Source organism: Lagopus leucura, unplaced genomic scaffold, assembly GCF_019238085.1.
Source record: "Lagopus leucura isolate 7727_CA_CO unplaced genomic scaffold, USGS_WTPT01 Super-Scaffold_73, whole genome shotgun sequence".
Lineage (NCBI taxonomy): Eukaryota > Metazoa > Chordata > Aves > Galliformes > Phasianidae > Lagopus > Lagopus leucura.
This window is the reverse complement of record NW_024962252.1, coordinates 81,470,845-81,542,414: the sequence shown is the minus strand read 5'-3', so window position 1 is coordinate 81,542,414 and position 71,570 is coordinate 81,470,845. Positions and strand designations below refer to the sequence as shown.

The following is a 71,570-nucleotide window of genomic DNA, read 5'->3' as shown; positions in this document are numbered from 1 at the left end:
CAGTCTGCTTCAGTTACAAACCTGGCAGGACATAGAGCCTGATACAATTAAATCTTTACTTGCTATCCTGCAAATGTCAAAGAATCCAATTCTTGCAAAGAATGCTACTGGTGAATAACAGTATCATTATTTGAACTCTTTCTGTATTGCTTTGAGTACCTAGGAGTAGAAGGAGGTATAACTGAGTATTTCTGCCCTTAAAATATGTTGGAGATGCATGAAAGCTTTCTAACTTCAGAAACTTTAGTCTTTGAAGTGTTTGTATGTATACAGGCAGCTGTTGCTCTGAAGTGGGATGATGTGAAAGATAAGGGACCAGACAAACATAGACTACTGTAATAGCAAAGATTACAGATGAATTTCAAATGAGAGTTTGAGAAGGATCTCAAGGTAATTGAGTGGCTGCGGGGATAAGATGTTAACAGTGCATTTAAGTTAATACTGCCAAATATCATGAAAAGTAATGAAACTTAGTGATTGAAAACTAATTAAAGTGTACTTGACAATCAAGTCCAGTGTGACAAGAATTAGAACTAGAGATTAAAAACAGAACAGTTGATAAAGTTCCCCGCTTTAGCTCTTAGGGACAAAGATGCTCAATAAATACAAAATAAGCATCAGGCCTACAACAGGATAGATGCAGTGTGGCTTGCAAAGAGAATGAGTTAAGGAGGCACAGTGGAGAGGATCCAGAATGTCCTTTAGCACAGTATTTTTGTTGAAGGAACATGGAGAAGTTTGAATTTTTTATCGCTTCTGAAATGCTGAAACTGGAATCTTGTTTGTAAGTGTCCTTTCATCTGGCTGGTAGAAATACCTGGAGTTTACATGCTCTTGCTTTTTTTTTTTTCCTTCCTCTAATGATCAGTATCATCATATCACAAATTCTGACTTAGATTTTTGTGTTTGCGTGCAGTACTCTTGAGCTCTGTATGCAGACAAATGTATGTAAGGGTAGACTTGGCCCAGAACCAAATGCATGCAAATGTATATGGGAAGCTGTAAGCTAGTCTGAAAAATCTGAGTATTCAGCTCAGGTTTCCCTGCATAATGAAATCACTGGCTAATTGGTATCAGATTATGTAAAAGTTGTCTTTAGCTGATAAATATAATACTGAGGCTCACATGAACAGTTTTTGATCGGCAATTCATATTGTTATCTTGCATGATGAAAGCACACAAATGGCTGCTTGTTTTATACATAGTGATGACCTTTGTTAGAAACCCTGCAGGATTTTTATAACCATTCAAGTGAGATTAAATGTGGAGCAGATCAGTTGCTACAGACTTGGGAAGATCCCAGCAACGTAGCTCACAGGATGAAGAGCATGGTGAACAAGGACACAGAGACCTAGAGAGAAGCTGTTATCAAATAGGAATTGTATTGAAAAGCAGTATTAACACTGGACAAATTTAAGCTTTTAACTGAAACAGCAAGTATACAGGTCTTTCTATGACAAACTATTTTCCTATCAGAACAGATTATTAATCCATTGAATTTTTAAAACAGATGATACATGAAATAGAAATAAAGACACTGACCAGAGATAGGATGTGATCTTAGAAGCTACAGATCTCTGGTCTGCAGGATTGTAAGATTCGGATTGCAAGTCGTTGTTTTTATCTCTACTCTGTGCTTTTCCCCCATATGGGGACACACAGCAGCCTGCTTGCTTGCAGTCCTAGGTACTGCCTCTGCCCTTCCTGTCTGACCCTTCCCTGCTTTGTCCTTAGTCGAGAAGTGATCAGTACCTAAAGTATGTAGCAACTCTGAACCTAGATCCACTTGGAGTGAGGAATCACCACACTAAGTGTGTGTTACAGGGACTGGAATGTGTAGAGTAGTTTGCATACTCCAAATTGCTGGCCTCCATCTGGGTATGAGACAGGAATAGCCTTTGTGGAACCACAAGGTGTCGAACCTCAGCTTCCTCTCTCTGCCTTTGGGAGTGGCAGCTAGCTGGGGTTGCTGATTACTGGCAAGCTGTAACAAACCCAATGCAATTGGTTGGACTGCTGAATTATATTTTTGTGTGTATCTTCAGTAGCTTGACTTTAATAAGGGTGTAACTCCAGTGTTCATTGAGTATTAACAATGAAAAAGAGTTTTTTGAAGGCAGAAATCCCTAAAGACATAAGTACAGTGAAAATAACACTGAATAGTGGGTTAAATACCAAAGTCTATGATCTGTATTATGCTGTTCCTCTAGCATGTTACTGGTTTGATCCTTATGGTTTGCCAATCAAGACACCATTTTATGACAGGACGTCCTTTTACTTATTTTTTTGTATTCTTGCTCTGACTGGAACTTTCTGCTTCTCTATAACTTTTTAACCTAAAAGGTTTTAATTAATGCCTTCTCTTTAGGTAGATGCTGCCATTTAGAAATGCTATCTAAAAGACAAGCAGTAAAATCTTGACCTCAATTAAGTACAAAATTCTTGCAGCTCGGTGTGATAAGCAGTTACAGTTCTACAATACTGGATTAGCTGTGATGCATTGTTTTACTGCTCAGCTCAGGATTAACACAAGGCACGTTTTGTTTGATAATTTTTCAGAGCCTCAACACATCAGACTGTTTCCTGTTCCCCTCCCCCACAAAACCTAGATATTGTGGCTTTCATTGTTGTGTTTAGTCTTGACAATTGTTAACAGAAGCAAAAGGAAAGACTTGAGTTCTACCAATAGCTGTTTTTCTTGTTCATCAGTCTCGCAATTGCATTTAACTGCATGCATATTTCTTTTCCCCTTGAAGCTGGGGATGCTGAAGATACGATGTCCTGCTCAGATGTGCTTTCAGACTGGGTCGTGCTCTTTGGCCTCCCTCTCTCGGTTGTTTCGGGCCCAGCATCCATTTGAATTCATGAGGCTTTAGAGCACGGGAGGTGAAAGCTGGGTTTGAGACAGTGTGAGGCAGTAGGTATGAAACTGTCAGGTTGGATTGGACAGGTGGGATCAAAAAAGGTTGTATGTGTATCGAGAGCAGATCAGCAAGTATTGAGGACAGAGCCTTCATGTATGGGAAGAAGGGATAACTTCAATAAGTGCTTGAAAGGTTTATTCTTTTCCCATTGCCTCTCTTTTGCGTAGGAAAGGATCTTTCATTTGGAGTTCACTTTTTTCTTAATGTGGATTTGTTTTTAAATTTTCTCATAAAGATGTCATAAATTAATAAATCTAAGTAAAAGTAGCATTACAGTTATATTGATCATCTTGAACTCCTTGCTTCCCTTTGCCTTTTTGTTATGAGCTTTTGGCTGATCAAAACAGGCTCTGTAATCCCTCGTGGTCTGGCTGGAATCAGCCATACCGTTAGGACTGCTTTTCTTAGCCACAGTTAACAATGGTATAATGGATTTTATAATGTTTTATTAAGTTGAAATTTGTCAGTAGCACTGATGAGAAACAATTGTGGTATTTTAGGAAGAACAATTTCCAGTATTTAGTAATCATGCCAACCTGCAGACGTCTGGGGCAGCAGTTTACTCTATGAAAATTTGCCCATTTCGGACATGTATGCTCTGTGGCACAGGCTTGAGGAAACCAGGCTTGGGTGTCTGTATGTAAAAGCATTACTTTCTTTAGTCTAGATAAAAATTCCTCTTCATCTGAAGATTACCGTGTCTTAAATCTTTGCTGCTTGTTAGTCTAAATAAGGAAAAAGTGGCCTAGCTTGGATTTACAGTGGGTAGGGTGAGTTTGCTCTTGTTGTCTTATCATATGACTGATTTCAGTTGTAACTCAGCTTCCTCCCTGTGTCTTCCTCTGATTCATGCTTCGTTCTGTCCCTGGCTTAGGTTGATAAACTTAATGTGAATTGACAGGTGTAAGGATTTTCTGGAATTTGACCTCTGCCTTCATTTTGAATCCTGATGGAAAAAAGCTACCTTCAGTGCCTAACAGTGTTATCTAACTTAATTAATGATTACTAATTAACCAATGCCAACAGTGGCTTCAGGTGAACTTTTCCCAAGGAAATGATTAATTGTTGTTAGCAGACAACAGTATTCTACTAAAGGCATCAGAGAGGCAGCGATGCTCATTTTCAGCTGTGGAACAATTAGGCAGTGAGACTGTAGAGGGTGTGGGGGAATGTAGCTTAGATGCAAATCATTGTGCAACTTCTCCTTTTGGATTTCCCAGTATTGGGCTACTTCTTCAGTCAGCTTCAGCATGTGCAAAAGACTGTGTAACTAGCATGCAGCATGGACATCTTTATTACCACTGTAATTCAGTAAATGAATCAAGCACAGTCTTGAGGAAGCTAAGCAGAAGAGTTGCACAGCTCTGTATGTCATCGTAAAGCTGGGGGTTTATATGTTGCGCCAAATGGTACCAAACGGTGGGAGGCAGAATGAATTATTTTCTGCAACTGTTCTCAGTCCTGATCAAATTTCACTGATGGTATTTATTCTTCAATCCCTGCTTCCTAGAAATGCACTGTGGACCTTTGGTCAGACCTGATTAGTGTGTCCTCAGTGCTTCAGTCACCTGAACTGGAATGGATCTTTGCTCTTTGCACAGAGCTGTTTGAAGTTTCTGGAATTCACATGGACAAATAATACTCCCCTGCAAAGGTGGCTGACATTGTTACATTGGACTCTACTTTCTTTCTCAACTCGAAAACCAATGCTTTTCTGAGACGTCAGTATTAAATTTAATACTGATATATTCTAATATACTTGATATATAACCCAACAAACATAAGGAATTATAAGGTTGTTGGAATACCTCTTTCAATTTTATAAGCTCTTTATTAGGAAGTTCAGACTCATCTTTCCTAATAACAGCAACAGGAATTTATTTAGTTTTCTTCTATTTGTGGTTTGATCTATAAACTTTGACTGGACGTTGATAAGAGTTTACCAAAAATCAAGTCAGTCAGTCTGGTAAACATTGACTTGAACTGAACTTGAGTAGGTCTGAAGAAAACAGAAGCTTTGTCTGGTGACTGACCTCACAGCATGTGGTCCTTGCAACCAGGACCATGCACCGCAGTATGCAAATTGCCAGTAGTGATAGAGAAAAATGTTAGATTCATTGCAGTCAACTCCCTGTTTGTCACTACATGTTCTTAAAATGGCTAATGGTAAAGCAGTGCAATAATAGCTGGAAATTGTTTGAGGAGTTCTATCTGCCTAAAGGCAGGTTGGCTTTGTCCTCGCATTTGTACTATGACTGCATAAGCAAACACGATGGGATTAGAAGAGTCTTGCAAAACATAAATTTATATATAATCAGCATCTCGTAGTTGCCTGGAGTAATATGATTCTGAAGATATGATTGAACTATGGATAAAAGATTTCATAACCAAACTAGCACAGAGGTTAAAGATTCAGTAAGTAATGGGAGTGTAACTTAAGAGCTCCTTTCTTTCAGACAAGCAAAAACAAACAAAAACCCTCAGCTGAAAATTACCTTGGTGACAGTAAAGTCAATAGATGAAAAATGCGCGTATAACTGAAATAAGAACCTTGTTTTGTTGTGTTCTACTTAAGCCACCCAGTGATTGACAAACACCGTGGCAGGAACACACTGTCTGCAGTAAACAATTGCAGTGTTGCTCGTTGACCATCTGGTTGCATTGTGGAGTATCCATTATCCATCTTTAATAAGTAACTGTTGAAGTTTTTAGTTTAGTTTTAATGAGAAATTAAACACTTCAAAACATCTGAATAATTCAGCTCACAGTTGCTGGCACTGATATGGGAAAATCTAGCATTGTGTGAGATGGCACTGGAATAGCAGCAGCAACTTTTCTTCCTGCTGGGGTATCTGTATGTTTGTTGCAATGCTGAGAGTCACATCACCTCACAAAGCAGAGACTCCAAACATGATCTTTCTGGGGTTAAAACTGAGTTATTGCTTATCTTGAACCCTTGTGAAACTGTAGCTGGAAGAGAGAACTTTAAGTTAACTTGTGCTTCTTCAAGGAGATTGATGCATCTTTTGAATGGTTTTGCTGTTCAAAACCCAACATTTTTGAGGGCTAACCTTTCCTGTTTCAAAGATGATATTGATTTGGCAGCAGTGAAACACATCACTTAGCAGATCTGAATGTGAGTTACAGAAAGTGTAGCTTAAACAAGAGCCTAATCCTAGACCAAAACCAACCAAAATATTCTGAAGGTCATGTGATGCATATATTTTATGTAAAAAAATTAAGATGGAAGAATCCAAGTGCATTGCTTTAAGCTCTAATCTCTTCTTAAATGGAAATTTATGAAATGTGCATGTAACTGATAGAAGAAATAGAGGGATGGCTACATCTGCTTCGTGTTCTGTTCTTAACTAACTGTCAAATTGTTCAGATGTGATATATTCTGGGTTTTTTTCACCTCTTTCACAAATGATGAAGGACATCAGTAAAGGCAAATGTGCTGTTCTCATCCAAAATTCCTTATGCCAATCTTCTCAACAATGTGTGGATTTAATCTTGCTGTGCTGTAGAAACAGTGCATACATTCAGATGTCATTCTACCCAAGCCCTTATGGGAGACCAGGGTAGCTTTGCTGAAGCGTCATGTGGCTTGGATCTCTCTGTAGCTTTGTTCGTTTTGTTGGATTCTTTGTATTGAAAGTAACATAGGTGTTGACTGTCACATCTTTTCTGTGCTACAAAGGAAATAAATAAGTCCAAAAACAATTATTGAAAAACATAAAGCACCTTACCAAAGCATAAGTGAGTACTTCTAAAATTGAAAATGTAACCTCCATCTCAAAAGTTTACAAGCTGTTACTTTCTGTGTGTCTTTAACTAACAAATCTGTTTTGATATTGCCTTGGCACTGCTGAAACTATGGGAAAAGACATGATAAACAACAACTAGTTCTCAAGAGGGACAAAAGCACATTCTTATGGAGAGCGCCCGACTGCAGTGTGATCAACAGGAAGAAAGTAATTTGCTGTCTCAGTCTATGTTACTCAGTTAAATGGAGCAGTGGTGATCTAAAGGTTTGAGAGCAATGTAGGGTAGGGAGTGTGCCACAGCCATGCTCTTGGAACTCTTACTGTGTGAAGAGGATCCTCTGTGTAGCAGGACTCACCAGACAGAGCAATGGGACTGTTGCCAGAGACAGCGCTAGTTGTGAGCAGTCTTCTCTTTTCCTGCAAGCACACTTGATAATTTGTACTTGTACTCATTTATCATGGCTGCGTCTTCCATGTCAGATGGCCTCCTTGGCTATGGCTCTGCTTGTTCTCCTCAGAAGCTGTGGGTAGAATTTTAATTTTTGCTTTATGTTGGACAGAATTTTAAGCATTACATGTGGATGGAATGGAAAGAAAGATTTCCTCACTGGATCCAGAAGTTGTTCTGTCTGTGCCCAATAAATTTCCCTCATGCAAAACTACAGATGTGATACCTGGTTATAAAGTGTTTACTTTGTTTCGTTTAAGCTCACAAAAATATTGGATGAACATATTAGCTCAAAAACATATGTAATGATTAGTTTTGCACAATAGTTAATGACTCCTGATTTTTTTAAGAAAAAAAACAACAGTGGATTTAGGCTCAGGCAGCATGATGCTGTTGTGCAAGTACTATTTTTATTTATTCAAAATAGATACCTCCAGGTTTTCAGTCTCTCCCACCCTAGCAATAGTCTTTGGGTTTCTTTGGTCTACTCAGCTGTGTTTTTGTATTGTTTGTTTATTTAAAACCAGGAGCTCATCTCTCTACTTGCTCCAGGGAACGAGGTAAATGCCCCTAAACCAACTCAGGGCTTTAACTTGGCATTCTGCAGTCTCATCAGAACCAATGCTCTCTTAGCTTTGATGCAAATTCATGATAATAGAGGGGGAAAATAGTGAATTTATCACAAGCCTGAACATTGGCTACATTTGTGATATATTTTCTCTGAGACCTATAATTTTGTTATGCAAAAAACAAACAAAAAAAAAAAAAAAAAAAAAAAAAAACTTAGGATCTTGAAGAAGAGCCTAAAATATTAGAGAAATGAGTGAAAATGATGATGCTATGTGATAGAACTGTGGGAGCTGGCAGTGCTGGCTTTGGCCTGCCACTTGTGAGGGATGTAACAGGTTCTCAAGTCAACAGCACAACTTAGTCCACAGTAGAAGCTCCTTATAACACCCCTTAAGTGTTCTTAGACAAACTAGGAAGGTGACCATTTGGTCAGGGATGCCTAACTTGCAAATACACTGATAACATTTCTTGAGGAGAATGTGGTTGCTTGCTAGGTTGTTAGTGGGGCTGCTTTTAAACTTTTATCTTTAAATCTGATACTTGGTTCACCTGAGACACTTTCTAGGGTTATGCTGCCTTGAGTATTTGCCCTATTTCATGTTAGGCATCTTTCAGCAGTCTATGCTATGCACACGCTGCTATCTTTGTAGTTCCTCAATGTCAGTTTTGCATACTTTTGTCTTTTCTCTCATGCTATTTTAAAATATATATATATATATATATTTGTTTTCTCAAGTAGTAATGAGAGGTAGGAAGCAGTAGTTGTCTGCAGCTCTGCAGGATTTCTGAGATTTCTTGGGTTATTTTTTGTCTTTGTTCATTGTATGACAGGGCCTCGTGATTTTTTTTTTAAAGCCAATTTTGGTGTTAGTGTCATCAGCACACAAGTGCATACTCCTAACGCTTTTTTCTCAGGCCATATGGCATCTGTGACTCAGTTCGCTGCAGGAAAAGCAAACGAGAACTGATTGAATCTGATCAGGACAAAGAAGCAGCTTTTTAATTTCTAGCCGTGGACCCATATGGAGGTTCAAAAGCATTCCAGAACTTTCTGTTTCTGGATTCCAGAAACAAATCTTTAAATTGATTTGGTGTTTACAGCCTTGAGCCTGGATTTCATTATGGCAATCCCTGTCTGTGCGACATGTGGAATATGTGCAAGTAGAGAACACAGTGCAGGCATTTAGTTATGCCTGCACGCAGCTCCAAAGAGTTGCCAAAGTTGGAATGTGGATGCCTGCCCTTGAACGGTAGCATCTGCAGTCCACAGTGGTAACTTCTTGAAGTGTACCCAGAAACAAAAAACGTTCTTTTCTGCAAAAGACTCTTGAGGGGTTAATGACTGGGAACTGCCTTGCATCTTGTAGCCAGATACCAATCAAATCCAGCCTAGTAAACTCAGAATCTTCCATGCTGTGCAGCTCGCCTGCAGCCATTTGTGTGCTGCTCTTCAAAGTAACTGTCTGGATGCAGCAGATGCTTGTTTGTTGCTGTACAACATTCCCATGGACATCATGGCATGTTTCTCCTTGCAGGCAGAAACAAGCCCAATCTTTCTCTTGTTTCTGTACGTTGGATTTTTGGATGTGGATGGAATACCGTTCTGGTTACCCTTGACATCAGTTAGTCACCCAATATTACCATTGCTGGTATCTGTATCTTTCTGACTTAACAAGCACATTAAATTGTGTTTTTATAATGATCAGTAGTGATACCCTTGTCAGTATTGTCTGTCAGGTTGAACAGATATAGTTATGTTCCATCAAAAAAAGATATAAACTTTAGAGAAATGGTCAAAAGGGCCACGAATCAAGAGTTCCTTGTTTTAATCTTTACTTTTTTATCTTTGTAATAACTAGATGACAAACTGTACATAAAGAAAACTCATAATCTCTTAGGGATGATGAGGAATTTGCCTCAAGGAATTGAATTTAAAAGACAAAAAAAAAAAACAAAAAAAAAAAACAACAAAAACCCATTCTAACACCTCACCAATAAGCGATTTGTGAAACTGCTGCACTTCAGCATTTACACTTCACTGCTGTTGAACATTTTCCTTCGTTTTCTCAGCAGACATGGCACATACATGCACACAGGTGCTGCTTTATGCTGGAAAGGATTTCTCAGAGCCTTAGAGTGTACAACAGGCAGTGTCTTTCCTGGGCTCTGCAAGGGGCATTTCCTGCAGAACACTTCTGAGCACTTGGGCTGTCAATATGAGGGAGGAAATGAAGAGTAGGGCTGGGCCTTTGCTCATTCAGCAAAATGTTAAACCACAGCTTCCTAAGCTTTAGGGCAGCCGCTCTGACAAACAGTGCTTTGTATGCCTGCTTCCTCATCTGCTACTCCTTACTACTGTACAAATCCCCTCATTCACTCGACTTGTGCAAATTCTGCGAAATGCCTCATTTTGAAGCATTTGTATATTTCAGAATATTATTCCAACAAAGCAGAAATTATAATTAATTTCTATATCGGAATAATAAAGACAAGGCTTCATCCTGCTGTTGGGATGTAAAAATCAAAGCATAACTGTAACTATTACCCAACAGTTTTCTTTTCTCTTCCAGAGTTTGGACCAGAATTTTGCAGACAGTAAGCGCAGGTGTATGCGCTGGATTGTTTGTGTGTGGTGGAAGACAAAGCCCAAGTCCTGTTGAAACTGATAATGCTACAGAACAGCTGAAGCTGACTCCATAATGATCACCACATGCTCTGTCAGATGTAACCTAGTAATAAATATAACACCGAAACACCCAGAGATGGAGTCACTTATGCAAGACTTGTCCTTTTTGTCAAGAAGTCAGCAGTTTTGTTGTGTTTTGCTCACACGGAACACAGTAGCGTTACATTATTTGCTTGGTTGTGTTCTAAAATTCCAAAGTGAAATTTATCTGCAATAACATCTTGGTTTTCTCCCTGGCGTGGAGGTTCGGATTTAATTTTGTCGAGGGTGCAGTCATTGCTGAAGTCTCATTGTCTGGGAAACAGCAGCCTAGCAGTGCACATGGAAGGGTTTGTCTGTGAAAGTGATACGATTTCAGTTTAAATATTACTCTGTGAAAGCTTAATTTTTCAGAACAAAAGACTTTCTAGCGTATCTGCTTCTTGAAATATGTTGTGTTTTTTTTTTCCATACTCAGAACTGAAGCCAAGTTAAAATCACTTGCAGGAACCATTGGGTTTAAGTATTAGAGCATTTTGGCAAAGCTGAGGAAATTGGGCCTGGTTAGCCTAGAGGGGTGACCGGTGGAAGAGGAGTGGATTTCCTGTCAGACGTTCACAGGGAAGGGATGGGGGCTGCTGCAGTGATGCAGGAGGCTGCACTCCCTCACCGTATGGCTGGGCCGGAGGGACTGAGGGCTCCATCTCACCGACTGTGGGCCTGGCACCCCAGAGCTCGTGTCTGTGCCGGACTTCTGTGGGACGGGTCGAGGGAAGAGCCGGAAGAGCTGCTTTATACGAAGCAAGCTCGAGGTAGCTTTGACCATAAAGACAGAAAGCAGAAAGAACCACACTGCGGTCGTCCCGGCCAGGGCTGAGGGCAGTGAGCTAGGAGAGGACGGAGAGACCCGTCACCAGCTGCTACACCATCCCCTCTTTACCACTTGGTAATTAAACCCGCTGCCGAGAGCAATCAAACGGCTTTGGCACCGTCTGGGTCGGGGCGCGAGGGGCAGGGACACACTCGGCTCCTGCGGAGAGAGAGCAGCGCGGCGAGCGTTCCCGCGCGCCCGCGCGCGTGTGTGTGTGTGTGTGCGCGCGGGGCCGGGGGGCGGCGCTCCCGCAGCGCCAGCCCCGCTCTCGAGCAGCAGCGGGGCGGTCACGGCGGACACGCAGCGGCGGGGGCGGGGAGCGCGGCCCCAGCAGCCGGCATGCAGCCCCGGCGCCTCGCTCTGCTCGCGGTGGGCACGGAGCAGCGGCAGCAGCAGGAGGCGGCGGCACTGAGGTACGGACGCCCGCCCCCAACAGGTGCAGGGTTCTCCCACGAGTCGGCCCGGAGGGGCCGGGGCTCGGCGCCGCGCAGGGAGGAGAAGAGCCGGGCAGGGGTACCAGGCCCGGCGCGGGAGAACCGCGGTGAACCCGCGCTCTGCGCCTGCCCGCCCGGCTCGCCGCTCCCGTCTCCCCGCCCGCCGGCCCCGCGCTCACGCCGCCCGCCCCTCTGTCTCTCTCTCCCTCCGTCTTCCCGTAGGGAGCCGTAGGGCGAGCGGCGTTCCCCGGCCGGGCCAGCCGCCTCCGGGTCCATGAGCCGCCGCCAGCCGCCGCCCGGGACTGCCGTCGCCGCCGCCGGGCCCAGTTGCCCCAGCCCAGCTGCCCCAGCCCCGCCGTCGCTTCCGCCGCCGCTTCGGAGGTGAGTCCCGAGCCCGGCCCGGCTCCCGTCAGCGTCGCCCGCGGGGCCCGGCTCCTGTCAGCCGCGTCGGGGCGGGAGGAGGCCGACGGCGGCCGCGCCGGCCACCGTGACCTCTGGGGGGAGAAGATGGAGGCCGCTTGGGTCCGCCCGTGCCCCCCGCCGGGCTGCGGGCTTGGAGCCCCGCGAGGAGGGAGGCGAGGGGCCGGGGGGAGCCGGGAGCGGGGCCGCGTGCGATGCCGGGCAGCACCCGCGCCTTTCTGCAGCCGCCCGAGGTGAGTGGCCGGGCGGGCGGGCTCGGCTCTCCTCCCCCGGTCTCCCCGCCCTGCCCACAGCACCGCCCGTCTCTCCTCTCCTCTCCCGCAGGACGGTCCCGCTGTGAAAAGGATGGCTGTGACCTTAGAGCAGGCCCAGCGGGTGGGCTACACCTTCCTGAAAGCACTCCTCAGGTTCGCTTTTATGGTCGCCAATAACCTCGTCGCTATTCCGTCCTACGTCCTGTATTTAATTGTCCTGCAGCCTCTGCGAGTGTTGGATAGCGAGAGCTTCTGGTACATCGAAGGAGTGTTGTTTAAATGGCTGTTAGCTATGGTGGCTTCCTGGGGCTGGTGGGCTGGATACACAGGTAAGCACCTTCTGTTAATTACAGACGTACAGTTGTAAAGCTGTAAATGGGCATTAAGAGACAGACATCTTAGTATGGGGATGTGTAGGGGAATATCTAAATGCAGTGAGTGTAGGGGTGTTTTTCTTCCAGGGGTCTCTCTGGATTGAGATGCTGAGCGTACCTGAAATGTTTTCTTAATCATCAGTACAGATTTATTGTGTGTTAAGTAATAGAGTTTCTCATTCAGTACTTTGTCGTGATATGATCAGAAATACTGCTTTTTTTGCATTGCGTGTCCTCATCGCTTTGGTTTAGTATTATGTAAAAAAGGTACACCTCTTTCAAAGTTTTGATTTGTCCTGTGCACATAGCTGACAGAGCCAAACTTCAAGTATGTCCAAACTTCCCTTGTTAAGTGCATGCATCTCTAAATCATCTCTGCTTAAAACTGTCAGGACATCAACTATGAAGTTTGGCATGGAGCTCGCCTGCGAAGCGTAGGTCTTCTGGTCTTTCAACAGTGACTGTCTTCTCTGCTGTGTGAGAACGGAGGGAAACAGGGAGCCTTTTGCACAGAACTAGCGATGTGCGGTGCTTCTTGTCTGTATGGCTCTTCATTTACTGTTAGCAGAGCTAACTACAGAACCTGTAGGGATTTTTTTTTCCCCTCTGCATGCTTGCTGTATGGTGATGATAAAACTTATTTTCACTTGCTAGTATTCATAGTCCCTTAAGGTGAAGGACTGAACTGGAATACTAAGGAAGGCTCTAGTCTTGTCTTGAGCACACTGATTTTCATCCTGGCTACTGCACTTCCTGCAAGAAAACAGCCGTCAAATCTGTGTGTGCTGAGACCCTGTAAGGGAGTGAATCTATTGAGTGCAAAACATGAACAGCCCTCTTAAAATTCTTTCCCTCTCTTCTGCCCAGGCTACACCTGCAGGTCTTGTCCATATAAACAAGGAAAAAAAGGAATGGCAACACACAGCTCTGGAGTCTGGTCAGACTCCCAGTTAGTCAGGATGTCAGTGTTGTCCCAGACGGAACCATTTTTGTTAGACTACAAGAGATGAAGCTTCTGTGACACTGTGCCTTTTGGTACCCTGTCACGTACCCTTCTGAGATGCGCAAGGTTTCTGTGGATTCTCTAGGTGAGCTTCCAGTTCTTCTTAAGGAGATGGTGGCAGCAGCAAGCTAGGCTCTGGTCTGCTGGGCTAGAACTGTCGCAACGTTGCACTGCTTCAAAACTGCCTTGCCTCGTACAACTCAAGCTTTTCCAGATGTGCTGTTTTGAAAATCTTTTTACATGTTTATATTTGCTCATTAAAAGAAGTCCACATAGTATTTGCAGTGGCAGGTATGTTTTTGAAAGTCTGCTTATGCCTTTAAGCAAAAAGTCTTTCCGGAAGGACGGACTGACTTTCAAGGTGTCGTGTGCATTATTAATTGGAAATGGGAAAGTTTATGAGCATAACGGTAATGTTAAAGTCATACAGCATACATCCTGGGGTATGCTGCATATGTTGAGTGTGCTAGTTAAAATTCAAGCTGTCATCCCATGGCAATGTGGTTGTCAGTCCTGAAGGCAGTTTCTTTGGGATAGCTCTACTGCTGACTGCAGAACTGTGTGGTTTCTTTTGCCTACTGCTTGGAGAGCGGTCTTAGCATGGTCTGCATATCCTCAAGTCCTCCTGAAGCAGCTGTTGAATGGTTTTGCTGATGTAGCTTGACAATTTGCAAAAATCCTTTGTTGTTTTACAGTCTTGAAATGTCTTAGTGTGCTTGTGTGACGTGTCATTCAGCTACACAGAAGTGTTTCTGGGATGGTCTATGGGTAAGGTGGCTCTTCACTTTTCCCTATAAAGTATAACTTTTGATCTGGAGAGAATTTTAAGCAAACACTATTTCAAATTTCTAAGTCAGTTTGAACATGTTTTCTTATTTGATATGAAGACATCAGTGTGGTTGTTTTTTGTTTTTGTTTTTACTGAAATAACAAGAATAGCTTGTTTCCTTGTCCTTCCTTTCTTTACCCCTGTCAGCGCTCAGCACCACGAACAGAACAGACCTGGAAACAATCCCTTTAGAGCTGGTGTCTGAGCCTTAACGGTGCTACATTTGAAAGAGACCCTGCACCAGAAGTTTTCTGTTTTGAATTCCAAAGTTAAACTGAAGACAGACCTTCGTTATATTCCATCTTTGTAAAAGTAAATATAGGATTGTAGGTATACATGGATTCAGCAAGAAGATGAAGGATTTTTCATTTTTTGGGATAGCAGAGTGGTTTAGTGACATGAATTATTATTCTTATATTTCATCTTGATTTGGGTTAGCCAGCTAAATAAATTTGCCCATCTCTTAATTGATAGTAATGATCTGCTTCATTTGTTTTGAAGGTGTGTTTCTATTTTTATTTTCTGTTCATTTTTTGCACTTCCAGTCTTGGGTCATCTGTTGGGTAAGAAGTGATGTTATAACAAGGGACTTCGGCCTGCAAACTAGATGTAGGGCAGGTTGGTTTGCTTTTTTTTTTTTTTTTTTAATAGCCTCTGTAAGATTGTGTGTAATGTGTGGGAGAGGGCTCAACACCAAATGAAGACAATGTGGTGAGTGTTAGTTTTTTCCTTCTGGGCTTTGCTGCTGTTGCATAACTTGTTGGTATACTTTATTGAGTAAAGCTGGAACAGCTGAGGAAAACTCATGAACTAGGTCTGCCCTTCTCCCACCTCCGCATAACCCTGTGAGTTAGGATCCCAGAGGGTTTGTTATAGAAATTGCGTGATCTGGGTCTACATCAGCAGCTCTGACCTGTTCTTTTTGATTAATGTAGGTGTTCCTGCTTGCACGTGAACTTGATGTTATGTAAAGAGAGACTGTAGAACCAGACAAGCAAAACAGAGAAAGGAATGGGAACAGAGGTTGTAAAGATCCCTCTTCTTTCCCTCGTCTTTTTGTGTCATATGTCTTCCGAAAGGAAAAATGAGTATCTGTCCATGAAGAATGTTTAGACATCTAGTGGTGTTATTTCATCACTTTGCAGAAGGGTGTTCTTACAACTCTTACACACATTTTTTTAAGGCTTTTTGTCTAAATGTGCAATCCTCGTTGTAGGAGCTGTTCAGTTAGGACGCTCAGAATCGGTGTATTAGTGTGTTTGAAAGGCACCTTTGAATAACACTTCTCAGTATTTTCCTGCATTTGTTGGAAGACGCAGTCTAAAAAAAGCAAACTTGAGAGTGCTTGATCCTTTGTGGCAAGTACCTTTTTCTCTACTATAATTTTTCATTTAGCATGCAAATAGAACAAAAGCTGCTAAATAGTGCCATAGATGAGATGGGAGGGAGATGGAGCATATCTGTGGAGGTGAATTTCCAATGACTTCCTGCTCATCTATGAAACTACTTCTATAAACTATCTTCTGCATTTGAACTTCTTCAGGTCAGTGACTATTACTGACTAAAGTTTAATAACCCTGCATCTAATCAGATCTCTAAAGATAGTTAGGGCTGCTAGAAGAGAACCTGGCTTGGCTTAAAAATGCTTAGACACGCTGTTTTGTTCTCTTTTCCTGCTAACTGCAGCAGCTGCCATTAGCTTGAGATCCTGACGTTTTAATATTCTAATTATAAGCGTCTACACAGTCATCAGTCCAGATAATTGGAATACTGATCTTGTGCTTTGCTCTAAGGTTGTAGGGACCTTAAAGACCTTCCAGTTCCAGCCCCCATGTTGTGGACAGGGACACCTCCATTAAATCAGGTTGGCCCATCCAGCATGGCCTTGAACACCTCCTGGAGTTGGTGATGGTGAGTGTCCTCCAGAAGCAGCTGCTGTCAGTCCTCCTCTGACATTCAGGAGAAGTGTCCCCTGCAGTCAGTGGGGTTGTGTGCATCTCAGGAGAGGATCCTGTTGTGAGAACTCAGTGCCACTGAGTTCAGCCACTTGCCAGCTCGTGCAGTCTCTCAATCAAGTTGGGCAGGTTGGTGACAGGAAGAGTAATATACCTCTGCTGCTGTGCCAAAAGCACCTTAGTGGTGTGAGGGTACTTGCTGGTATTGCGGGCAAGGATCTAAACTGATCAAATGGTACTGCCTGTACTGTTCTGCAGCAGTCAGTAGGGACATTTAAGTAGTCTCTGTGAGAATATTGCAGTTCTGTCAAGGGAGGAGAGTTTTTGTTTCCTCATTTCTTGATGTTCTGACAGGAAGAGTTAAAATTGTGATTTGGGTTTCTAGTTGTCTTTCCTCTTTTCCACTCAAGTGATCTAAAATTTATTGGCTGACATTTATGTAAGATTAAGTGGTGACCAGTATATCATTTTTTTCAGCAGTCATCCATTTTTTTTCTCTGATTCATAACGTTCTTAGTTTCTCTTTCATCAGTCACCAGACTCAACTTCTTTAATCTTTAAAGAATGAGAATATTTTGGTCTTCTGGAACAGTGATGGGCACAGATGGAGTTGTGATCACACCTCCCTGGCACAGGTGATGTGTGCTGTCTGCACTGCCTGTCATGGCTGGCCAGCCCCTCTCCAACAGGAAGTGCAACGCAAGTTGGGAAACAGCAGATGAGATAAAGTACATTTTTTTGCACCAAATAGGGCGTGGGGTGTTATTTCAGGAGATGCATCTGCATGCTTTTCCCTGCCATTGTTTCCTACCCTGCTTTGTTGCTGCAGGATGATTTTTAATTGACAGTATTTGGGTTTGGGAATGGTCACTGCTGTGAGGCGTAGGAAAGCAAATGCACATGTATTTCTGAGGACAAGCAGTGTGTAAAATGAAGAAAGAAGATTGTTCTTGTTTGAATGTGCGAACGTACCTGATGTGACTTTCAGGTTTGGATAGTGGCATACCAGGAGGAGGCTGTATTCCTTTGTATTGAGTTTCTTGGTGATTCGACTTGAGCGCAGCTTTCTCTGATAGAGATGTGTGTAACTTTTGCGTAGGTTAGGCTGAGATCGAGCTGGGAAATTTGAATTTATTTTGTAAGAGGAAGTTTATATGCAGCTTGTGAGCTGCCTTGATAAGAAGAGGTCAGAGTTGAACGAGTTAGGGACATTGGAACTGCTTCTGCCACGGCCTGAGAGCAAAGGCTTGTTGTGTCATTGCGTAAGATGCACTGGGGAGTACAGTGAACTCACTGTCTGCTTTGTGCAAGTGAGGTCTGTGTTTGTGAAGGGTTCTTACAGTGACCCTGGACCTGTTTTAATCATATGTAAAATCACCAGGAAATTCCCCTCTCTCACTTTTGGTACAGGCTTCACCGTAGTTCTTTCTTTCATGTAGTGTCAGCAATGTGTCAAAAGCAGCAAAGCTTCTCTCTGTTTTTCCTGTTGTATCACTTAGCTATTAAGGGTCATTCCAAAAGATTAGCTATAGAAATGCTGTCTAAGTTTTATTTTTAGAAAGCTCCTGCCTTCTGGCATAGCACTTAGAGTAAAAGCACACACCATTTTTTTTTGCCTGTGATATTTCTGTTGTTTGTTGCCATTTGCTTCTTTTTCAGTGTGGGTTAGTGTCTGATCCTGTGTTTCACCTGATCTGGATAAAACAAGATGTTGCGAGCGTAACAAGTTGTTATGTCTGCCTAAGGTTAGTAAGCATGACATTACCAAGGAGAACTTTTACTGAAAGATGTGAAGGGGAAGCTCTTTACTCTTAGCTCCAGGAATGCCCATGGAATGCTTCTCAACCAGCGTTGTATTCCTGCTTATGGCCAGGTTTTCTATTTTTAGGATATGTCTTCATCTCTTCTGCTTCTTCTAGGCATGACATTGTTTTTAATGTATCTATGCATGCTAGTCATCTTACTCCCCCTAGCATTGCTGGTTAAGTGCCTGGAAGGGTATGACTAAATACCTGAGAGATGTCTCTGTGCCTTTTCTTGTTCTTTTTCTTGATGGTAGGTAGGCTGTTAGAAACCACGTGAAGTTACTGTGGGAACGGTTATTCCAGCTCCGATCTGGAGGTAGAATAGAATCTTAGTGAGTCAAACCCTTTATGCATCAATTCTTTACGTTTGAAGGAGGAAATTTTTTCCCCACTTAAGCAGTGTGATTGAGTCCATACTAGAACATATCGTAAATGACACCTTGACATCAGAGATGCAATTGCTTATTCTCATATGTATTTAATCTGACTGTTTTAAAGCACAAGAATCTCAGAACTTTTCAAGAAAACTAGAGACAACACTGAATGTTTAATGTGAATAAAGGATACTTTTCTCTGACAACTTGTTCTGATAAATTACTTTTTTTTGAATACCACTCAAACAAATGAAATCTATCACTTTCCCTTTCTCTGTTGGGTGTGTGTGAGAGGCAAGGAAGTCTTGACATGGGTTAGTTTGGCAAGGTCTTAAGCAGCTGAAAACACAACCTCGAAAATAGAAGAGTTGTACAACCTTAGTGAGTCTGGGCAGTTAGGAAAATCTTTATGGGGTATAAGTTTAGTGGAGTAAATTTCCAGCATGAACTGAGCCAAAATACAACTCCCAAGATATGTAATCTGCCTGTGTTTATTACAGTGAATATAAACTAATGCTTAAGATGACATGTCAAACGCAGGATTGCGTAGGCATGTAATTGCACTGCTGCTGCAGTTGCCTCACTTGAGATAATAGTCCAGCCATTCGTGTATGCAATTACTGGAATAAGTAAGGCCAATACGTTTGCATTCCTAAAAGTGCTCTGTGGCACTGGTGATGGATTTTGTGTACAAGGATGTATTCTGATTCTCTTCCCCATACAAGCTTTTCAAGCAGGGAGTGCCCCAGCAAAGCCTGGTCCCAGCTTTCAGTTTCATGCTCACACCACCACTTCAGTATTGCCAAATATTTTAAGCATTGTGTGATCTTTATCACAGCCCTGATTCACACTAAAAGCTACCTGCTGCCTTTTTTGCTGTAGTATTTGGACACATTGGGCTGCAATATGTGATTAAAACGGCGTTGAAGTAGACTTCTTCAATTTCTTCTTCTGTCCTGTTAAGTGGTTATCGTTACTTAGACTGTCCAAGTGCCTTCTGCAGAGTTTCTTCAGAGAAGAAAATGAAGCATAGAGTGAGAGTGAGGAGCTATCGTGAACTGAAGACTGCTTGGTTAGGGAATAAAAAGGCCAGTGTTCATTTTAATGAAAGGTTAGCAGTGGGGTTCCTCGTCAGTTTTGTATACTTGGCTGTTGGAGTTTGCGAGCTGCAGAAAGGACTGTAGAGAACTTTGGATGTAGTTAAGCTATGTGAATGGCCAACAAATTGCAGAAGTTGTTTGGTGTTGAACAGTCCGAAGTAATGAACATTTCAGGAAAGCAGCAGCATAAGGAAGAGATCAGTGTAACGATGGAGAGCTTAGAGAAACTTTTGGCTTAGTGCACACTGTGTAATTAAAGTATATGAAGAACAAGGAGAGTAATGAAAATATCAGCTTCGCTCTTTGCTGTTCTTGTCTCGGATGTTTTAAAGCTATTTGAGAATTAAGAAGGGGGCTCCAAGAGGGTCAAGCATTTCATTAATGGAAGCTGAAATCAAATCAGAGAATTCCATTCACCACTAAACTTGAATTGAACAACTTAATGATTCTGTTTCCTATGCAGAGCAGAGCAGAAGTGCAATCTCTTCACCTCTATGTGAAGAAGGGGATTTTTTTATATCATTAGAAACTAACAAATTTAAATCTTTTAAGATTTAGTAAGGCAGCAGTGCCTGATTTTTTCTTTTTAATTTCCTTAAATATTTTCATTATGTTTTTTCACAAATACTTTACTGTGCAGGTTAAGTAGTGTCAGTGGTATTAGTTCTTAAGTCATGCAGCATAATCTCAAAACCTTTTGTTTAAAAGTTATAGTTTTAAGGGGCAAAGTATTGTACCTGTTTTATGAGTCTTAATTGTTTAAGCTAGTTTAGGGTGGCACTTCAATACTGCAATTTAAAGAAGGGGCAGAGGAAAGATTAGTGGCTTTATTATTGCTTCTCACTCAGAACTAAAACCAGGATTTTAGGCGAGCAAGGGGCAGTGCTGCTGCTGTTTGAGAGGATGTGGGCACTAGAGAGATGAATCAGTAGGAGGACAGTGATATGAGTGTTTATGGATGTGGGTTTTTGGCGGTGAAAGGGAGGATCTTGTCTTGGTGTGGGTTTTTTTTCTTTTTTTTTTAATTTAGTTTCATTTGTTTTCTAGCAGCCCAAGATCCCAAGGGTGCACAGTGAAAGTCTATAGTGTCTGTGCTTGCTTACCAGATTGGGGGGAAAAATGACAACGCTGAGAAACATACTTTTGGATAATTTAAACATCAGTTGTGTTTGTGTGGTGCTTGGAGTGGGCCACTGAATGCCTTTTTAAGGTAATCTGGATACCTGTATAATTTATCATACATGTAGATAAGCATGACGGTATTTTTAGTATAGCTGCCTCGTGGGATGGATGAGGCTCCTTGTTTAACAGTTCTTTCTGTCAGCCGTCCCACGCTTCTGATTTGCCTACTCACGAATTTCTCTACAGCTGACCAGATGGTTCAGATTTCAGAGAGGACGATGTTCTGGGAGTTTGGGGGGAAACTTGCAGATGAGCTGAGAATTGAGGCCTGAGTTAGTGTCTCAGCTGGAGACAGAGTAGGCAGAATTTGGCCATGGTATGTCTCATTGGACGCCTGCTGCACCACCAACCAGCACAAAGGAGGGAGGTTCTGCGTTTGTTGCACTGCTGGCACTATCTTGTCCAGCATGTTGAAGAGAAGAAGGTCAGGCAGCAAATGTTTGGGAAACCTGGCTTTGTTAATTTTGCAGCTTCCAGACTAATTGGTTAGTCTGGCAGTGGCAGACAGAAAGCAGCATCCTTTCCTTTGGGAGATGTTTAGTTCACCTTGGTTATCATAGCCTTTTAAATCTGAAAGGTATGCAGAGACAGCTGTCCAGTCTTAACATCAGGAAAAAGGATATGGTAGAAAAAAGAACTTAAAGTATTGGGATTTAAGACTTTCCACTCATCTTTCCACAACAAAAAATGAGTTGGCATTGCGCCCTGAAAAGAGAACCTGAAGGATGGTAACATAACTACAGCTCTGGGGACAGAGCAGTGGTGCTCAGGTGGCTGTGGACAGGGCAGAACCAAAGAGAAGTCAGTGACAAATCTGACCCAGAGGCACTTGGAAACGTGAGGTTTGAGGTGTATTTGCAGAGACCTGAAGAGAGCAGCGATGCAGGTGGTGAGCAGTGATCATCTGTCCAGTAGGGTTCTGTGCCATTGAGCAGCTGCGTGTAAGCATTGCATTACTGAGGTGGCCACTTGAAATGGGTACCTGTCTGGTCTGTTTTGAATGCTTAAATTATATATATAGATGGCCCGGCAATATTCCAGCTCTGATGGCTGCTGGTTTCCTTTTCAAATGCATTCTTTTCATTTGGATAATGTACCCATTTTTATTTCCTGCGCTTACCTCTGGCATAAAATTCAGTTTCTGTTCCTCCTAGCAACGGCTTTACTTGGAAACAAACATAACCATAGACTGCCTATCTGCTGATACTCCATGAAGGAACCTGTGAAGTTTAGTTTATGTTTGTTAAAATGTTTTCAGATGAAGGTATAGTTAATATTAATGTCTGTTAAGCCTCTTCCGCGCATTGGATTACATGAAAACTAATGGAGGAGTATTTTTGGTATTTGAGACTCTTCTATTTATATCACCAAACCTAATACTGCAATCTTCTAACCTAATAATCTACAGATGGAATGTTACATCAGCAGAGTCTTTATTCAGATAGTTCTGTTCTCTTTGGTATATTTAGATGATCAGCTGATGTCCACCTCGGGCTTCTGAAGTTTAACAAGATTTTTATAGGTTAAAGAAATGCTTTTGTGAGAGAAAATATTGAAACACTTTTTTTGTTCTTCTTCTTTCCCCTTTACTGCAAATATTACAAATGTTTAAACAGCCTTCTGAAACTTAAAAGCTAAATTGCAGTGCTGAGTTCATTTAACCGCGGGTAGTGTCACAGTGCGTCACCACAGGAAGGCTAATTTGGGTGGCTGCTGTGGCAAAGAACAAACTATTACAGGTAGTGTGCTCCTTCCTTTTTCTGCCCTGTTGCTGCCCCTATGATGCTTTGCCAAAACATTGTCTGACTGCTTGCTAGTTTTCTTTCGAGGCAGGGTTTCTTTGACCAGATGTCGGAGGGTTCAGATAAGTAGATAAGTGGATAAGTAGAATGTGATGTTTGAACGTATTAACCAAAGTTGCTCTGTGCTTGTGTTAGATTTTTGTGGTCCAAACACTTATTTTTGCCCACTTCTCTTTTTGTGTGGGGAAGGAATGATTTGTAAGAATTCCTACATATGCTTCCTGAGTAAGCAGAGATGCTTGTAACTTTCAACACATTGCATATAATGTACTTACAGTGTTTGTTGATATCAACAGCCTTAGGAGTATTCACATTAATCATTTAATTGTAAAACAGAATTTTGACATCTTTATTTGCACTTATAGCTCATTTTCTGTATTTGAAATAGAGACGTGCATTTCCACAGTCTCTTTCACAGCCCTGTTGTTTGGTCCCTTTACTGGTGCCCTCTGGAGAAACCACTCTCCAGCAAAACCGTATTTTTAACTGATGTATATGGTAGTCCATTCTCTCTTTTTCTGCCCCCAGCATTTTTCTGTGGTCATTTTTTAGCTCTTAGGAAAACTTGTTGATCTGAGAGATGTGGACTTGTTATTTCTTTACTTGGGGAAGAGAGGAAGAGAAGCCTCGATGACCAGCACTGCAGCAGCTTCACAGCTGGGACCTGGGTATTGCATAGAGAAGCATCCTGAGTGCTGTGCTAACAGGGCTGTGTGCTGAGTGTGGGGGGTAGGTCTTAGAGCCAGCCAGTAAGAGTGTTTGAATGAACTGGAGTCCATTAAAAGTACTGCAGAAACTCTTGGTAGCGCTCATCTGCAAATCCAAGATGTTTTTTGCAGTAGTGAGCAGATGTAAGAGGATTATTTGTTCTGTAATAGTAGCACATGCCAGACAACTAACTGTATTTTTTTAAATTAGGAACAGTAAACTTTCTTTTGCTGCTTCGAGGTACATCAGCAAGAGTGAGTGAGAATGCTTTTCTTCCTAATCTCACATCTTGTGGGACAGCCTGTGCGTGCCCTGAAAGGTGTCACCTCTGATTTTCTGATAATAAACAGACTTCTGTTTACCTGAAATGTGGTTACACACTTTCTTCTCAAGTGTCCCTGTGCTGCCACAGGATAACCTGGGGGAAATTTAAATAAATTAAGATACTTAGCTTGGATTGTTTGCTGTGTGATGCCAGCAGAAGTACTAGATGCATTTCCCAGCTCCAGTAGTTGTCATACACATTTCAGCATGCTTTTCAAACTTACTGTGGCCTTGTGTTTTAATAGCAGAACTTCCATAGACGTTAAACTGAATATAGGAATATGCCATTGTGTTAAACTGCATCTTTAACTTCTTATTGTTTTATAATTAATTTACTTGGATTACGTTTGTGGTAACAAAACATCATTTTTCCTCCAGCCTTTGTAAGCTCCATTATTTGAAAAAAAAAATGAAGATGATGTTTTAGAAGCCCAAAGGGAAATGTTTGTAGTTCTGTTCATGTTCTGACTTTGTTGTTTTTAAGGCTGTTGTGGCATGTGTGAGAAGCTGAATAAAGCCCATGGAAGGCCAATAATGAAAGCATTTAAGGCTTCCATTAGAAGGTTTGTGCTTGCGCTTCCTTCCATCTGTAACCATTTATTTCTTGGTTCTTTGCATGCCTTTCATTGTTAAGTTTGGCCCACCATGCTGCAACTTGAAAACGTCCAATGACTTGGTTCTGCTTTGTAGCATGGCGAGCTTAGCCCATTTTAACAGCTGGGGGTTGGCACAAAGGTATGTGGAGAACAAGAGGGTAACGCTGCAGCTGCTTGATTAGTACCCAGCTTTACGTTTTGTGGATATTGAGTTTTTGATTATGCTATTTCTGCAATCTCAAAATACATTGCGTGAATGTATATGTCTGTTCCCATGATTGTTCAGGCACTCAGTAGCTGTTCTTTTTCTGGCTGGAATTGACTGAATTGAGAAGTTTTAACTGGTCAGCGCCCTCCAAGTGGAGACAAGCTCCTCAGTTCTGAGGTCACTGTAGGGAGACAGTAAATAAAGGCACAGAATGGCCTCTTCCCCCTCCCACATGGGCCACATAACCGAGATAATCTAAAAAGTAATGTTTCTTTGAGTGCATTCGGTGAGATTTTTTTATTCTGTATTTAAGTTGTGCTGGTAAAGGTCAGTTGTATAACAGGAAGCATCAACAGCATTTTCTAATAATTTGAAATCACAGACTGATTTGGGTTGGGAGGGACCTCAAAACCCATACAGTCCCAACCCCAGCTGTGGTCAGGGCTGCCCCCCCAGCTCAGCTGCTCAAGGTCCCATCCAACCTGGCCTTGAGCACCTGCAGGGATGGGGCACCACAGCTTTAATATGAGCACACTGGAATACTGTGCTTTATCGATTTCTTATGAGAAAGTGCTCTCCCTCCTTGTACAGTCCAGCAGCAGTTTCCTACGTTCTGTGTGCCTCTTACCTGAAAGAAGCTCTCATAGTGCTCTGAAAAATTGATAGTCCCAAAAATATCCAGTAATTTAGAACTTGCATTTAAAAATGGAAATGTCTTCCACAAAGGGAAGACATTGCTAGTTAGCATCTCCAGGACCATGGGAAACAAAGAATACTTGATTAAACCTGCTGGTGACATTCATCTTCTTACCTGTTTCTTGTTGATTTACAGCCACTGGGCTCTGCTATTGCTCTTTTTTAAGTCCTGAAACAGAATTGCATTTTTGCCCAATCACTTTCTTGAAGGCTGCTTCGGTCTTGTGGGCACCTTTTTTCTTCCAGAATGGAATCTTTGTCCATTTTTCTGGACTGCGTATTGCAGACTACTTCCATGATATAAAGAAACATTTCTGATTCCTCATAGGTTGAGGCACACGAGTCTGTGTAAGCAGTCACACAGCAGTGTGGAAGTGATGGGAGTGCTTGGTCCTGTAGGAAGGCATGTTGGTTGTTTGCTTCAGGCAGCTGGCACTAGACCAGCTAGTTTGCTTGTTGCATTTCTCTTGTTTTTCTTGATCAAGGTCCTCAAATTTAACAGCTGAGGCTGCAAAGCAGGTTTCAGCCACTCCCCCTGCTTTGAAAGGGGCATTTTCCTCTCTGGAGGAAACAGGAGTAATTTTTCACAAGTCATTTGCTTTGCATAGACCATTGCCCTAAAGGCATTTTTCACACCGTTGGTTTGGGTTTACTGATGCTTGGTGTTGGTTACACAATCTGAGAAGTATCCTCTTAGGGCTGTGAACCTTGGTGTGTTCTCTGGTCGATGTCTGCCATGAAACCCGACTACAGAGGCGCGCTCTAGTCCTTTGTGGATTAGCTTTTCTGGGTAGTGCTGTTGACTAGCTGTACTTTTTGAGTGTCCTTACCAGTTGATGGAAATGAATTGACTTATGAATGACTCTCTTCTGGCCTCACAGGGAATTTCACATCTGGGAAGACGAGCAGCAGCGTCAAATTAGTAATGCATACCGTTGCCAGTGACTCAAAAGGAAACAGTAGTAATAGTACTGTAGTCTGTGATAATGCCCCCGGGTGGAATCTGCCGTGTAGGCAGATGACTGCTGGAAGACAGCTCAGGTTATTGTTAGATGCGGCAGCTGAGTTGTGTCTGAGGTGTGCTTTCAAAGAGCTCTCTTAGAAAATATATTCCTTATTTTCTAAACATTTGTTTTCCCCAAATTCAAAACCCGCTAGCAAATCAAACAGCTGTCACCCCATCCCTGCCCAAACAGTGGTTCTGCAGAGTGGGAAGCTGCATGTTTTTGGCACGTTCTGAAGCACTAAAATACAGAACACCATGCTTGCTGTGGTCTAAAGACCACAACATTTCTAACAAGGGGTTTTTTTGTTTGTTTTTACTTTGTTTTAAAGCAACTCATCCATTTAGAGGCAACTTGGGTGGCTCGTCCAGGTTATGCTCTTTGCTTTGGGCTGAAGGAAACTTGCCAGGCAGCTCTTCTAGCCTAGCAGACCACAGATCTATGAGGGTTGGTTTGGGTCCAGCTGTTGTTGCTTCTCCTGATATCTCTGATTGAGCTGTCCTGCCCCCTCTGCTTACATTTTTTTTATGACCAGCGCAGATACTTCTATGATCTTGTGGTGGCTTTGTTTTGCTTCTCAAGTATTAGAGCAGCTTGCTAGTAGGGAAAATAGCAAATCTTGGAAAAAGAGGATATGGAAAATAATGGAGGCCCTCCCATTTTATAGTGCAGAAGGAGGTGTGCAAGCCTTCTTGTTTACTTGTTACTACTCCAGTCTTTAAGTTTTGCATTTAAGTAGGTGGCCGATTGCTGAATGTTAAGTAGTAATTTGAATGTTTTGGTGTTGGAGTAACCAAAAGTTGCTTAAATTGGATGTAACTGCCCACGTGCTTGGTATTTGATGTCAGACAAAACAGTCTCAATAGAGTAGTTTACTCTGCTGTATTTGCTCTTATAGATAAAGATACAGATGAAAATCTGAAGTTCACTATATCTTTGCCTAAATACCTCAAGACTTTCTAACAGGGATACAATGGCTGGACTCACATTTTTTGCCAGGCTCTTACGATCCCAGGTTAATCATATTCTGCATCTTACATAATTAAGGACTGAATTATTCTGCACATGTGTTTACATCTTTGCTGCAGTTCTGCAGCAATAAGACAGGAAAACCCTGCTCACTTTTATTTAAACATGCCTTGTGACTGTAAAGGCTATTCCTTTTCATGCCATGGGGTAAAGTGGTAAGGTCTGTTGTAGCTGTTGGTAACTGATATGAAAGAATTCTGTTAATTGTTTGGGTTTTTTTCCCTCCTGGTATGAGATTGTAGCTTACAGAGTTGTTTAGGTTGGAATGGCCTCTGAGGATTTTGTAGCCAAACCCCCTGCCTAAAGCATGGCAAGCAAGAGCAGGTTGCCAGCTCCATGTCCACTCAGATTTTGAACAGCTTCAAAGATGGAGACTTCACAACCTCACTGGGCAAACTATGTCAGTGTCAGAGTTCATCCTCACAGTCAGAAAGTTGTTCTTGTGTTGAAGTGGGATTTCCTGTATTCTGGTTTGTGCCTGTTGCCTCTCATCTAATTACTGGATACCACAGGAAGGAGACTGGCTAAGTCTTCATTACTTTGCTTCCTGCACCCCCATCAGGTTTTTATAAATGGATAAGACAACGCTCCTTGAGCCTTCTCCCCTCCAGGCTGAACAGTCCCACTTCCTTCAGCTGCTTCTTCGAAAGATGCTCCAGTCGTTCAGCAACCTCAGTGGCCCTTTGCTGGACTCTCTCCTTACCCAGGGCTCCAGGAGCAGCCTCCCTAGTGCTGAGTGGAGGGGAAGGATGATGCTTCCTGCACCTGCTGGCAGTGCTCTTCTGAATGCTGTCCAGGACCCCAGGGGCTTTTTCTGCAAATCTGTTCCCCAGGTACAGGACTTGCCTCTACCCCTCACTGACCTTGGTGAGTTTCCTGTGAGTTCACTTCTTCAGCTTGCTCAGATCCCTGTGAGCAGCAGCAGTAGAGCATTCCAGTACCTCTGACCAGCTGTGCTGTCTGCAGACGTGTAGCAGTTGTGCAGGGGGTGCACTCTGTCCCATCATTCAGGTTGCACGTGAAAATGTGAAGCTGGACTTTGGGCTGTGAAGAGGATGATCTTGTCTCCAACAGCTTTCCATCTTAAAACTCAAGTGTCAGCATACTGACTTTCAGGCTGTCATATGCCCTTTTTGTGTTGTAAATTAAACTTTCCCTTTCCTCCTTTTTTTTTTAATTTCTCATTTTTTTCTGATTGTATGCAGAGAGGAACCCCCCTCATTTTTTCTAACTAGAGTCCAGGAGGGAACAAGTTCCCCAGCTCAGACATGTGGAAATTTTCATAAAGATATCCTGAATGTAAGGAACTGACCACGGTGTTTCTATTCTTGTCTGCACTCTGGGGTTGGATGATGCAAAGTGCAAACTGGTAGAAAATCTTGTGTGTTTTGGTGGCTGTGGTTTCAAATCATCACTGTCTTCCTAGGGAGCAGGAGAACATGAGTGGACAAAAATTTTTCAGGATAATTTTTTTCGTATGAGCAGTCTTGTGGCCTTGTGACCTTCAGCAGATTTCTTTCTTGCCATGTCATGGTGAGCTGAAAATTATGGCTCTGATTTGTTTAAGAACTTAACAGAGATTCCCCCTATTCAGAGTCTCTTTAGTGCTTGTGCTACTTAAGTGTTTACTTGCGTCTGTCATCACAGTGTTGTGGCTTTTTGACCCTCCTCAAATGTTCAGAGGCTTTTAGCCAGCAAAAGTCTTTAGCTCGTCTATGATTCTCCTTTTGCTTTGTATAATCTGAAAGGCAGTGCTATGAACTGTATGCCTTCAGTAATGTTGGAAATCCACGTTTTTAAACACGGATTGCTGAAATTTCTTTCCACGATGTAACTAGGAGTGACCAAAATGGTGCTGTCAGCTTTAAATACAAAGTGAAGCGATAACAGTCTGTCTGAAGCGTGCTTATTGTTGGTTCAGATTCTTCTAAGACCTTGGAGACAGTATGTTTCTATCTAGATCATGTTTTGTGTGATTTGAAATTCCTTGCAATTTTTTTTCTTCAATATTTAAGTCTGTTTGATTTTTCTTTTTTTCTTTTTTGATGTGTCCAAATAACCTTTCCTTGTTCTGGTGTTTCATTTCTCGCATTAAAAATTGAAGAATTATTCTTCAAAGGCAACAAAAAACTTGAAACGGTGCCCTGTTGTTTTGTCTCTCCTTCTAGGCTTCAAACAAACAGCATTTCTGTCCATTACAACATCTGCAATATGTTAGGTATTAGAGCTTCAGGATATTATATTAGTTCACAAATGCATTGATGTTCCTCTGGGTAGTTAATGCTTAATGTATTTTATCTGTCACTGGGGAGGAACGCGCTGTACAGCTTGCTCTGTCTGCAAATGGTCTGACTCATGAGTTTGAGGTACTTCAAAAGGATTTCAGCACTCCATCCCATTCTTCAGTTTTGGAGTTGCTATTCTAATAATAGAAGCAGCAAAGCAGACAGTGGAATTGCTTCTTGTCTGCTGCAGTTTATTACCAGCCTAGTCACGAAAACAGCATAACGGCAGTGTTCACATTGCGCAGGGAAGTGTGGGTGGTGAGGATGTGAGCACTGCCTGTCTTGTACCACTGCTTGGAAGCAGTAACCACTATAAATGAACAGGGTTTGAGTTTGCGTGGTCAGAAAGGCGAGTAGTAAGGCTTGGATGTCTCTGGAAATCAAGCAGAGCTGTGGGAGTGGCGTGAAGTAGCTGTTGGAGTCCTGCAGAAAATACCGAGGGTATGTTCCATGAAAGATGCACCTTGTGAGGCATGTAAGTTGTATTGGAATTATGCCTTTGGTGGCTGTAGTCAGCATTGATTTTCTGTCCTGATGAAATTTAACTTGATAAGTTTTTGTATCATATAAACTGGCTGCATGGCATAATTCTGATCAGAAGCTCTTGAAGTGATGTTGTCTGTGCTGGAATCAGTGGAAGATGTTCTCTTCATGGAAGGCAAGCTTAGGTTTCACTGCTATTGATTCTCAGTCACACACGGGTAAAAGGAGACCTCTCTTCAGCCACAAACATTATCTCTTGTGCCAGTGAATTATAGAACTCAAGAAAATTGTACCCCTGAGGTCTTGCAAACACGCATTCCAGGAAAATGAAGTCAGTCTTCAATAGCAGTCATCGCTAAGATCTGTTTCCAAATGGAACGTCTGTGCATTAGGAGGAACATGGTTCTTGGGTTGATGAGAGATACAAGTGCATCTCTATTCTAATTGTCACTTGTTTTTACCACCTCTGATTGCTAAATGCAATAAGAGGGAGGGGTTGACTTACAGCATCAATATTGTGACCACCAAAGTCAACTTCTCCACAGAGCAGGTGTCAGTAAACTGCAGCAGTAAAAGGGGGAACCAAAAAGAATGGAAGTGAAAGTAAAGGTTGCTCTCTAAAATAAAGTGTGGAGGAGTATGAAATTGTTTGCCACAGAAAAATTAAAATGGCAGTTGGGATGTCTTAAACTAAGACTTAGTATATTTATATGTACCATGGGAACAGGCTTCTTTCATTTGTGGGTTTCTCCCTCCCAGCTTGTTTTCATTCTTTACCTCTCTTTGATAAGGGCTTTTCTCAAAGAGAAATAAAAATTGCTTGGTGGCACCATGATTTGAGTTAGGTGTGAAAGATGCTCATCTTTTGGGTGAGTTGGAAAAGCTGTTCTTCCTCTTTCCAATAGAAAATGTCTAACTTTTTTAAAGAGGTTTTTAATTGCCTTCTGACCCTAAAGTATTTAAAAAACAAAAACGTAATTGCATTCTAATTTGCTTAGCCCACTATTTTCTTGTTTTTGCTTTTACCCATAGGCAAGTATATCAATTGGCAGAGACAAATATCTTTGTCCTTTTAGCAAAGGCGGTGGGGGTGGACACCATCTACATTTCTTTATCCACTTATTTTCAGTGAAACCTAAATGCGTTAAGTAATATACCATAAGTGATGCCAAAGGTGAAACCTCTTAGTGCCAGCTATCGGGCACTCTCATCCGTAAAGGAGACACAAATGAGTTCAACATTTGAGAACGTTTGTGCAGCTCCAGCTGCAGCATACTTTAACCAGCTGCTTGAGAATGGTCACACACGGGTGTAACTTCCCAAGGACAAATGATGGAGCATGAGGGGAAATATTAAAAATGTAGAAACCTGATTGTTCTAAGCTACAGTTCTGATTGAATACCTAATGATAAAATCCCTTCTAGGATGCAGGGTTACTTTTGAGGGAGCGAAGGAGAGTATCTACTATTAACACCATGTGTTTCTTGTTGAAGATTTGCAAGTGGTTGACAAAAAGTGGTGCTGTTCAGTTCTATCTGTTGCTAACCTGTGTCTTCTTGGAATTGTTTTTTTGAAGTCTTGCTTCATGGATGCCTATGATTACAAATGATCAGAAGAAAAATAAACCGAGTCTGTTTCCTTCTCATTTTCTAATGGCTGCTGAAATTTCTGGCAGGAGACTTTCCTGTTATCCAGCTCAGTGGGGAAAGAAGCTGAAACCCAATGTGATTTCAAAATAGTAATAAACCTAAGTGTTAACTAAAATTTCACCAATACCTTCATAACTTATACTGGTTCTTATGGCACACACTACTGAAAAAACAGGCAAGAGTAGAAGTTTTAAAATGCAGTATGCAAAAGAAATTATTCATGTGCTTCTAGTCAAAAGACTGCTTCTCCTCTATACAAAGAGCAGAATACTGGGCTGCCATTCTGGCCAGGTATAAAAGCACAACATAAATCTACTGAATTTTTAGTTAGCTGAGTGGTGATTTGTCTAGCCTAATGATATACTGCAATTAAAATGCTTGAATATTTATTCATAGCATCACTTACCTGCACGAAGTTATGCAGCCAAGTGTTCTGAAAGCTCTCCATAGCTACATCTAGATGTGCAGTGGTTTAGCTACAATGTGGGGAAAAAAAACCCAAACATTTTAAATTGTTCTGTAGTTCAAGCTTTGCGAGGATTAGCTCATAAAAAGCTCACTTTGTAGCTCCTTTTATGAAATATATTCTTGGGTTTAAAGAGACTTGCATGTATTTCAGACTTGGAAGGATAAATCTTTCTGTCCATTTATTTGCCATTGCGTGCTGTGTCCTCATACTTCACTGGAGAATCCCAGATTCCCACTGTGTCCTAGATGAAGTCTCTCTTGCAGCAAAGCTATTTTTGTGTCACTTCTGTGGGTAAAAGATTTCATTTCTAATCAGGATTACCAGATTTGCTTGATACTGAATTTACTACAATTTCCAGTAACCAAACTAAAGTAATGTCTACAGTTTATGGACTGGTTTGGCTTTTTTCTGCCTGCCTTTATAGTATATTATTTTATGTGATACCACATGTGCAGAAATCTAACGATTGCAAGGCTGTAGAGACACAGTTTGTACCATTATAGAGTGTGTCTTGGGAATAGAAGGAAGTTACAGAGGATTACTTGCTGATTTTCAGGCACCCTGAGCAACACATATTTGCCTTTGAACCTCTTTTGTCTTGTTACAGTGAAGCAAAGCACGGTTCCTGGTTTTGCTGCCATGCACCTGAGGTTTTGATTTCGGTGTTTTTGGTTGGAATGGAATGTCATGGCACAGGTATTTCTTAAAGGAAAAGGTGTTTGTTTTGAAAATTTTAGTGCAGGGGGAAAATCTAAGATGGGCATTTCTTCCTCCATTGAGTTTTAAGGGTGTTGTGAGCTTAAGCTCAATATTTGGAGGTTTTTCTTCTTTTAAAAAAATTGTGGTAGCAGCAGTGGTTTGTGTGCATACTTCTGTGGTTTGCTGTTGTTTCCCATCCAGCAATGAGAAGTGAAGGGCTTGCAGTAACTGATTCTTTTCACTTTGTTAATCAATTCAATCAATTGGCAACAAGGTGATGTTGAACACAAGAGACAAGTCTGATTGCCTGAGGAGAAATGATAGAGGGGAAAGGAACTCGAGGAGGTAGGACTGAATCACTGATTCAGTACGTCACTTCCTGTCTGCTGGGTACAGAGGTTGAGTTATTAGTCCCACCAGTTGGTAGATAAAATGAGTTGAATAAATCAACTGAAGGGCTAAATCAAACATCTTTACATGGCAGCAGGACCCCTCTTGTTACTACTGCTGCAGCTAAAACTTCGTAGCATATTTGTGAACTGGATGGGAGTTTGCGTTGTATTATCATAGAATCGTGGAATCCTCAAGGTTGGAGAAGACCTCCAAGATTATCTAGTCCAATCATTCACCTACCACCAATATTTCCCCACTAAACCATGGCCCTCGGTACCTCATCTACACGTTTCTTGAACACCTCCAGGAATGGTGACTCCACCACCTCCCTGAGCAGCACCTGGCCACTCTTTGGGAGAATATTTCCTGATACCATAGAGTCACAGAATTACAGGGTTGGAAATTACCTATGAGATCATCTAGCCGAACCGTCTCCTCATCGCCATTGCTACCACAAGCACTAAACCATATCACGCAGCACGTCATCCAGACGCCTCTTGAACGCTGCCAGGGATGGCGACTCCACCACCTCCCTGGGCAGCACCACTGCAGCTGAAGCTTGGTGTTGCATTGTGAGCTGGCTGTGGGTTTGCTGTGTACCGTACCTTAATGAGAGTAGGTGAAATCTTCATTGTATCGGCAGAAGATTATTTTCCCAATTTCCCATTGTCTGAAAATTTCCAAGTCAAGTCACAACTACTGAATCTATAGCACTGAGTGATCTGGAAGTAAAATCACATTATGTAGTAATATTTAGGCGCTTGTGATCCAGCTTATTTTGTAGGTGCTCGATATATTTAGCACTCCGGTTTTGTGGCTTCTGGAAAGTTGCAGTTGAGTTGAACTATTGTATATTGGCAATGTACTAAAGATGCTGAGGTAATGATTTCAAAATGAGTACATTGTTAATATGTTTTCCTTAAAACAGTACTTCTTTCATCTTACTTTTTTACGTAGTTGAGTACTGCCATGCACAGGAACATGAAATCCTCAATAAGTAAGGTGCATGGTTAACTATGACTGCTTCTTCCATTTTGTGCCTTCCATGGAATCAAGGGTATCTATCGAGGAATGAATTCAGTTCACTCTGCCACCTCTCTTCATTCTTCCAAAACTTTTGAGCCCATTCTTTTGTGGCCTGCTAAAGGGCAGCAGTTCATTATTATATTTTTGCAGCAGTTTATCCATGTCAGTCCTGTCCATGATGCCAATGTTTGTGTTTCATTAAAGGTTAAGAAGGTTTGGCAGAAGAAATACCCCCTGGTGTTCCAGCTTATCCTCAGATGTCAGAGGGACTGGAGGCAGCTTAGCTTGGATTCTGAGTAATTTTCATTTATGAATCGTCATGAGTACGGATGCACAAATAGCTCAGTGCACATTCGGCTTAATCACATTTGACTGAACTAATACAGACTCCACTAAAGGAGTACGGCCACGTTCTATGAGAACTTTCATGGCTAAATTAATGACTAGTGCTGTTTATTGGAACAACAGATTGTAGATTCTTTTCGATTGCTGGAGATAAATACACTGTCTGCAGTGCCCATGCAGGTACCAGGAATGCGGATATACAGCCCACCACAGATGTGTTAAATCATGGAACAATTGTGTAGAGATTTGAGTTTCCTGGGGAAGTACTTGGTACCGATGAGCGTGTGAATCTCACCCAAGAGGTGTCCCTATGGGGCAGGGAGAGACTCAGCCTGTCAACTCAGCTGTCAGTGATGTCATTCCAACTTGCCTGTGATGGGATCTTTCCTAAAATTCCTCCTCTTTTAAGCTGTGTTTATGCTATTTTCTTACTTTTGGGTGGAGCTTTAGTGACATACATACTTTTGGTTGGCTTACTTTTGGCTTTGCTTTTGATGGTGTAGGCTAAAAAATTAAGAGGGTGTGCTTGGTGAGGGGGGTGGAGGCAGGTAGCCTTTGGGATGGAGATGTGCTTTGCTATTACAACAAACACACAGTAAGCAAAGTTCACCCAGGGCCATGTTTTCAAAAACAACAACAACAAAAAAGAAAAGCTGTTGGTTTGGGATAACAACTACGCTCATTACTGGTTCCGTGGTACCACCAAGTTCTGATCCCTTTGGTGTTATCCGAGCCTGGCCATGCGGTTTGCTTCTTCGTTCCACTCTCTGTGCTGTTTCTCTTGGAACCAGCTCCCCAAGCTCCCCTGGTGCTGCCAACCACAGGGCTGCATCTTATGTTGCCTGAGGAGCCATACTTGAACAGGTTCTTTGTGCATTCACTGTATTCTTCCTGGAAGTTTTCTCAACATTGTAACATCTCATAGAATCATAGAATCGTAGAATCATATGATCATATCGCTGGAGGAAGACATTGGGACAAGTCACACACAGTGATTATTCCGCAAGAATGAAGGGGATCCCATGTTAAGAGAAATGAGGAAGGATCCATGCTTAGTTTTTGTCAAGGAAAGGAAGGGAGGTTAATGTTATGGAATAAAAAGGTTCTCCTGTCTTTGCGTGTAGTTTGATTCTACCTACTTGTGACCAAATAGAACATTTTCATGTATTTAACTGTCTGTTTGTCTCAGTTCAGTACTAACTTTGAAGCTGCTAGAAGTTAATAGAAACAGCAAGTTTCAACTGTGTGATGCTAATGAAATTTCTTCAAGGACAGGGAAGCCACGCGTGGTTTATTGCTTCACACCTTCAATGTGCAGCCCGTGGGTTTTGCATCAGTTAAACTACAGCTTAGGAAACAGCAGTGGAAGCATAAGCCTGTAATTGTCCTTCAAAGAGAGCTGTCTGCTGCCTGGAGAATGTTAATAAACCTTCCTTAAAGGTACTAAAGATCCAGTAGTGAAGGTGATGTATTTTCTTTGATGTCAGAAATGGAAATAATAGCAGGTAAGAAGCACTTGAGATCCCGAGAGTCCAGAAAAATAGTTGTGTCCTACATGCATGGGCAAGGCATCTTCCTCTTCCTGTTGAACTTCACAGAACTGCTCAGCCTCCCCCATCCTGTCCCTTGTGTTGCAGTAGCTTTGTATTTGTTGAAAAGGGCCAGGCTCTGAACAGTGGTCTCTTTGCTCTGGTACCAGCAATAGGCATAGGCCGGGCTGTGATTTATGGCAGATGCTCTTCAGTTTTCCATCCTGTGCTCTTCTGCAGGAGGCCTTCTTCTGTTTATTTACTTTACGATGATGCAGTTCTAATTCCTCCTTACCTCGGCACATTTTTGCTAGTGAGCTGGGATGCTGGATGATCAACAGCTGTGGCTTCATCCTGATGTCATTCTTGCCACTGGAGTGTCTGGTCTCTGGTCTACAAAACTGTGACTAACAGTTTCTGTTATCTGAGCAGCTTGTTCTCTGAACCTATTTTCTTGCCTGTAGCTGACTTGTTTAGATGTGAGTGACTAAGCTTTTTTAATGAAGTATTTTAAGTGGAATGTTCCAATTAAATATTTTTTATTGTTTTGCTTTTACCAGCGTAGTTTGATAGCAGCAAATGTAGAAATGAAACAAATTTCATGAGTTTTAGCAATAAATAAATGAATAAACATTTTTTCTTACAACCTGATTAAAAATAAATAAATCTAATGAGCCAGTTGAATTTGAAAGGTGGGTCAAAAGCTTATGTAATTTAGACACCCTAAATATAGAATAGTGTAATGACACAAAAAAGATCAATCTCTCTGCATATGTACTGATGGAGTATTTTTGTTTTGTTCTTCTTCTGTGCATGCGATTTACAACTGAGCTGAATCCCTCTGCTTGAAAAAATGGTCTTGCTAATATAGCGTACGTTATGCTATGTGCCAGTTTAAATTCACATGTAGCATGTAGGTTTCTTCATTATTACTGGATGTGGAAGTCTTTGATTTTTTTTGGTTTGTTTTTTTTTTAGTTTTTAATAGTGAAATTAGCAATGTGGTCATTGTAAAGTTTACCTTTTATTTTTTCTTTCTTAATAGTAGTGGAATGGGGTGATGATGTTAAAGCGGTATCAGAAGATGAAGCTGTGGTGCTGGTGAACCATCAAGCAACGGGTGATGTCTGCACTCTGATGATGTGCCTTCAGGATAAAGGCACGGTAGGCTACAACTGGGGAGTGGGATAGCTTCTGTCTGTCATTTGTAACCATGGGTGTGCCTGCATCTCAGTGTAGTGCTGAGGACTTTCATGTGTGTGTTAATGTATCAAATAATCACAGGGCTCTGAATATGGGAAATTTTTGGTTAGGTTTTGGATTAATGTGACAGTAGGGTGGAGAAGGTTTTAGATCACTGTGTTGCCTTCAGAGGTCAGTTACAAACTGACTTAGTGTGGAATCTAGGTTAGCATGGAGGGAGGCAGATCTCCTTAAAGGTAATTCATGGAAGGAATGTCCTTTTTCCTCTCACCATATATCTCTGTGCAGTTCGTACCAACTTAATTCAAACCATCATGAGTTTAGCTTTTAGGCTGTGACTTTGTCTTGACATAGCATTTTTCTAATGAAATCAGAAGCAGCTATGGGATTTTGATAGAAAATCAGAAACTAGAAGTAACTTCCCTCGGAGAGCATATCCAGACTGGCTAGCTATATGTGGTCAAAATTGCTTGAGCTCTTATTTTACTCACTCTTCAGCATCTCTTGTTGAGAAATGCAACTAATGTCAATCACTTCATACGTGGATGTTCAGAAAAATCATGTCAAAGAGTATAGTGCTGGAAGCCAGAGGATAGGATCTAAATGGGAAATTAATATGTGGTGTAATTAGAGGGAAGAGATATGTATGTTTAGGTTGCAGTGTGATAGGTACATGCCTGGCAAGCTGAAATGCTGCATCAGCTGTGTCTGTCTTAATGTACTTCTTTCCTGCCATCGTACGGTGGGGAAATGAGGAACACAACAGCTGCTCTTGATTGTATCTGCGTAACCTGTAACTGATGCTGTTCTTCTTAATGTACATTCATGCACGTTGTGTGTACACTGCATTTCTTCCAGTTTTTGTACAGTCTTTCCAGATGTTACTTGTGCTGAACTGATGTAATAAACAAAAGCTCTCAAGTCTTTGAATTGGAAAATATGAAAATGCTGCTCAAGGGTGATGGAAGAGACTAACTTCTTCCTGCTATAGCCTAGAGAAGACAGTGTTCTGACACTACTTTTAATTGCTTCATTTCCTTTGGGAATTGAGGAAGTTAGGTATGTATGGTATTCTGTATTGTGCATACCTAAATGAGTAGAATGAACACTTTTAAATTCTCTTCATCAAAGTTATGCATAGGGCAATCTTGGTGAAGATACAGCTATGAGGATAGAATCGTACGGATACGTATGTCTTATAGTCTTGACTGTTGATGTCTCATAATTTAAACATCATAGAAGTTAACTGACTCATAGAATTGTAAAATTGTTTGAATTGGAAGGGACCCATAAAGGCCATCCAGTCCAACTCCCCTGCACTGAACAGGGATCCCTACAGCAGATCAGGCTGCTCAGAGCCTCCCCAGCCTGACCTTGAGTGTGTCCAGGGATGGGACATCCACTGCCTCTCTGGGCAGCCTGTGCCAGTGCCTCAACACCCTGATAGTAAAAAAACAAAAACAAAAACAAAAACTTCTTCCATATATCCAATCTAAATCTCCCCTCTTTTAGTCTGAAACCATTTCCCCTTGTCCTGTCAGAACTCCTGTCAGTGTCTGTCCCCTTCTCACATGTATGCATCCTAGTTTATATATCCGTATTTGTGTTTAAATCTAAGCCATATTGATCCTATTTCACTCCACAGCTAAAAAGTTTCAGCATAGACAGAATGAGTTTTGGAAAGTGTAGAAGGTGCTGAAAATGGAATAAGGTGTTGAGGTGGCAAACAGCCTTCAGTGTGGGGAATGTTAGGTTTGTGGGTTTTCAGAAAAGCAAAGCAGCCATTGAAATCTGCATGTTTTGCTTATGGGGTTTCTGTTGTTGTGCTTGGAATCATCATGTCCAGAGCCTTGAGTGACTTTAGTAGTTTTTTTAGCTAATAAATAAATGAGCACAAATGTTAGCACATGCTTAAAATATTGTGTGAGTGGTACAACTGTCTAAAAATAAGGAGAAAGATCAGAATAGTTTATCCTCGATGGAACTTGCTGAGTCAGGTATTTTTAAATAGCATGCTTCGTATTTCTGAACAGGAGAATTGTCTTGGAGAGACGTGAAACCACTGGGGGAAGAAAAGAAATCATTACGCAATAAGCAACTATTTAAACAAGGCAGGATTTTGTTTGGATTTGTTTTTTTAACAGTTTAATTTAAACATGAAGTCCTCTGTAACCTTGATATTCAACTGCAAGTAACAAGATAGCAATTGCTTTCATTTTGTTTAGGACAGCTGAGCTGTGTTAATTCTGAAACACTTTTTACCACTCGAGCGATGCTTTTTAGCTCAAGGTACGTTGTGTAGGTGGGAGCTCCTTTCCATTTCACACAGAAGGGTGCATGGAGATGTGAAGTCATGTCCCAGAGCTGGCCTCTTGCTGACATGGCAGTGGCAGAATTTCCTCCCCTGGTGGTCTGAAATTTTGCTCTCCTTTGCAAGGCAGCATGGACTTTGAATCCAGCTGTAATCAACAAGCATTTCTCCCCTTGTTGCTGCCTTTTTTGTTGTTAATTCGAGATATCAGAAGTGTCTGATTTAAGACAAAGTTCTGTTTCTCTGTGTAGCAAAGTAGAATGCCAACATTTGTTTGCAGTTTGACAGTAGGTTTCCTGCAGGCCAGGTCAGGAACTGTGATGTATTTTTCCTAGCATTTTTTCTTAGCAATTGCTTATATACAAATGCTAGTGTACCCTATCTGTTTAAAGCAAACAATCTTATTGAACAGTAAGTTGGAATGCATTTGTTAAGGTGTTTCTTCTCTTTGAGATTAACTTAGGTGAGTAAGGAAAACACATCCTGTTAGGGAAGTGGAATTTAGCTAAAACATAGTGGAAGGGCTGGCATGGGGTTGTTTTAACAAGTGCCATAAGATAAGCCACACAGTAGCAGGTTTGTGCTGATTCAGATGCGGCCTGAGCACACTTTATATGTAGCTCTAGAAATTGTTCCAGTCTGTGAAATTGTTGAACTCTTAATAAGTCAGTTGAGGTCTCATAACCTTTAATGTTAAAAAGTAGGTTAAAACGCTCCTGTTGCTGCTTTCTGCCCAGATTAGGGCTGATAAATTTGACCGAGTTGTTTTATTCTTATTAAGAGCAGAATGAGCGCGGTGGAGAGGAAAAAAAAAAATACAGCTTGTAGCTGTTCCAGTGCAAGTTTCAATGCACACCTGAGTTCTATAGTTGTTACAGGCAAGTGCTTTGAAAATGAAAGTCTGTCTGTTCGGTTTGCTTTGTTATGTAATCTATGCAGAGTGAAATCAAAATGAGCCTGTGAATGGGAGGCACCCAGATTTCCTATTAAAACATCAGAAACTATTATCAACGTCCTGTATTTAGCTTAAACAGGAAGGGTGGAGCAAAAAAAAAAAACACCAAAAATTATTTCTGTCCATGAACACCTATGAGTTTGTGTTCAAAACATTTTTAATGTCTTTGCTTAGCCTACTCGAACTGCATATGATAAGAGATTCCTCTGATAAGCATTGTTTTGTTCCTGAGGATAAAAAGCACCACTGTTCTCCTGCAGCTTTTTCTGTTCTGCCTTTGGTAGTGGAACAAAATGAATATCCAGCGATCTCGTTTGCCTTTTGATGGCAAACAAGATGATTGTGTTGTACCCTTTGATCTTCCCCTTATTTGATGGGGTGTGTGTGTGTCTGTTGTTCATGAATTAATACACATTAAAATATTTATTTCTTCTTTGTACTCCTTACCCCACTGCATAGGTTTGTTGGCAGACTTGTAATCATTGAGCTATGGAGTTTGCCTCTTTGTAGCCCATTTGGCAGCAAACTGCATGTTCAAGGATACTGGTTAGAAGCTCTGTGTCACCTGGAACACGATGAGATGGACTTCGGACCTGAAGATCAATGATAAACTTTTGTGTTAGAAATGAAGTCCTCCGAAATTGTGAGCTAAATGCCCAGGTGATACACAGCCATACAAAGTGGTATGGGAGGAGAGGAGCCTCAGCATTGCTGGGCAACTGTTCCTCATGGGGTGCCACAGTACTTCTAAGGCTGACTCCTCAGAAGACCCAAACCGTTGCTTTTCAGGGAAGCAGATTATTAAGCTTGCTCATCTCTTCCAGCAAAGCAGATTATGTTGGTTTTGTTTCTAATTAATAGAACGTAACACTATTTGTCAAAAAGCCTAAGTAATAGATGAACAGAGAGTCATAAGGGTACTGCATTCCACTAACACCTCGTTAGTGGATTCTGAGTGCTGTTTTTAACTTACGGTCACAAAGTTGCATTTCCCTATGACATTTATTCTCTGGATGTGTGGATGTGAACTGATGATATTGTGACTTCTCATGTGTTTGAGAACTGCCCTTCTCTCAAACGTGGTTTTCTTTTTCTACTTGCGGCAATGCTGGATGGCCCAGGAACCTGTACTCTTGCATTATCCAAAATCTTCAAACAGAAAGTTTGCTGATACTAAAAACCCACCAAAGCTGAGTGGTTCTTACTGCGTTCTGTAACATTGAGGTTTAGCTGAGAGGTCAGCCCTATGTCGAAGGCAATAAAGCATCTTAGGCGTTCTTTGGTAGTTTTGTTCTTCTAAGTGTGTGAAAACATCACCTTACTAAGCATCTGGCCACGGTTGTTTATGGATAAGGAAACAAAACAGAGTATGGTATGTGGTAGTTACTTTTCTCTAAACATGGAGACATGGTTAGAGAAAAGAGAATAGTTACTTTTCTCTAAACATGGAGACATGGTAGATACTTTTCTCTAAACATGGACACAGGATTCATTTATAGCTTCTGTGGTCAAAAGGGAGAATGGGTAATCGGAGCGTTCCAAGAGAGTATTGGATGTATTTGGAAGAAAGTCTGGTGCTGCAATTGTAGATAGATACAGCAGTCTATCTTGTAGATAGATACAGCAGTTACAGCAGATTGTCAAGGTGGGCATTTCAGGGTTGGTTTTTTTTTTTTGTGGCTGTTTGCTTTTTTCATGTGAAACAGAATTCCTGCAAGAAGTATAATCAATTTGTCTACAAATGCCACTTAGACATGCAGAGATGTGGCTTTTACCTGTTTTCCCCATCCTTGGCTGTACCAAACTATTTTGCATGAATTACTGTTGAATATGTGGGGCCTGTGTATTTCTGGTACTGTGTAAGCCTCTAGGGCTTGAAGGGAAGCGCAGCTTACACCTTAGTGGTGGTGGTGGATGTAGTCAACTAATGTGTGAACAATGCATTTTTCCTTTGCCTCCAAGCTATGTATCTTGGAGAAATGAAAGATGCCAAGTTACACATTTAAGATGAAAATAATAATAATAATAATCCTCTGACTATCAGAGAAATACCATAGTGCTCCACACTCTTTTTTGACTGTGGTAAATGGAAAAGTATTTTCTTACGTGGTCTAAATTTCACTAAACTTGGATCAGTCTCTGTGGCCTTCGAAGCTAGGGGAGAGTGAAGGCAGCCAGCCTCATTACACGGTGGGAAGCATATAAGAGGCATTGGATTTTTCAGTGTTGGAGAGCCAACTCCTACCCCTCTTAACACATTCATATAGGAGCTACAGAGGGGAAGGACCTTGGAGGCAGAAGTTTTCCCCTTCTGTCATTTACCTCTGGGACAATTCCCTTATTGATTATTCTCTTACTGATACATCAGTCTTTTGAGATTTAAAATACCTTTCTTTGTTCTATAGAAGTAATGGTCAAGGTGATTCTAATGGTTCCCTGTCTGCTTTTGCTTGGCCAGGACAAAGGAGCATTTCGTGTCTTAGTGAAATTGTCAGCTGCATGTGGCTGGTTGCTCTGCTGGGAGAGAAACTAGCAGTGCTACATGGGCTGTGCATAGATCTTGGTGATGGCACTGTTCATAGATTATATGGAGCACACGTGGAGCATGTGGAAACCAACAGCAGAGAACAAAATGACCTCATCCCTAAACTGTCAAGTAAAAAATGTGTAAGAAAACCTGTTTGGTTTTGTTGCAGATGTAAATCACTTAGACATTTCAAACACAAATTTGTGTTGTTTTGTGGACTTTTAACAAACACCAAAAATGGTTTTAGTCTGCAGATGACTTCAAATTGTGATGGCACATCTGTAAGAAGTGCTACACCTCCCATAAAAACGCTGAGTAGAAATGACTACGGCATGTGGCTAACAGTGTAGAATTGCATCTTAGATTACGAATACGCACTGTGTGCTTAACACCATTCTTGAGGGAGAAGTGTAGCACCTGTGTTGCTTTATTACTTTGATGCATAGACACATAAAGGATTTTCTTCCATGCATTTGCTAGTTCTGTTGCTTCTCCATGACTTGCGTGTGCATGCTTCTCTGCACATATTTACTCAGCTTTTTTCTGAACTTTTCAGGTTGTCCGTCAGATGATGTGGCTGATGGATCATATTTTTAAGTATACAAATTTTGGCATTGTCTCATTAATCCATGGAGATTTCTTTATAAGACAGGTAAGTGGTAACATAACAGTGCTTTGATTTATCCTAATGTGTGGGTATCAGGATGCTACGGGTCTTACTTCACACAAGCCCATCCAGGTTGATTTTCAGGATGAAATAACTGTGCTGAAATGCGTGTATTTGGGTTGAGCTTATCCAGCTTATTATTCTTTTTTCAGTTTGAGTTTTTTGTGTAGGCACAGCAGTTAGATTGTTTTGTTTGGAGGAGTGGGGAGAGGTATATGTGTGTGGTTACTTTGAAGTTTGGCATCTGTTGATAAAACTATACTCCAAAAGTAGAGTTGCAGTAAGTACGCTGATCAGCATGGATCTGGTGTCAGTTATGAGACTATAACATCCAGCATACGTTTCCTCCCTGGCCTTATTTTCATTTGGACTTTTAAACAGTCTGTGGCAGACAGAGAATAGTCACATTTTTAACTTTTCAGAGGAAGATAGTCCAATTTTCTCTGAAATAAACAGATACTTATTTCAAGGCAATAAAAAAATCTACAGTGAGATTTGTAACAAAGACTAGAGGCAAGTCTAGAAAACATCAAACCACCACATCAAGACAAAAGGAAGGTCTCTAGAGGGAGAAGATAACATACTGGGAGAGTACAGAAAAGAACAGGGACACTTCATAAATATAAATCCATTTCAGTAGTTAACATTCACAAAAAGCACATTTTGAGGTACACGTGGCTGTCAGTTTGTCAATTATAATTTCTGAATGCGTTGTTGCAGTTCCAGTTATGAGGCTAAACCATTACTGAGCTGCAAACAGAACTCTTCCTCTTTTTCTGTAAAGTGACTGAAGTCTGCAACATCACACAAAGTCATGTCATCGTGTCTTTTGGACTGCATGAAAATAGGATGTTGCTGAAGTGTTTGATTGTTTTTCCCATTGATAAAAAGCCAAAATACTTGGGATGAGTAATAATCTTACCTAATTTTAGAAAGGCCCTATTAATATTTGGATGAGCAAATACTTGTTTTGTTTTGTCTTTTGCTGTGAAATAATGTAGTTTGATCACGGCACAGTGCAGCCCGTTGGTTTAGAAAGGTGTGTTAGCCTCCTTTCCATGAGCAGCAACAACAGCTCAGGAATGCTTTTGATGTCTGCTAGAGACTGACTGGTGCTTTCTTCCATTGAGAAGTTTTCTAGAAACTGAGGCTGTCTGTAACTTGCCTTAGTGACGACACAAAGTGCAGGGCGCCCTGAAGAATGTCAGCAATCTGCTGCTACCTGCTTTCTTTCCTCTAAAGGAAATTTTGCTGAGCCTGTTCTCCATGATACCAAGCAGCTAGCCATGACCTTCAAGAATTGGTCACGCTGAGGAGTTTCTCCTTTGTGAGACTTCTCACTGGATAGGATGTTAAGTGCATTCATGTTCCAGAACTCTGCACTGATCCACCAGTCATCATGGGTACTTTTATCTGCCTTCTTTCCCTTTAGCTTGGTAGATTTTTCTATCTTACAGCCACATCTTAACCCTCACAGTGTTCACTAAACTTCAGTTCATGCACTTGCCATATTTGCTAAGTATGTCTAGGTTTTGGGAAGTTGTAATATTTAACTTGCAAAAAATTTCTGGTTCGCTGCTCCTTTCTTAACTACTTTGCTATCCTGGAGTCCTCTGGTCTGATGTCCAAGAGTTATTTTAACTGAGGAACTTTTATATTGCTCTTTAATTCCATAAATATGAGCAGAGTTCCTTCCTCCTTTTTCATGAGGCTAAGTTGAAAATAATTGCAGTGGTGAGATATGAAAATCTGGGAGGAACTCTTTCACAAAACTTATCATTGATAAAATACTGTTTCTTGTCTTCAACCAACCTCACTCCTCCCATTTTCCTTCCTTCCAAAAGTTTAGAAACAAAAACAAAAACAAAAAAAAAAGCACAGAGGAAGGTGTAGGTGTTTGTGACTCTGAACTTTCAGAGCCCTTGTAACACTAACTGATGTAAATTCCTGCCTGTGAACATTTGGATGGCTTGCTCTTACTGAGTGAAGGTGAAAGGAGAGAAGACTGTTGCTGAAGATTCTGTTGGTATTTTTGCAGTAATTAAGGTCAAATCTTACTGTCTTAAGTGGAAATAGTTGTCCTAGTACATTAAAGAGGAGAAATTAATGAGGCTTTTTTCCCTACCTTTAGTCCTTTGGGTTTAATTATTACCTGGCTATACCCTATATACTGCTCATTGTCAAACTAAAAGCTGCTGTCCTGCTCTGGCTTCTGTCACCTGCACTGGTCCTGAGGGGGACAAGTGCGTGGAAGGTGATGCTCACAAAGTTACTCTTGGCTTGCAGAAAGTACTGATAGTATGTGGACCTTGGAAGAACAGCTTGACCCAGTTTGCATTTGCAGAATTCAGTTTAATGAATTCACCAGGGAACTCTGTGAGTCCGTGCCTCTGGCACGTAGAGTGCCTGGTGACTGTCTGGACATCACTCCTGCAGAGAAGTCATCAGAGACTTTCATCCTCCTTCACAAGGGTATTTTTATTTGTGAAGTGGCATCTACCAGGCCACCAGTGGGTGCTCTGAGGAGAACTCTATGTAAAGAAGGGCAACAGAGCTGTGAGGGGCTGGAGCACAAGTCTTTGGGGAGCAGCTGAGAGAGCTGGGGTTGTTCAGTCTGGAGAAGAGGAGGCTCAGGGGAGATCTTACTGCTCTCTACACCTGCCAGAAAGCAGATGGTGGCAAAGCAGGGATCAGCATCCTCCTCTTCCATAACTAGTGATAGGATGAGAGGGAATGGCCTCAAGTTGCACCAGAGGAGGTTCAGGTTGGGTATTAGGAAACATTCTCAGCAATAGCAGTGAGGCAGTGGCACAGGCTGCCCAGGGAGGTGGTGGAGTCACCGTCCCTGGGGGTGTTCAGAATACGTAGAGATGTGGCACTGAGGGACGTGGTCAGTGGGCATGGATTGATGGCTGGACTAGATGGTGATCTTTTTCAACCTTAATGGTTCTGTGATTATTTTGTCTTGTTGCAGGGGTGTATTTGCATCTCTGAAAAGGGATAGAAATCTTAGAAATGTAACAATTAGCTGGCACATGTTGTATCATTTAAGCACTCATTTTATTTAGTCAGTGTTCTTTTCTTGTAGGGAAAAGCACACCGTGACCAGCAGCTTGTGTTACTCAAGGAGCATCTAGAAAAATATTACCGGAGCCGCAATCGGAAATGGATTGTTTTATTTCCAGAGGGTGGCTTCCTTAGGAAAAGGAGGGAAACAAGCCAGGCATTTGCTAAGAAAAACAATTTGCCATTTCTTCAGCATGTCACCCTGCCAAGACTCGGGGCAACTCAAGTGATTCTGAAAACGCTTGTGGCTCCACAAGAAAATGGAACTCCTGCAGGTGGAGATGCTGTGATAAAAGGTAAAGATCACAAGAAAGAGAAGTGAATGCCCCGCATATTGATGGTATTAAACACAACCTTTTGAGAGTTGAATTGGTCTCTCAAAATGTCAAATACGCCCGCAGTGCACCATCATATTTATATAAATGTTTTCATTTTTCACTGTATCGTTGATGTTGAGACAAAAACCAAATACTTTAGCTTTCATTTGATGTGTGTGACTACTGTGTGACTGCATGGATGCTCATCTCAGCACAAGCAGTGGATAGAGCAGATACTGGAATGAGCACTGGGAGTGAGCAAGAACCTGGGGCTGCTCTGTTAGCAGGGTGGTGTTTCATGCTGCTTTGTGTTGCTATGGGGCTACAGGATGAGTATTTCTGGAATACAGAACAAGTAACATTTAAATTTTAATTTCTGTCTTTTGAAGTTTCTTTGCATTCCGGTACTGTATACTTTGTTCTTCTCAAACTATTGAATTCAAGTGCTTTTATTATTATATTTAATTTTTTAAATGTCATTATATTTAATTATTTCATCATTATTGTAAGATGGCTGTCACCTTTGTTGCTGGAGGTTATGCTGTCACTGACTAGATTTGAAAGGTGGTCTGGGGCCTGTAACTGGGAGTAATGAGGGGCAAAAATATTCCTGCAGCACTGTTGTTCTCAGGTGCCTGGGCTGCAGGGGAGAGGAGAATTGGGTTGTAAGTGCTGTAAGTGATGCCTGCAGTTATGGGGCTGCGTGCCTTTAGTTGCTCAGTTTTTCATAGGCAGTTCTTGGCAGTTTCACACAGTGGAGTTGGATTTTATTGAGCCTAGTTGTGGATTTATTTTATTTCTTACAGGAACAGAGGATTGGGGACTTCTACTGTTTTCTTATTGGTGGGTGATGCTGGTATTTCCATACCAAAATTATTATAATCATTTAGCAGTTGTACTCATTTAGAAGCAAACATCAATCCTAATGAAGCTGCAGGCAGGTTTTTTTCTGTGCTTAAGTTCAAATTTCAGGGTTAGCAGGAAGCTTCAAACAGAAATTATTTCCAGATTTTTTGTTTAGAAGCAAATCTTGTCAACATAGGAAATGAATGAAGATGATACTTTTGGAGGAGGACAGATTTTAAATTAAAGGGAACTCAAGCTGTGGAATGCAGAAACATGTATCCTGCATTCAGAAAAGACAGACTCAAGAAAGCCCTCATTTTCATAGAATATTGAAAGTTCTTTTTTTTTAGGAAAGAAAAGGCCCACTCTTTGTTCAAATAAAGTTTTGTAAGGGTGAAAGTTTGATGTTTTCTGTTTCTTCTGCTCTCAAAGAAACAAGGTATGAAAATAAGAAGTTCCCCTAATGAATTACAGGTCAGCTACCTCTGGCAGGGAACCAAAGGCACTTGCCAAAGTAACTGTTTTATGTTTTTGTCCTCATGTTGATTGATACTGACTGAACATCAAGCAGCACTGGTTTTCTTTGTTTTTGTTTGATTTTGCTTGTTGTTATTGTTTCCTCATTTGTTTTTTGAGTGGCATGATTCAGACTCAGTAGAACTGAGCATCTGATAATTGTTGACTGATCTGGGTAATAAAATAAACCAATCATCTCAGACATATAATGAAAAGCCCACCTACTGAAAAGACAGATGGAAAGAGAAGCAGAGAAGTTGGATAAGAACGTTTGCTTTCTAGCTATCCCTATTTCAAAGTGAAAAAAGTAGTACATGTGAAAGCATTTAAATTAAAAAAAAAAAAAAGATGAAAAAGAGAAGTGAAAATAAAAGTTGCATGCTAGGACAGAGTAATATTTAGCATGTGTGAAGCTGAGCTTTTTTTACATTCTCTCACAAAAATGTTTCTGCCACAGTACAAATTCCTTTCCAGAGAGGTATGGAGGTTTAACTCTTGATCTGTACAATGTTATCAAAGGCTCTTCCTCTAATATTCTGCCTGCCTTCCAACTGCTTTTACTTTACGCTTGCCCTTCAGAAAATTCAGGAATATTTGTTCAGTTGAGTGAAATATAATGTTCCAAATTTACAAGGTTATTGTAGAAGGTCTTACAAGGCAGTGGTCATCTTTTTCTGTTTTACTTATTCCCTTCCCCCCCCCCCCCCTTTTTTTTAACTACTTGAAGAAATGTGGCTCAGTGATATCAGACTTGCCTGTATCTTCTGTAGTTTGCCTTCATCTGGCTGTGGCTGCCAGAACAAAATGCAGACTGTACAGTTATGGCTTTACCAGCACCATGCATAAGAATTGTATGTACATTTTTGTACTGTGTTCCTGCAATCCTTTGCTTTGGGAAGTGGCTTTTCTGTTTTAGTACTGTTATACTTTTTTGTTATAGCACTGTACTTGAACTTAATGGTTCAGCAAAAACATTTTTCCTCTGCACTACTTCTCATGCTCTGAACTGTATTATTCAGCTTGCTATGATAACTTTCTTCTCTGTTATTTGTCATTCCCCCAATCTTTTTTCTTACTTCCAAGCTTTATTAAATATGATTAGAGTTCAGCTTTTTATTAAATTGCTTTAAAGTGATTTTGTTGGTTTTGTTTTTTTCTTTACTTTCTTTACCAGACACCTAGGCTGTAGTTACAAGTGTTTCCTCAGGTGGAAAGAATTGGTCATCCTGTGAGCTTTAGAATGAGCAAAATCATCTGGTAAAAATCAAACTGGTTTTGCTTTTTGTTGTTGTTGTGATGTGTGAAGATCCAACTCTTACAATGAACAGCTGGCAACTCAAAGGGGGTTAGGAGGAATTCTCACTGAAGATACACATTGCAGAGCTGATTCGTGATAAGCCATTCTTTAGGATACTTTCTAATCCTGTTTTATTTCACCTGACAGTAATTTTGTTTGATAAGAGAATGATAAGATCTTGACCACGGCCACATTGAAATCTTACCTTACTGTTCTCAAACGTAGCACAGAACGTACAATTCTCTTGGTTTTCTGTTTGCTGCACAGCTGGATGCTGGACTTCACAACTCATTTTTCTAACTCGCACTTCTTGATTCACTGTTTTTTGAGGAATGTGACTTGAGTAATATGTGGGAAGGTTTTGTTGTTTGGGTTTTTTAGTCCTGGAAAAGGGGCTTCTGGTTTTGTTCACAGGTGGCTTGTTGCCAAGAGATCCTGGGCTGATGAATAAGATGTTCTGCCTGAGATCTGATCTCTGAGGAAAGAGTTAACGTTGAGGCCAATGGTCCAGCTGATCACTAGAAGACCAATGAGCAGAGGGAAATGGCAGGAATTGCTGCTTTGCAGAGGAGGCAGCAGCCTTTTGGCTGAGTGTAGAGTGATGTAAACTACTCAAGAAGCCACACCTAAATGCCAGTGAATGCTGGTAAATATTTTCTTTAAATGGAAACTGCAGTCCCCAGGGTCATTGTTGGTGCTTTCCTACTCTGAGTGCAATCCCAGAGCCTGGCTGGAGGCAATGTTTCCTACTACAGCCTCTTACATCTCTTTATAGCTTACTCTTTCTCCTTGGTAAACACTGATGGTCTGCTGATGGGTTTGGGGGGCCCTGCTCATAGTCAGATGCAGATTGCACTGTTGGCTGAGGGTGATCCTAGTCTAGAAATGGAGGGGACAGCAGGAAACTTTGAGTTCCAATACATTTGTGATTGTAGACAGTCAGGTGTCTGCTGTGAGAGCAACACAGACCATGCAATGTCTTGTATAATCTGCCTGAACTAAATAAAAAGCAGTTTACCATTGCTGCATGCAGAATTAAAAATACAGCAAAACAGTTACAAAGATTTACCTCTGGTGATGACTTAAAGGGGGTGGGAACACAAGTTTGGAGACTTGTTTATTTTTTGTCTAGACTAGAAAACAATCACTACATGTGGTTGTTCAGTCTTAAAATGTTTTTTTCTCTTAGCACTCACAAGACAAGTACACAGCAATGATATCAAGGTACGTTGTTTTTGCATGGTTTGGGTACCACTGCACAGGACAGGCCCTGCAGGATGGTTTTGAACATTTATGTACAACTCAAAAAGCACCACTGGTGGCATTTACAGGTGATTTGAGAATTCAGAATTGTCCACCTGAAGGTGGCAAGCAGGCTGACACTTTCCCCAAGCAGCACTATGGAAGAAACATCAGTCCTCAGAGAGATCAGCTTAAGTTTGGCCTCTGCAGCTGTTAGTGTTGCGGCAGTCAGGCTGCTCGGTCTTTCAGCTGGTATTAGAAATGAAGGATGAAGGTGTCTTTTAATGGAGAGGGGAGGTTCAAAACATCTGTGGCTGTGTTGGCAAAGCCAAGCTTGGCAAGAGGAGCTCTGGAACAGGTGTACTTGATGCCTGCCTTTCTACAGATATCAGACCTGGAAGTCACACTGTATTATAACTTGGGTAGCAGTCTGTCCTGAGCTTGTTCAAAGGTCTGGTTAGGCACAAGAGAAGCATCCTCAGAGATTAAGAGATCCTACCCCTTTGTGTTGCTGCAGTTGTCTTTCCATTTTGAGGATATGCTAGACCTTTGTGGCTTTAAAAACACAGATGTCACCTGGAGAGGACAGTGAGATTTATTTCAAAATTAATTTTCTCCAAATCCTTGGTGATTTAAGCTTTTTTTGAACAGCATGAGAGGTTGGATGGATTATGCAAGGCTTATTTTAAACCAGGGTATGCTGAAATATGTCAGTGACTGTGATTTGATAATGTGTCTTTGTAAATTGCCTGTGGAGGTGGCTGCAGTAAGACCTGCTTGCTCCAAAGACCTGCTTGCTTACTTCTGGAGACTGAACATTCATAACTTTGCGTTTTGAATGTGGGGTTCCTGGTTGACTGTCAGGCAGGTTTTTCCCTGCACTGGAAGGGGTTGGAGGTGAGGCTGGAGCTGACGTGAGGAATGCATGCAGCAGCTCTGCCCCACATAAGGTAGAAGGTAAGAAATCAGCAATAAGAAGGGCCACAGTAGTCTTCCCTTAAAGAACTTTGAACCATTATCCACTGAAAGAACAGTCTGAATTAGTAGCTAAATATTTAATAGACTATTTAAAAACACTTTACTGTAAATAATAAGATAATGCTCCCATATTCATCTGGCACTTTTTAATTACAATTAATGATCTTTGTTGCTCACTCAGACAATTTACTTGTCTTCGTCCATTCTCTCTTTACATCTGGGAAAATGATAAATGGAATGGCCTTGTTCTGAAATCCATTTCCAAATGAATACTTCTGTGAGTTTACTATTAATTTCATATTGGCTTTTCTCTAATACATTGCTTCTTTTAAAATGAAGGACTCTGCACTTAGTGCTTTTCTTATGAGAGACATGACAACCACTGCCATGGTCCTGGCCTGGAGCCTCCGCTGGTACCTTCTGCCCTCACTTTGTGTGCCTGTCAGCATTTTCTAACAGTGTTTCAGCCTGACCTGTGTATCTTCCACATTATCAAATTTTGGAGCCATATATTGCGTGCTGCTGTTCACTTCTGAGCTAAGTATTGCAAAATACTGTGTAGCCTGAGTCAGGGAGCACATCTGCATTTGGAATGAAGTGGTACAGCCCCATTGTTGGTTAGACACTGTGTCAGCACTGCTTGCTTTTTAAAATATTTGATAGATACAGGTGATAGTGTTGCTGTACATGTCTTCTTGTGCTTAATTAAATTAAATGCGGATGCAATACAGGTAGGAACCTGTGAGTCAGTCCTTGTCAGGTCAGGTATGCTCCAGTTGGTGTTAATAACTGCAGCTCTTAGTGTGCCTCAGTCTGTGCTGCAGTTTTCTTTGTGTGTGCAGTAAAACTTGAATGGCGACTTTGGACAAGACCATACATTTATCTAGCCCCAAATCCTCTCTGTGGTTCTAAGAGCATACTGCAGGAGAGCCACAAACAGAGCAAATGTACATCATGCTTCTCCTATTGTACTTCTCTCATATTCTCCTAGTTTCTGACCATTTCCAGTGTCACACGTTTCCTAAGCTGAGCCAGACGGGCACTTCTGTCTGTTGATTTAGCTCTCCAATGGACATCTTCCATATGCCTGGTCCAATTTCCTCCTGAACCCAACACTTGGCAAGGGAGGACCCCTCTGCATGAAGGGTCATTCCTCTTTAGGTGTCTCAGTTGCAGGCTTGAAGAGTCTTGCACTGTGTACTGGTACATAACAGCTCTTACTTCTGCCAACAGATGACTGTTTTTAAAATCATCAGCTTTTTAAATTCAGCTTTTTAAAAATTCTGTACGATAGTGCTGGGTATGATGTAAACTTATAGTACTCTACAAGCCTGAGCATAATGTGACCTCAGGTGCAAGGCATGACTGGTTCCCCCAGAACAGAAATAAAATTGACAATTGAACTCCAAATGCTGTCTGGCACCGTGCCCCCTCCTTGGCTCGCCTTCCAGGTATGCTGCTCTCCCTCTTGGCAAATCTTGGGTTGAAGATGTGCCAGATGGGTTGACAAAAGAGCAGAGAGAGGTCACAGCTAGGCTGTCTGTCCTTGACTATTGCTGGTAGTAACTAACATTGCGGCTTAGATTTGATGCATCATTTTCACCTCCTCATTTTGAGTATTTTGGTAAGCGCGTGGGCACACACTGGGGTCAGTCATTCTGACAGAGGCCTCATGGATGGAATCTCCATTGTGAACACTGACCATCTTTTCCTATTCATTGCTTGCTTGCCTTTCAAGCACAGTGTCTGTTTTTTCCTCTTTCACCTGTAACTCAACTATTTAAGAACCTTTGGGGTCTTCTGCTTTGTTTTTTTTAACTGCCTTTGAAAATCCATCTGTGTTGAGTAACGTAAGTCACCTTCATCTATTTGCTGCACCCCAGCAGTGAGGCAGTTGCCCAAAGGGCTCTCCATGGCTGTTGTGGGTCAAAGCTGTTGGATTTTTATGCTGAAGTTCTTCTTTTGGGAAATGGGGGAGGCACCTAAGATTTGAGCCAATGTATGATATGACTGCAACCAAAGAGCAGAGTTGCTGATTTCTGTGTGCTACAATACATACGCACAACAGAAACAGCCATGAAAATGAAATCTGAATCTTGCTGAAGCCTGTAAGAATATTTTTGTGCTGTGTAATGATTTGGATCTAGATTTGATTCTTAGCTGTCTTATTTTGTCACTTTTCTAAGCTTTATTTGTGCCTCATACCTCTTTTAAAGTAATCTAAAAATGGAATAACTATCAAATCAAGTGGCATACACTTTCTGATGAATTTTAATACAATGTTTCTTCTTAATCCTAGAGAGCAAACCAAAAGGTCTCCAGTGGGTGATAGATGCAACCATTGCATATCCCAAAGGTGAACCTATAGACATCCAAACCTGGATTCTTGGCTACCGACAACCAACAGTTACACATGTACACTACAGGTAGGAAATAAACCTTCTGTTCTTACAGTGAACTAAAAAAAAAAAACCAAACCAAACCAAAACACAAACAACAACAAGAAGTAAGCCATCTCAGAAGTTAATAACAGTATATTTCAAGATACAGGAAGTCAGCAGCAGTATCAGTGTCTTTTTTTCTTACACGTTTAGGCAACTGAGTGTATAAACACAGCTTTCTTTTGAAAAGTTTGGTCTGCCTTAGCACCTTGAGAATGTTTCCTACTGTCTGATGGTTTAAATATAGTAATGGAGTATATATGGATGTTTTTAGGTATTTTTTTAATGACTGTGTCTTGGCAGTAGCTAGCAAATACTTAATTCCCTTACTGTTACTTCTAGTTCTTCCCCAAGCTTCTTCCTCTACCCTCTCCAGTCACCATATGATCAGCAGCTGAAGGAGTGATTTTTTTTCAGGGAGATTCATATAGGCCCTATACAGAGTCTGGAGGTGATAACATAGGAGCTTTTTTTTTTTTTTTCCATAGCAGTGCCACAGGCTTTATCACCTGGAAAATATGCAGCTTTCTGAGGGAAACCTGAGGCTGCCCTGCTCCTTGGAGTTTGGAGCAGCTTGAACAGAGTAGGAGACCCTGACCAAGAGGAATGGCACTGTTTCTGAAGGGGAGTGGAGGGAATAAATGCTGCTTTTGCAAATATCAGAGTCCTGGAGGGTCACGTATTCCAGCTCTCCACTTCTGCTTGATAATCTCAACAGTGCAGTTGTGTGGTTCAGTGAAAAGGCTGGGAGTCTATTTAGCTCCTATATTATTTGTCTGTATTAGCCAAAATAAAACAGCAGATGCTCTTAGGTGAAAGAGGAGGTCCATCTAATCCAAGACGACTTTTAGTTTTACATGCTTCCATTGAGAATCTGTTCCAAACCATTATCAAAGCAAATAAAGGAATCCTATCGCTAATGTTTCATAAGAGTGTAATACCTAGATGACATATTTGGCTTTCTGATGTATAAAGCAGCCTACCTGTGTGTTGTGAAACAATCAGCAATCTAAAGCCTCCCTCTCCTTATCAGAAATGTAACAACACACCATGTATCTTGGGAATGAAAGGAAGATGCTTCTCCTTTGATCTTCCACTGGATTACTTTTTTTAAATTTAGCTTGCACTTTCCTTTAGTGAACTTAGTGATTTTGCTCACTGTGTAACTCAGATCTTTTTGTAAAAGAAGTAGTTTGGTGTCCGCTACAGATGGTACCAAAATGATTTTCTCTCTAAAAGTGTTAAAATCTGGCAACTAGGACAAGAAGTCACAACAAGTCCTGCTTTCAGGAGCTTTCTTGGTTTGTGCCTGGGGAAGCTGTATCAGGACAAGAGCTAATGACCTCAAGTTACATCAGGGGAGGTTCAGGTTGGGTATTAGGAAACATTTCTTCTCAGAAATAGCGGTGAGGCAGTGGCAAAAGCTGCCCAGGGAGGTGGTGGAGTCACCGTCCCTGGAGGTATTCAAGAAATGTGGAAATGTTGCACTGAGGGATGTGGTTCATCACATTTTTATCACAAAATTGTGTGATTTTTGTGTTGATTCCCTTTTGTCAACAACTCAGCTTCTGGGCTTTTACAGTAAGCTTTCAGATCTCCTCGTGTGGATCCCTTGGGAGTGACTTTGTGCAATGTGCGTGCAGTACACGATGCTCATTGGAGCTGTTTTCCACAGCCACGTTTGAGTCAGTCCTGCTTTTTATAGAAATCTGTCTTCAAGTTTCTCAAAGTGAACACATACCCTAAGTTGTATGAGATGCCATTTTATCTGGTACGTTTTATTCCATCTGCAGGCATTGTCAGGTCCTTCTGCAGCTCTTCTCTTTGATTCTCTTTGATTACCCAGAATAATTCTATTCTAGAAAACCGTTGCATCATTTTTATCCATTTCTTAGGCTTACCATATCATTCATCTCTGATATGCTAAGAACTTTTAATGTATCTGGGACTACAGCTGCAGTCTAAAATGAGTTTTTCACCTCCAATATGATAATCAAACTTATTTTTAGATATCTTCATGCACCTTTAAAAGTCTGTTATATGTAAAGGATATATTTATTGATGGCAGAATTAGCAGAAAGCAACTGAATGGTGGGTGTAGGTGAGTTCACTCACGCTGCATCATCTTTCTCTACTGCTTTTCAGTTAGGTTCCATTCAGGACATATCAGCAAGCGATCAGTTCTTTTCTTTGTGATGTTATGGATGCCTTCAGTGTTTTAATCACTTGAAATGAGAGATTTGTGATTTGAACAAAGTTGTTGACACCACTGAGAACCTGCAAAGTCCTTGGGAAAGGGGCTGTTGGAGAGGAAAGAGTAAGAAATAAAATTACTCTCCCAGAGGGATTCTGGAAGGAAAGAAAACAGTACAGCTCTGCTGTCACTTGACCAAACCTTCCCCAGCATCGAGCAGGCAGATAATTGAGAGTCAGTGCACTGACACCGATTTATTAGAGCTTATTTTTGAAGTTACCAACATGAGCTCCCTCATGACTCTCGGGAGCCTCCTAGGTCATGTCCTCACACATCCAAATGTGGTGATGGCTTGACCTCATTGCTGTGTCAGATCTTACTCAGAAGTTGTTCTGGGGAAAACAACAACAAAAACGATATAACACCCCACCACCAAAGACTGCGTGCCAGTTAAAATGATTTTGCTTTCCTACTGCTGCTTATATCACTTTCTGTGCTGCTCATTATGAAGCAGAGGAAGAGCTTGCTGCAGAGCTGCCTCTGTTCCAGCCATTCTCACGGTGCTGTCTGCTGTTCCTCTTGGTCACAAGCAGTCTATGCCTTGCTGTCTTCAGATCTGGTGTTTTTCTTTTCTTGTAGCTTGTCCTTTTATACAGGTCTGTCTCTCTTTAATCCTACTTAGGGAGCAGCAGCAGGAGTGTAGAGGACACAGTGACCAGCCTCATTTTTTCACTTCTAGATGCTTGATGGAAATGGCAGAGAAAGTTCATTTTAATCCTGTGGTCATTTTTGGTTGACAGTTTGAATTTTGGAAGAAGAGTTAAAGCTTGCTTTTCACCAATTTCTTGTACAAGTTACTTTCAAAACGCTCATTATTAGGCTAAGCTGTAGCCTCACTTTTCCTCAAAAGAAACTTTCCTTAAAAAAAAAAGAAGAAGAAGAAGAAAGAAAAAAAAAAAAAACACAAAAATAACAGGCAATCACCAGACTTGATTCTTCAAAACACAAAGGTGTGAGATCTCAATTAAATTTGACCATGACAGACTTCCCTCAGAACTCACAGGATAGTGCTGAAAAATGGCTTTTGCTTTCAGAAACTAAGAATCAAGGAGAATATTTCATTAACTTTTTCCAGGTCAAACATTGCTGGAGTTTGGGGGAAATTAGGGAGGTCATTTGTTAGGGCGCTGAGCACCATGGAAGGAGCAAATCAGTGAAGAATGGCTTAGGGCTCAGTTTGCATTAGCTTCCCCACCTCATACAATCATATCCCTTCTTGCCCGGTGCTCCAGTGAGGGTGGTGCAGAGCCCAGAGCACAGCCAGCCACAGCCCTCATTCCAGCAGAGCAGGTAGCTGTGCTCACACTGCATGAAGGCACCACTTCCTTTTGAGCCAGCTCAGCTGTCCTGGTGCCGTAATGCAGATAAGAACTGTGTCACCTTTCCTTATCGTACCAGCTTCTGTACTGTGCTGCTGTTGAAACAAGCTTTCAACTACTGAGGAAGTTCTTTTTCTGTGTCTTCGTGAATACAGATTTATTAAAATAAGCTTAGACTCTTAGCTATAAATAAAATGGAATATGTTGTGGTTGCTGAATGAGTTTTGCAGAAATATCTGTGAAGGGCATCCAGGTCTGCAGTAGATTTTAATATGCTTTTTTTATGCAAGCAACTCATTTTTGGAGGTGTCTGAGACATACCAATGACCTCCATCGCACTGAAGAGCCATTGGAACAGCAAGTGAAGTTTAGAAAGAGTAGGGGGTAGTAAATTTAGTTCAAGACAAGACAGATGATGAAAGACAATTAGTAAGACAATCTGTGAACTTCTTCCATTTTAATACAGAATTAGAGGTTGTCTCTGATAAGGACTATTTAATATGGCTTAAATGTTCCTGAAAATGCCATATTTCTGAGAATTATTTGTTAGCTTTTAAGAACAAGCATACAGTATCTTGAAATGTGTCATTAAATTGGTCTGTAGTTGTAGAGGCTAAGGTAATTATCCTCATTGTGTCCTCCTGTTCTTTTCTTTCTGCAGTGTATTTTTGCAGGTATTGCAGCTAGTTGTTTTTTTCCATAAAGCTCTTTTGGCTCTTCCACCTCTCTGTGTGTCAAAATATCACAGTAATTGTTTTATTTGGTTTGTAATCTTAATACATTTATTGGGACGTGCAGATGTTGCTGACGTTAATGATAAATCTGTCAGTACCAGGTGGATTTCTGCTTTCTCTTTGTTTTGCTCTTTCCTCTGTGATGGAAAGCAAACCCCTTGCCATCTGGTTGGGTGCTTGGCATGACTGCAGGGGCTGAGCAGCACTGTCACAGGTGAGAGGGGCTGGCAGGCTGCTGCTTTGGGTGGAGGAGGCCCTCCTGAAGGGAATGTTCTGTTCAGAATGCGGGACAGCTGCCAACTGCATCCTTGTTGAATGAGGGCAAGCAATTTTTGGTGCCAGGAACACAAGAATGCAGATTACACTGATGAAGGTAACTGTACTTACATATCCTGTTCTTCTGCGTCCAAAGATAGGGAAGAATGTAGCAAAAGTTAAGAGCTTTAGTTTCTTTGCGCATGCCACGCACTTCATGGTGAGTTTGAGGTGCAGCATTCAGAAGGGATGAGCGCTCACAGGGCAAGTTCCCCTGAGGAAACTTAAAGCCCAAGGCAGTACAACACGACTTCTGTGTGAAGTCTCTTCAGAAGTAGATGGCACCCTCTGCCCTGTGAGCCATTCTTCTGTCTGCTGGTCTGGCTTTTCTAATCTTGGAGCAACTAACAGCAAAATAATGACATGCTGGGGTGCTCAAGAGGAAGTTTTGTCTTTGAGAAATGTGATACAAATGGTGGTGGAACTATGTTTTTTTCCTACTGGTGGAGAAATAAATGTTATGGTAGGCTTGTCTGTGTTTGTGCATGATGCCACAGAGAGAACAGTACTCTAGGCAAGAAGAGCATAGATTGTTTATCACGGTAATGCTAACAACATGGGACTAATTAGCTGTTGTGTGTTTTGGGAACCGGAAGAAGCATCCACTTGGAGAGTCCTTTACAGAATCCCCTCAGCTCTGTCAGCCGTGTTGCAGCCAGCTGGGCCCAGGGTGGGGAGAGCCAGGGAAATCCCTGCAGAGAAACCAATGTGGGCTGGGTAGAACATAGGCAGCAGGTGCTGGAGGCTGCTGGTTCAGTGCTTTGGCTGTTACCTTAAAAAACTGATTTATTCAGATATTCATGCTGTATCAATTCTTGAAACCAATTCTTGTTTATCTGATGCTCTGGAAGAGGATTTTTTCTGCTCTCATTATGTATCTGCTTGGCTTTGTGATCATTGGATTTCCTTAAAGTTTTGCAGATGGAAAAAAGTGGTACCTTTTGTCAGTCACTGAAGCTCAGAGAAAAATGGTAAAATAAATGTTTTTCCCTTTTCAATCTGAGATGTGTTCTGAAAACTTTATGGACTAAAAGTGTGGCTGAGCTGAGGGGAGGATCTCTGGGCTCACAGCATGAGGTACAGCTGCAGCTATTTTCTTCAGCTCACCCTTAATGAAAGAATGAGAGACACAGGAGTGTCTCTGAAGGCTGCAGCTGGCAGATCTGCAGCTAGTGGCTGGTAATGAAGCTGCTGCAGTCAGTAGCACTTCCATCCTTTGGTTTTGGATCATCTGCGTAGAGTTTGGTAACGCAGGACCTTCTCAGTTGGCTTTCCTGGTCCTGAACTCCTTTCAAAACATGATCCTAAAGGAGCTGTCTGAGGAGCAGAGAACATGGCAGTGTGTTCAGTTTCCAGAATTTGAGGATTTAGACATTTAATCTCTAATTAATAAGAATGCTGTGCTTGTGAAAATAAGTAAACAAACCTAGATAATCTAATACTATGTTTGAAAATACTTCAAAATAAACAGAGTTATCACTGGTAAATCATAACAGCCAGTGTAGCATAATTGGAAAACTAGCTGTTCTCTCTGCTCATTCAAAGTGGGTGTAACTGGGGCTCCTTCTTAAAAGTTTGAGTTTGTATTCAGAGCATTCCAATACTGTGTGGACTCATACATAGACCTGGATGGACTCCAGCAGGAGGCTGGTATGCTGCGCTCCACCATTCTCTTATCACTTACACTGCTTTGCTACTCCATGGAAGTGCCAGCTGATAAATAGTTTCTAACGTGCATTTTGTTAGCTGCTGTGATAATGTCTTCAGACCAATGAGTATATTTTTGGAAAAATATCGGGCTTAATAAGGTTATGGAGTTGGAAAATGCTTGTGAGGCCAGGTAATCCTAGACTTCTGTCCTGAGCCCACACATGCGTTCTGTTAATTCTTAACTATCTTCAAACGTGTGTAAATGAGCATCTGTCCTTCAAAAATACACTGTGAAATGCAATATTCAGTTGCTGAGGCCTTTTATCTCTTCACACCAGATAGGAAGGAGAGAGTAAAAATAGAGCCTGGCAGTGCAGTAGTACTTGGGGACAGGGTGGCCGTCTGTAAGCCCTCAACAAAGATAGTCCCTTTTCCACAGGGATGTTTTTCACTTGCCTTTTTGTGGTTTAATTTGTGGCTCTGTAACATCTGAGTTTCAAGGTAAGATTATTTGTTACCTGTCTTTTTCATTTTCTTAATGTACACATTTAAGAGCTTCAGCTGTTTACTGGACCACCAGCTATCTCCCAACCCTTCTTGAACCTCTGGCACAGAGAACTCTTTGAGAACATTGTAAGCAGAATTGATACAAAGGCTACAGAACTGAGTTAACGCTGATGCCATAGTGGGTAAATAAGTGTTCACCTCCTTATAATGAATTTTTCTTTGTATGCCAAAGCATCATTACTTTTTATTCATTGATCAGATCAATGTTTTGCTGCTTGTCTCCTTCATTGCAGCTTATTTTTTCGTGAAAAAACTCATGAAAGGAGGAGGTACAAACGACTTAGCAACAAGTCAAGCAGGGATGTTGAAAACTGTAAAAATAAGAAGAGCATTCTTCAGAACATCCATTATTTCTGCTTACTGTTCCCTTGTCTATCCAGACACTTACATATGATTGAGTTGTTATCACAAATTCTTCTTAGAATAGGTTTTAAAAAAGAAAGAAAAATCTACTAACAGAAGCAAAACATAGCATAGATGACAGGCTAACTGGGAGTTCTCTTGGGAAGAGAAAGCTCACGTGAAGGTCTTACGTTTCTAGGCCTGGTTTTTTTTCAGGCTAGCCTGATGCACATATTTCTTCTCCAGTGGCCTCCCAGTGGAACACAGCAGATACAGAGCATCTCTTAAATATACCAAAGGGCATTTTGAGTCTGCTGCAGTGGTTTCACAATTGTAGGACTTTTTTCAAAACTGTATTTTGTTGGTACAGTGGGTTGCTGGGAGTTTCTCTCTGCACGTATCTTAGTGAATTCTGTCCTGGACATGGAATTTTTCTAAACAGACCTGGTGTACAATTGCTTCTATCAAATGCTGCGCTATTGTATTTGATGCAGACTTAAAATACAGATGTCTCCTGTGAGCATCTGGCTGGCAGCCTGGACCATTCCTTTCTTTCATCCTGAATAATTATGTGCTCTGTGAAAAAAACGAAAGAATGAATTGTGTTTTTCTTCTTCGGTAGGATTTTTCCAATTAAAGATGTACCTGCAGAGCCCGAAGCTCTCTCACAATGGCTGTATCAACGATTCATTGAAAAGGAGGATCTCTTGACCCATTTCTATAAAACAGGTAGGAAAGTGTCTAGCTAAGAGAATTACGCTTTCATGATGTCTTTTCTTACAAGGATTTCAAGATGACTTAAGAATGTGTATGCTTTTTTTTTTTTGACATGAACACAGAACATACAGTTACTGACATTTTTACACAGCAAAGGAACTTATGCTAAGAAATATTCAGGAAACATTTGCCTGGCTAAGATGAGAATCAGGTGACATTTGGAAACTGAGACATGAAAACTAGAGTTAAGGAAATCCCTTTCTTTCCCCAACAGCTCAGCTGTGAAACTTGCTGCCAGAGGCTTTCATTGAGGGGAATGTTTTAGCAAGATTCAGAGAGGCAGTGAACACTCACATGCACAATAAAAGAAGCCAGAGTTTACCTTTGGAGGGGAATATTCAGGGTTTAAATAATGAGCAAATTCTTGATTAAAAGTGATTAAGTAAGGACTCTTATGTGAGGCAAATTTTATTAGATCTTTGTGTTGCTGTTTAGCATCTTCCTCTGACACTTGTACTGTTGGAGAAAACTGGTCTAAGTAGTCTGTAAGTGTAATACAGAATCCTAGTTGTCTTCTGTTTCCTGTTAGGCAAAACAGAAATATGTTATTGGAAGGGTCTGCATGAATTACATAGCACGAGGTCTGTGGAGTCTGTGTGCCAGCCCTGTGCTGTGTCTGCCACTCTCCTTGCTGTGAGGTGCACTGAGTCTCTATTGTAACACACTTTGGATGTTGAAGGATCAGAGAGATCTAAATAAATGTAAGGCATTAATAACATTACTGAAGGGATAATGGCAAATAATGTCATTTAAAACATCAGGTAAGTACTTGAGCTGGTGAAGTGTTTCCTAAAGCCTCCTTTTTCCCATCTATTTAATGGGTGTGTGTGTTTTCAGAGTATACACCAGAGGAAATTAAAATATAAAAATGAAAAAGAAAAATCTGAGAGGGAAAAATGGCTTTGTTTAGACATACAGAAAAGTTTATAAAATATTGACTGAGTAGGGAGACTCCAACTGAAATACTGCAACTTGTGTTTGAAGAAAGAACAAATTTACTAGGAGAGTGGTTAGGCCCTGGAACGGGCTGCCCAGGGAGGTTGTGGATGCCCCGTCCTTGGACGTGTTCAAGGCCAGGTTGGACGGGGTCCTGGGCAACCTGATCTGAATGTGTATGTTTGGTGGCCCTGCTAGGCAGGGGGGTTGGAACTACATGATCCTTGGGGTCCCTTCCAACCCGGGTGATTCTGTGATTCTGTGATCTCTTAGTGATTACCACAACTGCTGAGGAAAAGAAAGTCTGTTGGATCAGCTGAGTTTAGTATTTCAGAGTGACTGTGCTAAAACAAAGATGCTATTTTTATTGGATGATTTATTGCAAAAACTGTTCTGATTCCAATTTGCTTAATTTTACCAACTTAGCACTTAGAAAGTTTGAATTCTCTAACAACCAGAGATGTACTGTGCTGTATGAAATACTGCTGCCTTCAGCTATCAGGGATGGCAAAAGTCAGACCCTATTATATACATCGCATCTAAATGCACATATTAGACAAATAACTTTGTGAATCTGCTTAAAGGTGTAGTCAACAGGATGTCAGGAATTCATGTTGTTGAGACATTACTTCACAAATGCCACTAAAATAAAATGATTGTACCTAAAAATCTAACTGGACCAGAATTTTAAAAAGCGTAATGAATATCATCAGGCTTACTGCTTCAAAAATAGGATAATTGGCTATAATTCAGCAATGTAATAAGCAGGAATTAATTAAGACATCATAAATGTAAATGATGTGATGTAGAACGCTATTAGGCATAAATTACCATAACTGAAAAGTTACTCCCACTTATGTCAGTTGAGAACTTGGTTGCGTTCTCTTGTGCTGCCATGATTTACTGAAAAGCAGCTGTTGCAGTTTGCAGAAAACCGCAGGCAGGTCCCATGAAGGGGATCCCAACAGTTCCTGGGCTCAGCTCTTTACTGACACGTTGTCTGAAGAGCACTATTAGCTTTAAGCTGGAGTAACACTTAATTCTACTTGAAATGTCAAAAGCTTGTCACTGCTATTATCACCAGTACCTTCTTACTGTACATTCTCTTTTCTGATGTATTTTTATTGGAAAGAAGAAAAAATCTAAGTCTAAAACAATTGTTGGTTGTTTTCTTTTTTCCTGTATTCCCAAGTATCAAGGACTTCAATAGATCTGGGGAAAATCTGTATGATTTAAGAACTTGAAAAGCCCTTAAAAGTTTGAATATCAAAACCGTCACGTTTGTTCATGTAGTACATTTTCCACCTTTCATTTATGAAGTTAAAGCTGTTTACAGATTCCTAGCAGCTAATGGAAAGCTTGTGTTGGCAAGTGCATGATTGCTCTGAAGTCTTGAGCGGGATAACCTTGAACACAGCAGTAACACAAATGGCATTACACTGAGCACTTGGAGACTAATTAAAACAAATAAAAACCCAACGCTGTAAACTTGGAGCTTATCAATTGGAAATGAATAGTTGAAGACATCATGCTCCTCATTCGTGCTCTGATCTTAAGCCAACTGGTGTGATGCAACTAAAAAAAGTAAGCAATGCCATCCTATGGGGCAACAGGAGAGTATTTTCAGTAGTGCTGCAAAAATACTTTTTCCACTGTACCAAATCTGAAACCTCATCTGGAAATTCTGCATACAGATCAGTCATTCCGGCTCGAGAAATATGAATTGAACTGGGAAGAGGGGCAGGTAATAGGAGTGAAGATGATGAAGGGGAAGGAGGACAACTAAAAGTGCTTGGCTTAGCTTGTCTAGCAGCGTCAAGGATCACTTTCTTTGTAACAAAATGAGTTGGCTTGGGAGAGGAGGAAGGGGAAGAGGCAGTTGCTATCAGTTCTGCAGGATAAGGAGAGTTAGTTCAACCAGCCATCAGTGTTGGTACAGAAAGACAAATGGGCCACAGAAGAGCAAATGTACCACAGAGTGGACAAATAGGAAGTGAGCAGTGAAAACTACTAGGAGGTGAGTAAAGGGAGTGACAGATCTGCTCACATGTGAAAATATGCCTGAGTGAGAGAACAAGGGGCTCATCAAGATTTTTAATATAAGACCATTCATACAGAAAGAAAAGCTTTATCTTGAGTACTCAGTTGCAGTTCCAGAAACTGCAGATGTGAAGCACAGAGATAAGTTGCTGAGAGTATCTGACAGCCCAAATTGGGTGGATTCTGAGATTCAGAATTGATGCTGCTGTGTCTTTACTCTTTGTATCTTACTCCTTTGTTCTTCTGTGAGTAGTTGTGACTCTATAATGTAGGTGTAATTAGTTTTTACATCTACTCTTCAGAATTAACAGCAAAAAAGTGGATCATATCGCCTAGGCTTTGTATGCCTTGCTATGTACACCTTGCTAACGTACATCACAGGTTATGTAATATCCTGAAATAAATATATGCAAACAACTCATTCATAATCATGATAAAGCTCCAAAGTAGTTAGTCAAAATTTACTGCTTTAAGTCAGAAAAAGTCAAAATGGGGGAGAACTGACTTATTTTTTAATCATCAAATGTATCTCCTGCCAAAGCTTCTCAATTCAAATAGGCATTTCAGAAATTCATTCTAGAAAACAGATTAGCAAATCAAAGTCCTTGCTTACACTTCACTACTGACTGGGTAATGAATGTTCAAACAACATTTACAAATTAGTGCAAGAAAAACCATATGGTCACACTACATGGTGTGTGTGCATGTGTGTGTAGATGTTCATAGTCAAAAAGCTTGAAGAGTATATGTGTACTTCGCAGTATACAAAATTATTACTAAACAGTTGTAAAGCTTTACAGAGAACCCAGTTAGTTTGATCAATTTGCCAGCATTACACAAAATTAACCAATTAATTGTGTGCACTGCTGCTGGGCAGGCAGCAATAGTCGAGAGTAATGCACTCAGCCTTATTCCTGCTGCAGATACGTTAAATGTGGGTTTTTTTGTTTTTTTTTTTCCATTTTCAGGAGCTTTTCCTCCACTGCAGGGTCAAACGAAAGCTGTTTCTCGGGAGATGACCCTCAGCAATCTGTGGCTTGTCGGCATACAATCACTTGCATTCTTGTCAGGCGGTATGTGGTACTGCATCTTACAGTATTTTTATCATTGCCTATTTTAAAAGTGGAATGGGACCTGAGGACACAGTGGGAATCGAGGCTCTTGCAAATGAGTACCATGTTGTATGTGCAAATGTGAGTATACAAGAGTAAAGGAGAATACTGGACGGACTCTTACCTCTCTTTGGAGAAATTTTAAACTCCACTGAAGGAGAAGATCAGTAACATAGTGACCTGATGATGTATTATTTTAAGAATTGTCTGTATTTTTAAGAAGTGTATACTCTCACCCACACTTAAGCAAATTCAGCATTTGGACAAAAGGTGCAATCGTACAACCACCGTAGAAGAATGTCTGCAACGAGAAAACTGTCACCATAAGTATTTCTTGGCGTTGTAGTTAGAGCTCAGAAAACTCAGCAACTTGTCTCTTCAGTAGTCTGTGCAGCATTGGTGTGGTAGAGATCCTCATTTGCACAAACGTGTGCTTTACTGCAGCTCATTGTGCTGGAGCCAGAGACATCAGCAGAGCTGATGGCGGCGTCTTTGTCACTGCCCAGTCAGCAGTTGTCTCAAACCAAGACCCCAACAGGGTCCTGTTCAGGTGTGTTTTGTGAGGAATTGGTCCTTAAAAAAGCATTGCCTCATCATAGTGTGATTAGAAGTTGTCCATATTTGATGAATCAGCCCATCCCTGCTGTGGTCTGACCATCAGCTAACTGAATTCTGTGTGCTACCTGTAGCTCATACTATGAAGAAGCTTGGAAAATACTTGTCACTTGATCCGTTTCTCCCTTTGTTCAGAATACATCTAGTTGATCATTGTCACTTTTCTGAATGCACTTTTAAAGGTGAAAATACAGTGAAAGAAAGGCATAGGGAGTAGGGGAAAGCTTTATCTGCCATGCATTGACCAGCTGCCAGAGCAATGCCAGCTGTTTCTGAAGGCCTGCTGGTGCTGCTGGTGATTTTTAGCCACCTTTGTACTTTGTATACTGCAGTCCAACCAAGGTGACCTTTGAGTGGTTTTTAGAGGCCTTTTTCTCCCCTGCTAGTTGCAACAGCACTAAATGTACTTGTGGGAGAGTTTAAACGATTCAATGCCAACCATCTTAATGTTTTGCTAAGAAATAACAGAAGAAAACTAGTTTCTTAGAAAAATACATATTAAAAAACAAAAAAAAAAGTAGGTGTAATTGCTACCATGAATCTATGTGAGGATATCACTACAAAAGAAAAGAAAAAGCAGTGGTAAATCATCTGAGTGACTACATGGAGGGCTGTATTAATTAGCTCACCAGCATGCTAAAAATCATAATGAAAGAATGAGTTCAGTTTAAAGGCAAACCAGAAGTTCAGCTCCATTTTCAGATGTGTAATACAAGATAACTTTCGAAGGGGAGTTTGCAGTGTGTGTCCTGACCCTGGCTGGTCTAGTTGGCGTTGTCTTTGTGTGATTATACACAGATTTGAGAGAGCTGTTCCTAAAATAAAATTAATCTCTCTAAATACGAGCAGGAGAGCAAGAACTTGAGGTGTGGCATGCTGCCTTTTGTACGTTGATTTTCTGAGAACCAAGTAAGCCCTCGGTTGTTTTGGCTCTGAGTTACTGATATTGATCACCCTTCTGCTGTATGAATCTGTGGGTGGCATGCAGAAACAAACACAGTCAGTGGTTCTTTTGGAGGAACTGGATGAGCATAGTAAAATATGAGGCCGTGCTGATTTCCCAGATGTAATTAAAAAGCCCTTTGTCAAATTTGCCACTTCTTTCTCTTTGAAATTAGTTTTATCTTAAAGTAGCTCTGTGATGGCTGTGAAACCATTGACCATGACAGGTTCCCCCAGTCTGTGAGTCCCCTCATGGGCTAACGTATACCACTGCAGTGGGAAGGCAAAGGACAGCATTTATCTAGATAGAGCCTTAATATTTGATTTAAGATGCTGTCTCTAAATCCCACCTGTCTTACACCTGGCCCCATACCTGAATGCTGCCATAACATAAATCCACTTGAGAAGAGGCATGCTTTGAAAAGGGAGCATAACTTCTTTTCTGTTGCTCTTGCTAAATCGCAGCTGATGGAACGAATGTATTTCATCTGCCTTTTTCCAGGCAGGTTCTGGGGCAGCCCATCACCGTCAGGTGTGAGCGGTTAGACTGCAGCACCTGGGCACAAACGGACTCTCAAAACTGCAAAATGCAGGTGGTGAGCTAATTATCTCTGTCCTCCACAGAGTGGGTTGATCAGAGCCACAGAGATGCCCTTATTTTACAGCTATTTTAACGGGAGATAGGACAGACTGGAGTGATACAATATAACCAGATTGCGCAGCAGTGACTCGCATCAGGAGGCTGTTTGTAATAGATCCAGTAAACTCCATGTAAGAGCATACTGTTTCTTTTTTTTTTTTTGCAATGCAGTATTTTTTCCAATGGATTGCAGTCAATAATCAGTGTTCACACACTGCCTGAAGAAATTAGTAATGCGTAGTAATGTTTCAGGTAATCCTTTGGTTTATCTGGTCCCCGTGCATTTTCAGCTAGTTCCTTTATAGTTCTCGCTATTGTGAGACATCTGTTTGAAAGCACTGAATGTTGTTTTGAGAGGTTGAGTAAATAGTATTAGGTCTTAGGCTTCTTTCCTGCCTGCACTGGAACATGTGAGCAGAGTGTGGTGTTGTCTCTCGCTCTGGCTGAGCTGCTGTAGGTGACAGTTAAATGAAACTGAAGAAAGTCCAAAGTACCCTCCCAGCACGAACTTGAATGCTGCTTTATGACAGAGTAAGTTTTTCTGTTAAGGGAAAAACACTATGTGGGAAATTCTGCACTAAAAACAGTGTGCTGGTGAAGGCTAGAGCTTGGCAGGCAAGCTTGTAAAACATTGGATCCCTGTGGGTTCCAGCTGGGTCGTACCTTCTGGCATTGGCTGGGGTACAGCTGGGGCAAGTGTTGTGCTGCTGCAGCCAAGGGTTTCCTCTTCTGAAGAGTTCAACCTGCATTTGATAAAAATGTTTATGAACCGTGCAGTTGATCACAAAATGGTTAATTGCTGTGATTTTAAATATGTGTTAGGAGAAATAATATGGAAGAATGTATAAAGTGAGAACAGGATGAAAAAAATAAATTGAAAGCTGTTGCACACACAAGTGAGAACACAGCAGTTGAAGTTTGTTGTGAATAAAGACGTTTCTCTGTCAGGATTGCACTCAACATTTGTAAGTTTCTCTATTTAATTGTTCATAAACAAGTTTCACTGGAAACAGTGCAAGTCCCAACGGTTTAAATTCCTGCTCTTACTGATTTCATCATGAGAAGAATATCTGCCCCTCCAAAATGAGCAGCGCTTCTGTTTTAGTGCGCTTTGCATGTACCTTCCTTACAGATTCTCTTACGTTGTACATATGATGCTGTTTCCACACATTTCATCTTGCAGGGGGGATTTTTTTTTTCAGTTGCTCTCATCAGATTTTGAAAAGAAAGATTACAATTAACCTCACTCCCCTGAAAATTAAGAGCTTCCTTCTCCCTGTTCCACCCTGAGCCTCAAAACAGGATGCATCTTGCTGCATTGAAATGACTGCTGTGGTACTGCTCGTTACTCATCTTTTTGTAAATGATGTAATTGTTTTGGGTGTTTTGCCATTAAGTGCTGTTAACTCTGTCAACTTTGTTTGTACAAGTGAATGCAGATACACCAATCACTGTGTGTGAAAGATTCAGCTGCTCTGCTTTGCCTTGACATAAAGTGTTGGAACCAAAGGGACTTGGAGCTGGGAGCAGGTGTGTTCTGAGACAGCAGGCTGGAGGCTGTGTGCTGGTCTGATACAATCACACAACGTAATGACACGTCCGGGTACTGTATTGTTTGGAAATAATGGAGCCATACGAAATAAAGGGTTATTTTGCAAAACTGCATACTTGATAACTTTCACACTGCTTTTTTTTTTTTTTTTTAAGAACAACAATTGGAAGAGTGAAACCAAAACTATTGTCTGCTTTTAAAAGTCTGTGTACATTATGAACACTTCTGAGCAATTTCACTTTTTCTGTGCAAGAGCTGTGGACTCTGCCTGGATGCAGAAAGGATTTAAAAGTATTCTGTGTATTTTGAAGTTAAATCTTTGACTTAAGCATTGGATAATGAAGTTTAGTTATACAGTGAACAACTGTCCTCTTACAGGGAGTGAGTTCTTTCAAAGTTTCTCTACACTGCTGTTTGTATTGTATGATAAAAGCTAGTTTTCTTCATATCATTTATGTTAGCATCCAATTTTCTCCTTCCCCTGTGTTAGCCTCGCTGTGCTCTGTATGACAAACGGGTGCAGTTACTCTGTGATTGTGCAGAGGGCTGCTGTGGTTGGATTCATTGTACTAGAATTATTTCATTGGATTTTTTAATCAAGTATTTCCAACCGCCAAGATGTCTTTCAGAACTGCAGGCAGATACCAGAAGAAGCATTTCTCTTCAGAGACTATTAGGTGTCGTTTTCCCCTTTTTTTTGTTGGGGGGGTGGGGGTGGTGACAAAATAAAGTTGATTTTTTTTTTTTCAAGGTTATTTCACGTGCTTCTAATCCTTAATAGCAGAGATGATTTTGTTTGAGGGTTGTATTTGTTGTGCTTGTATCTAATAGATGCAGTCTATTGTCTCTATTGTGCTTGCCATGAAGACTACAAATATTGAGGAAAAAACAGTTCACCGTGCAACTGAGCATTAAGTGACAGCATTGGTTATGGAGCTCTGGAAAGGACAAACAGAAGAACCTCTCTGTGCCAGCAGTGCTGTAAGGGGAGGAGTGGAGCAGCAGTTTGGAGGAAGCAATTCCTGCAGCGCTCCTCTGCTCGAGTACCTGCTGGAAACTGTGGCTGCTCCGCCTGCAGTTTCTGCACAGGATTTCAGTGATTCCCCTCAAAGTTCCTAAGAGTTCAGGGGGTGCTGGGAGCAGAACCCAGGTCCCCGCTGACCTCAGGCTGCTGCCACCTAGGAGAGAT

The 71,570-nt window shown here is 41.3% G+C and overlaps 1 protein-coding gene across 3 annotated transcripts; it reads left to right on the top strand.

Moving 5' to 3' along the window:
• Positions 1-12,002: 12,002 nt before the first annotated feature.
• On the top strand, positions 12,003-70,494 carry LPGAT1 (lysophosphatidylglycerol acyltransferase 1). 3 transcript variants are annotated; one of them, XM_042885637.1, is made up of 8 exons: positions 12,003-12,060; positions 12,424-12,682; positions 37,266-37,384; positions 43,773-43,868; positions 47,143-47,245; positions 54,445-54,571; positions 62,390-62,496; positions 66,489-70,494. In XM_042885637.1, the coding sequence occupies exons 2-8, from the start codon at positions 12,445-12,447 to the stop codon at positions 66,638-66,640; spliced, it is 942 nt and encodes a 313-aa protein (XP_042741571.1). In that variant the 5' UTR covers positions 12,003-12,060; positions 12,424-12,444; the 3' UTR covers positions 66,641-70,494. The 3 variants fall into 3 exon arrangements, with proteins under 3 accessions (XP_042741571.1, XP_042741566.1, XP_042741580.1); XM_042885632.1 differs by having other exon boundaries at positions 46,972-47,245; XM_042885646.1 differs by lacking the exon at positions 12,003-12,060 and adding an exon at positions 13,595-13,815 and having other exon boundaries at positions 12,599-12,682; positions 46,972-47,245.
• Positions 70,495-71,570: the final 1,076 nt, after the last annotated feature.

Coding starts and splice junctions, on each gene's coding strand:
- LPGAT1 (XM_042885632.1), top strand. CDS start 12,445: ATGGCTGTGACCTTAGAGCAGGCCCAGCGGGTGGGCTACACCTTCCTG. Junction 12,683..37,265: donor CTGGTGGGCTGGATACACAG/GTAAGCACCTTC, acceptor CTTTCTTAATAG/TAGTGGAATGGGGTGATGAT. Junction 47,246..54,444: donor TGGAGATGCTGTGATAAAAG/GTAAAGATCACA, acceptor TCTTAATCCTAG/AGAGCAAACCAAAAGGTCTC.